Source organism: Microcaecilia unicolor, chromosome 5, assembly GCF_901765095.1.
Source record: "Microcaecilia unicolor chromosome 5, aMicUni1.1, whole genome shotgun sequence".
NCBI lineage: Eukaryota > Metazoa > Chordata > Amphibia > Gymnophiona > Siphonopidae > Microcaecilia > Microcaecilia unicolor.
Genome location: NC_044035.1, coordinates 349,554,386 through 349,626,474, shown reverse-complemented (window position 1 = coordinate 349,626,474; position 72,089 = coordinate 349,554,386). Strand labels below are relative to the sequence as shown.

Here is a 72,089-nt window from a genome sequence, read left to right as displayed (position 1 = left end):
ATTCTGCATGGAATCTTGTCATTCTTTAGGATTCCAGAATCCTGCTATGCTTTGGGGTTCTACATGGAATGTTGCTACCCTGGATTGGCCACTGTTGGAAATAAACAGGATACTGGGCTAGATGGACCATTGGTCTGACCTAGTATGCCTATTCTTATGGATCAATGTTCCCTCTAAACTGCAAGGGGGTTCTCCGCTCTGTTCAGGCCGGTGGGGTTTAGTGCTTTGATGTCACATTTTCAATTGGGAAGGGCCACACCCCCACTGGCTGGAATGTGGGTGGAGGTCCCTTGCATAGCTCATAAGGAACTGGTCTGGATTGCCAATCTTTTCACGGAATAGACCTTAGGACAGACAACTATCTTGCATTTAGAGGGACCATTTTCTATTTCTTTGGGTTAAAAGAAACACTGCACAGCTTTACTTTCCCGTCCTTTAAAAATATTGACAAATCGCAAGCAATTTTAGTGGGGTCCCAGCACATACATCCTCATTGCCAGGACAGACCCTGAAACATCCTTCAAGTTGGCAATTGGGATGCCCCCTCCCCCAGAATGTTCCCTCAATCAAGGGGCGGGATTTTCTTATGTTTTATTTTTTCATTAAAAGAGGAAAAGGAAGCTGTATCCATGGAATTAACAAATTAACTTTTTTTCAGTAAAAGTGGGGTAGTTAGAGATCACCTAGATAAACAAACCACAATATGAAAAGACTAGGGGGAAGTTTATGAGCCCAGCTATATATTGTATTTAGAAGTACAGGAAGTTGGTAGTTAAGCTTACAGTACAGGAACAGAGAAGAAAGTGTATTTGTATCAGTGGGAAGTAACAGCACATATCTGATGAGCAGAATTTGCATTTAGTATATATTGCTGTTAATGTTTGTAGACAAATTCTAGAGGTCTTGATAGCCATTTTGACTAACAAACAATAAAAAATCTCTACCATGAATAAGTAAGCCTGTACTTTTAAAGAATGGAGGAAAAGAATCTCAGAAGCCTTACAGACGGTTTAGTTCATATGGATGTCTGTGTCTCCAGGTTCCACTTCTCTTTCATCGATCCTAAACCCCTCCCCCTCCCCATTTGATTTAACAGTGAAAATTATAGCAAACCTCGTAATGCTCTATCCTCAAAATAATACATCGTAACTTTAAAGTTCATTCAAGTTGTATTAAACAAAAGCAGCTCACGATTAATTATGAAAAAGCCTGACCTTAACTTAAATACCTGAAGGGACCTGTTTCACTGACAATCCCGGCTTCATCAGGGGTCACTCGTACAGGCTCAATTTCAACTAAACATTCGGAAATGGGATTATCGGTGAAATGGGTACTGTTGGGTATTTGCGTTAAGTGTAGGTGTGTAGTTTCTTAATCTTGGTGTATATACAGATTGTCTATGCCATAGATATAGATTGAGGTCATTCTTGTCATCAGCGTTACAATCATTGACTCCTGACTCAGGCCTTAGTGCCGAAACACGGCCGTGTCAAGTCCATCAATGAATGCAGTGGACCTACTACTACTACTACTTAACATTTCTAGAGCGCTACTAGGGTCACACAGCGCTGTACAGTTTAACAAAGAAGGACAGTCCCTACTCAAAGGAGCTTACAATCTAAAGGATTGATAATCTAAAGGACAAAATGTCAAGTTGGTGTAGTCTAGATTTCTGAGTATAGGTGTGGTGGTTAGGTGCCGAAGGCGACATTGAAGAGGTGGGCTTTGAGCAGTGATTTGAAGATGGGCAGGGAGGGGGCTTGGCGTATGGGCTCAGGGAGTTTATTCCGGGCATGGGGTGAGGCGAGGCAGAAAGGGCGGAGCCTGGAGTTGGCGGTGGTGGAGAAGGCTACTGAGAGGCGGGATTTGTCTTGAGAGCGGAGGTTACGGGTAGAGACGTAAGGGGAGATGAGAGTAGAGAGGTAAGAAGGGGCTGCAGATCGAGTGCATTTGTAGGTTAGTAGGAGAAGCTTGAACTGTATGCGGTACCTAATCGGAAGCCAGTGCAGTGACTTGATGAGAGGGGTGATAAGAGTGTATCGGTCCAGGCGGAAGATAAGACGTGCAGCAGTTTATTACTGAAGAATATAGGACTGCATGTTTTACCAAGGAGGACGACTTCCATCATGGTTTTTCCTCCTCACTTTTCATCTGCTTGTCATCTTCATGAGGATTATATCTTTCTCCTGGTTACCTTTACCTGGAGACACAGACATACATATGAACTAAACTGTCTGTAAGGTCTCTGAGATCCTTTTCCTCCATTCTTTACAATTTCAAACTTACTTATTCATGGTAGAGATTTTTTTTATTGCTTGATAGTATTTACAGTTCAGTTCAGTTTTGAAGACCTGGAATAAGCATCACTCCCACCCCATTAGACAGATAGATAAAAGGTAAAGATAAAATAGTCTTGAATCCTGCTGATACCTCAAACAGTTCTAAACAGGTAACACTATGTAAAGAAGCCAGAGAGAAACTCCTGGGAATAAACAGAATAGAATAACAATCAAATCAAGATATAGAGGCTAGTACATATTTTTGAAACAAAAAGGTTTTAACTTTCTTTCTGAAATCTAAATAAGATACGGCAGAGTTGAAAATAGCTTTTATAGTGTCCAATTTCTGGCTGCTTGAAATGCCAGAGTTAATTCAAATAGATGTAATCTTCTTTTTCCTTTAGCTGATGGATATGTAAAATACATATCACCATTGCGTCTAGATCTCTGCACATTAGAAAATGGAAAATTATTACATACTGTAAATAATTGGGTGCTAAACCATGCAGTATCTTAAAGAGAAAACAGGCCAACTTGAAAATGATTCTGGGTTCGATTGGAAGCCAGTGAAGTTTAACATAGCTTGAAGAGACATGATCAAACTTTATAAGGCCAAACGTTAGGCGAACAGCTGTGTTCTGAATTGTCTAGATTCTTCTCAACAGGTTTTTACTGCAGCCCAAATATATGAGATTGCAGTAATCTAACTGTGGAATTAGAAGTGACTGGATCAAAAATCTAAACTGCTCTACTTCAAAGTAATTCCGAACGCATCTTAGCTTTCTCATAACCCGCCTCCCCCCATTTTTTCACCAAAGAAGAAACCTGACTTTCTAAAGATACTACTACTTAACATTTCTAGAGCGCTACTAGGGTTACGCAGCGCTGTACAGTTTAACAAAAAGGACAGTCCCTGCTCAAAAGAGCTTACAATCTAATGGGTGAAATGTCAAGTGTCAAGTGGGGGCAGTCTAGATTTCCTGAATAGAGGTATGGTGGATAGGTGCCGAAGGCGACATTGAAGAGGTGGGCTTTGACCAAGGATTTGAAGATGGGCAGGGAGGGGGCCTGGCGCATGGGCTCAGGGAGTTTATTCCAGGCATGGGGTGAGGCGAGGCAGAAAGGGCGGAGCCTGGAGTTGGCGGTGGTGAAGGGTACTGAGAGGAGGGATTTGTCTTGAGAGCGGAGGTTACGGGTAGGAACGTAAGGGGAGATGAGGGTAGAGAGGTAAGGAGGGGCTGCAGATCGAGTGAATTTGTAGGTTAGTAGGAGAAGCTATTAAAGATGGTGAACTAGCAGCCATGATCCCTAGAATTGTAATTGATGAAAAAAATTCATAATTGATCTGACCAATATTAATAGACTTTGGAATATTTTCTGACTTAACATCAAAACATAGAAGTTTTTTTTTTCAATATTCAATTTTAGGGCCCTTTTTACTAAGCCGCATTATAGGTTCGTTAGCATTTTTAATGCGTGTTAACCATGTATGTGCGTTAACCATACACATGCCTACATTATTCCTATAGGTGCCTACACGGTTATTGCGTCATCTTCGTAAGACAGGTCATGTTACATCTTCGTTGAAGACCTATCATTGGCTACCAACTGAATACCGTATTCGATTTAAAGTACTATTGCTCGCATTTTGGGCTTTCCATCAAGGTACACCTTTCTGTTGACTTCAACAATTCCTTATTCACCGGCTTGGGTGCTGTGATCCCCGGTTGAGCCGGTTGATATTGTATATCTGGATTTTCAGAAGGCATTTGACAAAGTACCTCATGAAAGACTCCAGAGGAAATTGGAAAGTCATGGGATAGGAGGTAGTGTTCTATTGTGGATTAAAAACTGGTTAAAAGATAGAAAACAGAGAGTAGGGTTAAATGGTCAGTATTCTCAATGGAGAAGGGTAGTTAGTGGGGTTCCCCAGGGGTCTGTGCTCAGACTGCTGCTTTTTAACATATTTATAAATGACCTAGAGATGGGAGTAACTAGTGAGGTAATTACATTTGCTGACGACACAAAGTTATTCAAAGTCGTTAAATCGCGGGAGGATTGTGAAAAATTACAAACGGACCTTACGAGAGTGGGAGACTGGGCGTCTAAATGGCAGATGACGTTTAATGTGAGCAAGTACAAAGTGATGCGTGTGGGAAAGAGGAACCTGAATTATAGCTACATCATGCAAGGTTCCACGCTAGGAGTCACTGACCAAGAAATGGATCTAAGTGTCGTCGTTGATGAAACGTTGAAACCTTCTGCTCAGTGTGCTGCTGCGGCTAAGAAAGCAAATAGAATGTTAGGTATTATTAGGAAAGGAATGGAAAACAAAAATGAGGAAGTTATAATGCCTTTGTATTGCTCCATGGTGCGACTTCACTTCGAATATTCCGTTCAATTCTGGTCGCCGCATCTAAAAAAAGATACAGTGGAATTAGAAAAGGTGAAGAGAAGGGCGACGAAAATGATAAAGGGGATGGGACGACTTCCCTATGAGGAAAGGCTAAAGCGGCTAGGGCTCTTCAGCTTGGAGAAAAGGCGGCTGAGGGGAGATATGATAGAGGGCTATAAAATAATGAGTGGAGTTGAACGGGTAGATGTGAAGCGTCTGTTCACGCTTTCCAAAAATACTGGGACTAGGGGGCATGCGATGAAGCTACAATGTAGTAAATTTAAACGACTCGGAGAAATGTTTTCTTCACCCAAGTTGTAATTAAACTCTGGAATTCGTTGCCAGAGAATGTGGTAAAGGCGGTTAGCTTAGTGGAGTTTAAAAAACGGTTTGGACGGCTTCCTAAAGGAAAAGTCCATAGACCGTTATTAAATGGACTTGGGGAAAATCCACTATTTCTGGGATAAGCAGTATAAAATGTTTTGTACTTTTTTGGGATCTTGCCGGGTATCTGCGACCTGGATTGGCCACTGTTGGAAACAGGATGCTGGGCTGGATGGATCTTTGGTCTTTCCCAGTATGGCAATACTTATGTACTTATGCAATAACCATTGAATGGTTTTGTCGGGACCTCATCAAGCACAAATGGAAAATTTTTTATTTATTTTATTTATTTATTGCATTTGTACCCCACATTCCCCCACCTATTTGCACCTGTCATAATACTTTTTTTTTTTCTTGCTCCATCACTTTGGAACTCTTATATTGTGCCCTTATATTTGCAAAGCAAACTTTCAGTAAAAAAAGTTTAAATCATTACTCGAAGCCTGGCTTGTTTGGACAGGCCTATAATAGCTGATTTATTATGCAGTTTTGCCTTGGCCTGGCACCACTGCTTTGAAGAGTTTATGTAATGTAATTTGTTCATAATTTCTTTAAGGTGTGTTTCTTTCCTGTACTATTGCAGTGTCTTTCTGTTTGTTTTACTAGTTTGCAAACTGCTTTGCCCTGCGCGACAGTTAAAGCAGTATACGTTGCCTGGAATAAATAAGTGAGCATACAACTTTCCATATGAAACTGGTTCCAACACCCTCTAATCTTACCTCCACCCTCTATACCTGCAGCAAACACGTTCAAATTTCATTAAAGTGTGGCCCAAACAAAAAAAAAAAACAGCACCACAGGCCTTTAAAAATGGAACACAGTTCTTTAATGAATGAGCCTTGACAAAAAGACCCGACACGGGCCGTGTTTCGGTGACCAGCACCTTCGTCAGGGGTCACAGTGATGACGTGGAAAACTTGGGGAATAACTCGAATATATTCCTCTACAATATATTATTCCTTACCCCACGTCTCATATAGTAAAAGCTACAAAGCACCAAGGCACTTTCACTTTCTGTATCCAAATGGTGCGGCCCACCATCTCTGCAGGAGATCTTTCAGGGCACTATTGTCTTCCATTATGGGGGTGGGTCGGAGGTATGCATGGGGACATCAAAGCATATCATTGATATTCTAACAGGATGGGTGTGGATAGGTGAGGGGAGGGGTGATCAACAGAGAATTACAGCTTTATGGTTTATAATGGGCTAGGAACCCCAGATCCTTGTTAAGTCCTTTCTGTTGGGTGTTCAAATATTCAATCATTCTGACTTCAAAGGTCTTACGTTCTTGTATGGTTTTAAAGTTACCTTTCAGGATTCTCACTGTGAAGTCACTGGTACAGTGTCCTGGTCCTGTAAAATGCTGACCAACAGGGGTGGGAGCCCTACTGGCACCAGCATACCTCCTACCCACCCCCACCCTCCCACCCTGTCAGACTGTCATAGTAATGCTTGAATGTTTTCACTTATATACACTGTCAGCTAGCACATTTGCTTATTTCCGATCTGAGGAAGAAGGGCAACCTTCGAAAGCTAATCAAGAAATGTATTAAGTTATGTCCAATAAAAAAGGTATCATCTTATTTTCTTTTCCATGTTTTATTTTGTTTGATTTCTATTGATAACCTTAAGAGTGGACTAACACGGCTACCACACTCCTCTACTTAATCTGTTATCTGTAAGCGATCGAAGTGTTCGTATAAGAGAATATGGTAAGGTAAGATTGGCTAAATATAATGGAGTGAGTAAACGTAAGGCTTTATGTGTCCTGTTTAAAGTGCTCCCTTGAACCACTCAACAAGTTTTGGGGCTGCCGGCATGAACGAGAAAGTGTTGTAATAGGAAATGTAGTGGAAATGCAGAAAAGCAACCATCCGGATCTGTCTGGCAGGTTTCAGTGCAATAACAGAATTAAGCCAGTAGCTCTGGGTCTGTCTCGCCACACTAGAGGTCTGGTGGCTACTGAGATTGGACCCGTCTTGCCGCTGCTAGAAAGGGGACTTATTTTTATTTAGCACTTTTTCTGGTGGAATGCACTTCCCTTGACAGTAGGAGCCCAGAAGATTTTGAACCGCTTGAAATGGTTACTTAAAGCTCATTATTTTGCTCTTGTTTTGATGCTAATCTTTCTGAAGGTTGACTGGAGTTGAGCTCTTGATAACTGTAGTAACTTTCCTCTCTTGTTGTTATATATATATATATATATATATATATATATATCAGGGGCATATCTGCGTGGGGCCACAGGGGCCTGGGCCCCTGCAGATTCCGCCCTGGACCCCCCTACCATCGACCCTCTCCACCTTCCCCTCCTGCCCGCCACCAACCCGTCGCCGATCTTTGCTGGCGGGGGACCCCTAGCCCCCGCCAGCCGAAGTCCTCTCTTCCGTGCAGGATGCAAGTTGCAACGCTTCCTGTTCTTCTGAGTCTAACGTCCTGCACATACAACGTGCAGGACGTCAGACTCAGAAGAACAGGAAGCATTGCAACTTGCAGCCTGCATGGAAGAGAGGACCTCGGCTGGTGGGGGGTTGGGGTCCCCCGCCAGCAAAGGTAAGTGACAGCAGCGGGGGAGGGTTGGCGGCGGCGGGAGGGGGTGGAGAGTGTCATTGGTGACGAGGGGGGGTCTGGCAGTGGCGGGGGGGTCCGGAAATGGCGGGGGGGGGGGATTGGTGGCGCCGGGGGGGGGGGGCTAAAATGTGCCCCCTCCCTCTGGCTCTGGCCCTCCCTACCGCCAGAGTCCAGATACGCCCCTGATATATATATATATATATATGGATCGTCTTGTATGATTGATTCTTTCCTATCTGATTACTGTAGTTATGTTCTGATATGTTTTTAATGTGTTATATTATTTTAAATTTTGTACACTGCTGTGATCTTTTTATGCAAAAAGCCTAGCGGTATAGTAAATTAAATAAACTATAGGAAAGCTCTGAGGCTAGATATGGAAGGGGGGGGGGTTGCTGGGGGTTGGTGCACTAAATTCTACTACTACTACTTATCATTTCTAAAGCACTACTAGACGTACTCAGCGCTGTACACTTGAACATGAAGAGACAGTCCCTGCTTGACAGAGCTTACAATCTAATTAGGACAGACAAACAGCACACATAAGGGATAAGGACAAAGAGTAGCAAGATTCCGGAATCCCAAAGAGTACCAAGATTCCATGCAGAATCCCAAAGAGTGGCAACATTCTGTGCAGAATCCCAAAGAGTAGCAAGATTCCGGAATCCCAAAGAGTAGCAAGATTCCATGCAGAATCCCAAAGAGTAGCAAGATTCCAGAATCCCAAACACTACTACTACTTATCATTTCTATAGCGCTACTAGACATACGCAGCGCTGTACACTTGAACATGAAGAGACAGTCCCTGCTCGACAGAGCTTACAATTTAATTAGGACAGACAAACAGGACAAATAAGAGCTAAGGGAATATTAAAGAGAGGATGATAAAATAAGGGGTCTGAACAAGTGAATAAGGGTTAGGAGTTAAAAGCAGCATCATAAAGGTGGGCTCTTAGCCTAGATTTGAAGACGGCCAGAGATGGAGCTTGACGTACCGGGAAGGAGGAGTGGGAGGAGTAGGCTCTTGGACAACACTAGTAGGCGACGTAGATTAGGAACAATCTCTTTATTTAAATATACACTCGACTCAACACAGCCGTGTTTCGGCGCTACAGACGCCTTCTTCAGGAGTCTTGTGATATATAAATATCGCCTACTAGTGTTGTCCAAGAGCCTACTCCTCCTACTCCCCCTTTCCTCAGATTCTACTTTTCGTAGGAATTTGTGTACCTCCACCCTTGTGGTGGTTTGGCTTGCTTGACGTACCGGCTCAGGAAGTCTATTCCAGGCATATGGTGCAGCAAGATAAAAGGAACAGAGTCTGGAGTTAGCAGTAGAGGAGAAGGGTGCAGATAAGAGAGATTTACCTCATGAACGGAGTTCCCTGGGAGGAGTGTAGGGAGAGATAAGAGTGGAGACGTACTGAGGAGTTGCAGAGTGAATGCACTTATAGGTCAATAAGAGGAGTTGAACTGTATGTGGAAACGGATAGGAAGCCAGTGAAGTGACTTGAGGAGAGGGCTAATATGAGCATAACAACACTGGCGGAATATTAGTCGTACAGTAGAATTTTGAACAGATTGAAGAGGAGAGAGATGGCTAAATGGGAGACCTGTGAGAAGCAAGTTGCAATAGTCTAAGAGAGAGGTGATAAGAGTGTGGAAGAGGGTTCTGCTAGTGTGCTTAGAAAGGAAAGGGCGAATTTTGGTGATATTATAGAGAAAGAAACGACAGGTTTTAGCAGTCTGCTGAATACGTGCAGAGAAGGAGAGGGAGGAGTCGAAGATGACCCCAAGGTTACGAGCTGATGAGACAGGAAGGATGAGAGTGTTATCCGCAGAAATAGAGAATGGGGGAGGAGGAGAGGTTGGTTTAGGGGGAAAGATGAGAAGCTCAGTCTTGGTCATGTTTAGTTTCAGATGACGCTGAGACATCCAGGCAGCAATGTCAGACAGGCAGGCTGATACTTTGGTCTGGATTCCTGCTGAGATTTCTGGTATGGAGAGGTAGGTCTGGGAGTCATCAGCATAAAGGTGATACTGAAAACCATGGGATGAGATCAGAGTACCAAGGGAAGAGGTATAGATGGAGAAAAGAAGAGGTCCCAGGACAGATCTCTGAGGTACACCAACTGACAGTGGGATAGGAGGATCCACCAGAGTATACACTAAAAGTACGCTGGGAGAGATAAGAAGAAAACCAGGAAAGAACAGAGCCCTGAAATCCAAGTGAGGACAGCGTATCAAGTAGTAGGTTGTGATAAACAGTGTCAAAAGCAGCAGATAGATCGAGAAGGATGAGTCTCGGACACCTTTGGATCCTGGCCAGGAACAGGTCATTTGAGACTTTATCAAGTGCTGTTTCAGTTGAATGAAGAGGACGAAAGCCAGACTGAAGTGGATCAAGAGTGAAAGAAAGTCAAGGCAACGGCGGTGAACAGCACGTTCAAGTATCTTGGATAGGAAAGGGAGGGAGATGGGGCGATAGTTGGAAGGACAGGTAGGGTCCAATGAAGGTTTTTTGAGGAGTGGTGAGTATGGCATGTTTGAAGGCATCCAGAACGGAACAGTCGCAGTGGAAAGTGAAAGGTTGAGGATATGACAGATAAAAGGGATGACAGTAGGAGAGATGGTGCTAAGTAGATGGGTGGGAATAGGATCAGAGGAACAGGTAATTAGTTTCAAAGAGAAAAGAAAATGTGCAGTTTCCTCTTCAGTGATTTCAGAAAAGGAGACAGGGATTGAAGGAGGGTTGAGAGAATGGACTAAGGGAAGGAGAGGTGGAGGTGACTTGGTTGAGAATTCAAGTTGAATCTTGTGAACCTTATCATGAAAATACTCAGCCAGAGTCTGGGGAGAAGGGGGAGTTGGAAGTGAAGGCACTTTGAGGAGAGAGTTCAGTTTGGCAAAGAGATGTCCAAGGTTTGAGCCAAGAGAATAAAGGCACCTTGAAACCTCATCTGTTCAAGAGGATGGAGTACAGAGGAAGTTTTGCGAGGCCACTGGTTGAAGTCTTAGCAGCCATTTTAAAGAAGTGGCTGCAGCGGGGAGGTCAGTGGCAGCGGCAGGAAAGAATGGGGATTCTTTCCTGCCTCGAAGAGGCCACTGAACCACCAGGGCTGTAAGGTAGGCCTAGGAGGGGAGAAGCTGCTTATGGGTGGGAGGGAAGGGAGAGGAGGGGGACATATTGTCCATGGAGGGAATTGAAGGGAAGGGAAAAGGGGGAAATGCAGCACATGGATGGAGAGGAGAGGCGGATATGCTGCAATGGATGTTTGCTTTTTTTATTTTTTTTTGGAAATGTACATCTTTTCTAATTTTGTATTTAGACTACAGAAGAAAATGCATTTCTGTTACTTTTACCAGCATTTTCACTGCTTGTAGAATCTGGTTTTCTTGGGGGATCAAGGTGACTGTGCGGCAGCTTTGGGGCCAGGGGCAGTATTTTATTTTTTGTGTCCTCTCTTGTGCCCAGTCACAAGAAGCTACTGTGAGAATCGAGCCCTGTTTCCCTGGGTCTCAGGCCAGCGTACTAACCCTTTGGGCTACTCTTCCACTTTGGCCCACCCCTCCCGGAGCTGAGCCCTCATGATCAAAAGCAAACTCCGGCGCTAGAGGCTGTTAACGCCATACTAGCGCCGGAGTTTGCTGCCGACTCACGATCAGAGCCCTTGAGTGCCTGAAACAACGCACTCGAGGGCTCTTAGCGCAAGTAGCATGCAAATGCATGCTAAACAGGGCTTCGAACGCAATTAGCTTGCAAATGCATGCTAATCAGCGCTTAACGCATGCATCCCCAATGATCAGCGGCCAGCGCGCCAAAGATTGGGTCGCTGGCCGCGGCAAAATCAACGCCAGCTCTGAGCTGGCGTTAGACTTTGCGGATCATTGGGGAGGAATGGTGAGCCCTGTCCAGCATGCAGTTGCATGCTGGCAGGCCCCCGTTCCCCCCCAAAGCAAACGCAAACAGCAGCCAAACCCTCTCCCACCCTCCCACCCACCCCCGACGATCCGACCCCCTCCATGCCCAGGGAGGGCTGGAGATCCGGTGGGTCTCTAGCCCCCCCCCCCGAACCCCCATAAATCGTGGTGGCCGCCTCCGGCCAAACGCTACCCCCCCCTCCCTCCCACTCAGCGACGGCGGGGGGGGGGGGGGGGCTGGAGGTTCGGTGGGTCTCCAGCCCCCCAAACCCCCAGAATTGTTGTGGCCGCCACCCTGTTATCCATCGATGGAGCCCCCACCCCCCCTCCGTCGATGGATAACAGGGTGGCGGCCACAACGATTTCTGGGGGTTTGGGGGGCTGGAGACCCACCGAACCTCCAGCCCCCCCCATCGCTGAGTGGGAGGGTGGGACAGCGTTTGGCCAGAGGCGGCCACCACGATTTATGGGGGTTGGGGGGGGGGCTGGAGACCCACCGGATCTCCAGCCCTCCCTGGGCATGGAGGGGGTCGAATCGTTGGGGCGACCTCCAGCCCCCCCCCCGTCGCTGGGTGGGAGGGTGGGAGATGGTTTGGCTGCTGGCGGCGGCCTCAACGTTTTCTGGGGGTTTGGGGGGGAGGCTGGAGACAACGTTCGGTCCTCCAGCCCTCGTTGTTCGGGCCTCGGCAGGCTGTTTGACAGGTTTGGGCTTTTGACAGCCCAGACCTGTCAAACAAGTGCGGGAGGATTGTGCTGAGCGCATGCTCAGGCGCAATTCTCCCGCACTTAAACATGATAATCAAAGATAATAGCGCTGCTTAGATTTGCATGCATTATCTTTGATCATTGATGCAGAAAAGTCCTGCGCTGTCCCGGCGCTATTTTTAGGGCGCTGTTTGGAACAGCGCGGGGCTTTTGATCATGAGGGCACTAGAGCTGACTTATTTATGTGTTGTATCCTTGCCTCCATGACTTAAACTTTCTGTTTCCTGCCCTCCTGCTTTTGCCTCCCTGCCCCCAGGAGCTGATCCTTCTGAGTTTTGCAAATGCCGAATCTACGTCCCAGAGATCTGGTATTCCCCCGTCCTCACGGGACCGCCAGACCCTCATCCTTCCCCCTGCGAACTGACCCTCTTATTTCCTCCTCCTCCCCATTATTTATTCCTTTCCTACTCCCTGCCCCCGGGAGCTGACACCCCCTGCATGTTCCTTTCCCACTCTGTGTCCCCCCTCCCGAGAGTTCACACACTCCCTGTACGTTCCCTTCCGCCTCATCGCCCCCGGGAACTGACCCCCCCACGGCACCCGATCTGTGAGATCGCCTTTACGGGAAACGCAAAAGCTTTCGAGGAAGAGCGGGTTGGCGGGAAGCGCTCGGCTCCGCCCCCAGCTCCCGCCCACGCCGGATGGGATTGGTCATCGATCCGCCCTCTCGGCTTCCTCCCCATTGGAGGAGCGAGGCGGAGACTCTGGCTATTATCTGCTGGCGGGCGCTTGAGGCGCCGAGCGTGGGCTCTCTTGTGTACGCGTGCGCCGCGGGGGATTTTTGTCTTTTTTTTCTGGGAGCACACGCGCTGCTGCCTCCATACCTTGGCGGCTCAGGTTCCCGGCGCGCGGGACTGGAATGCAGAGCGCGAGGCGCGCAGTCTGGTTGTCTCGCGGACAGAGGCGAAGCAGGTGCAGCATGCGCTCGTGACACCTGCGCTGTCAGGAGCCGTCTTCGCTCTAGTGCTGCCACTATGCAGGTATGCGTCATCCTCCAGGAGACATTGGTTAACATTGAGCCAGGGGTGAAATACCTCAGGGGCATCTGGGTATTGTGATCTTGGGCAAGTCACTTAACCCTCCGTTGCCTGAGGTACAAACTTAGATCGTGAGCCCTCCTGGGACAGAGAAATATCCAGAGTACCTGAATGTAACTCACCTTGAGCTACTACTGAAAAAGGTGTGAGCAAAATCTAAATAAATATTGGAGATTCTACATGGAATGTTGCTACTATTTGAGATTCTACATGGAATGTTAATGTTGCTATTCCACTAGCAACATTCCATGTAGAAGCCTGCCCTTGCAGATCAGTAATGCGGCCGCACAGGCTTCTGTTTCTTTAAGTCTGACGTCCTGCACAGAAACAGAAGCCTGCGCGGCCGCGTTGCTGATCTGCAAGGGCAGGCTTCTACGTGGAATGTTGCTAGTGGAGGAGTAGCCAAGTGGTTAGTGCAGTGGACTTTGATCCTGGGGAACTGAGTTCGATTCCCTTCCCACTATAGCTCCTTGTGATTCTGGGCAAGTCACTTAACCCTCCATTGCCCCAGGTACAAAATGAGTACCTGAATATATGTATACCGCTTTGAATGTAGTTGCAAAAACCTCAGAAAGGCAGTATATCAAGTCCCATTTCCCTTTCCCCATTTGAGATTCTAGATGGAATGTTGCTACTATTGGAGATTCTAGATGGAATGTTAATGTTGCTATTCCACTAGCAACATTCCATGTAGAAGCCTGCCCTTGCAGATCAGTAATGCGGCCGCGCAGGCTTCTTTTTCTTTGAGTCTGACGTGCAGGACGTCAGACTCACAGAAACAGAAGCCTGCGCGGCCGCGTTGCTGATCTGCAAGGGCAGGCTTCTACGTGGAATGTTGCTAGTGGAGGAGTAGCCAAGTGGTTAGTGCAGTGGACTTTGATCCTGGGGAACTGAGTTCGATTCCCTTCCCACTATAGCTCCTTGTGATTCTGGGCAAGTCACTTAACCCTCCATTGCCCCAGGTACAAAATGAGTACCTGAATATATGTATACCGCTTTGAATGTAGTTGCAAAAACCTCAGAAAGGCAGTATATCAAGTCCCATTTCCCTTTCCCCATTTGAGATTCTAGATGGAATGTTGCTACTATTTTTTTTATTTATTTATTTTTTATTTATGTTAATTTATATACCGTATCTTATTGCATCTGCAAAACAGAACGGTTTACATATATATAAAAATTGGTATATACAAATAAACAGACATAGGAATTCCATTCATGACAGGAAAGCACAGCAATCAAGATAAACTACATAATAAATCAATACAAGTTAAAAATCTAATATCCAGTTAAGCTATCCCATTTTTCTTTGTCTTTTTGACCTTATCTCATTATGCTAAGTTCTGTTCTACGTAGCTTATAAAGAGAAAGGTTTTCAGAAGTTTTCGGTAATGGAAATAAGATTTCTCTAATCTAATCTGAGGTTCTGTTGCTACTATTTGAGATTCTACATGAAATGTTAATGTTGCTATTCCACATAGAAGCCTGCCTTGCAGATCAGCAACGCAGCCGCGCAGGCTTCTGTTTCTGTGAGTCTGACGTCCTGCAGGACTTCAGATTCACAGAAACAGAAGCCTGCGCGGCCGCGTTGCTGATCTGCAAGGGCAGGCTTCCACAGGGAGTGTTGCCAGTGTGGTCTTAAAGTTAGAGCACTGGTCTTGCAATCCAGAGGTGGCCAGTTCAGATCCCGCTGCTGCTCCTTGTAATCTTGGGCAAGTCACTTAACCCTTCATTGCCTCAGGTACAAACTTAGATTGTGAGCCCTCCAGGGACAGGGGAAATACCCAGAGTACCTGAATGTAACTACTACTGAAAAAGATGTGAGCAAAATCCAAAATAAAAACAAAAAGACTAAATTTGTAGAGCACTTCGTACCTCTGGAAGCCCCATAGTCATAAGCAATAGTAAGTAGGTAGCAAGAGTGAGGTTATAATTAAACCTGTCTCTGCAAAGCCTGCTGTCAAAAACTTACAGGTCTTTACATCCTATCTGAGGTCTACAAAATCCTGAGTGGAGTAGAACGGATTGTTTGTTTATTCTTTGAAAAAGTACAAAGACGAGAGGACACTCTGTGACCTTATACAGTAATACTTTTAAAATGAATAAGGAAATATTTTTTTTCCCTTAACAAATAGTTACGCGTTGGAGTTTACCAGAGGATGTTGTAACAGTGGTTTAATATTGAACGTTTTACATGGATTATTCTATTTTCATGCACCTGCTACAAAATTATCTATCTCTGCTAATTCACTTGATTTTTTTTTATCTTTCATATCTAATTTAAGTGATGTTTTCATGTACCTCGATTGGACCACTCCTTTGTATATCATTCCGTTAATGGTTATCGCCATTGCGGCGTAATGTAAGCCACATTGAGCCTGCAAATAGGTGGGAAAATGTGGGATACAAATGCAGCAAATAAGAAAATAAACATATCGGAGTTTAAAAAAAGGTTTGTACAAGTTTGTGGAGGAAAAGTCCGTAGTCCTTTATTGAGAGAGACAAGGGGGAAGCCTCTGCTGTCCCTGGATCAGTTAGTGCTACTCTTTGGGAATCCGGACTCTTGATACTCTTTGGGATTCTGCCAGGTACTTGTGACCCGGGTAGGCGAATATTGGAAGCAGGACGTTGGGCCAGATGGACCATCGGTTTGATTTGATCCAGTATATATCTTATCTTTGTTGTAATTCCCGAGGGATTGTCTCGGTTACTTAATATTCAAGTTTGAACATTTGTAAACTGCTTAGTTTGGCTGTTCTTATGTTGTGCGTATTAAAGTATACACAAGTAAGGGTAGTTTTGCTGTGTCAGAACTAGTAGGGCTTTAAATTCACATCCATTTCCTGTGCCTGTTCTTCTAACTTTCCTGCATCCGTGCTAGTATTTACTGAGGATTATAGGGCGATGACATAGTATAATGCTTTAAAGGATTGAACAAATTAATCTGCACTTCCTGCAGGAGAACATAGGTGCAAGCTAGGTGATCAGCATGCCCTGTATTGAGCACGCGCTTTCACTGTGTCCTGGGAGGGGTCGTTTGTATTGTTTATAAGAGGCGTATTTTCAAAGCATTGAGCCTTACAAAGTTCGATAGGTTACTATGGAACTTTGTAAGGCTAAGTGCTTTGAAAATGAGACCCCCTGGTATCCCCCGATCACTTGGACATACTGACACACATGCAGTCGAACACATTGAACACTTTTCCTTTAGAACATCGGCAGAGCTGGCGGAAAAGAAGCCGCTGTGGCAGACTGCTGCTCCTTACAGCAACCGATGTGAGTTGCTGAGTGTAAAGAGTACGTTACTGGGTCTATAAAGAAGGGGCAGGAAGGCACGGTGCTTGCAGTGCAGCCTACAGGACTTTGAGGCTTGTAAGGTCCTCTCATGGAGCATAGTTGTACCCTTGTCAAAAGAAGTTGCAGGTTGTGATGCTGTAGCTAACGCAAGACTGCCTGTAGTTCAGGAAGCAGGTAAAAAAAGCCTGGCTCTTGTCCCAAGAATTCAATATCGACTATCCACTCGCTTCACACCTGGTCTAGCTTGCCAACATGTCCTGATCTTGTTCAGGTGCTCATATAATTTGCCTTCAGTTTTGATTAATTGCCGTCAGTTTGAAGCCGACTGACTCCTGACGGTAATATAGATTGCTTTTCTCCAGAACATCCTGTTTTCTGTTTGTGTGCAGAGGATTTTTAATTGTGTCAGTCCAGCTTATTGCCTGCTTTTTCCTTCATTCTTTTGTAGCATAATTGCTTTTACTAGGGTCTGACCGTCACATATATATATTTTTTAATTTGTACCCCGCGCTTTCCCACTCATGGCAGGCTCAATGCGGCTTAGGTACTTATTTGTACCTGGGGCAATGGAGGGTTAAGTGACTTGCCCAGAGTCACAAGGAGCTGCCTGTGCCTGAAGTGGGAATCGAACTCAGTTCCTCAGTTCCCCAGGACCAAAGTCCACCACCCTAACCCTAACCACTAGGCCACTCCTCCACTGTTGCTACTATTTGAGATTCTACATGGAATGTTGCTATTCCACTAGCAACGTTCCATGTAGAAGTCAGCCCTTGCGGATCATCAATGTGGCCGCACAGGCTTCTGTGAGTCTGACGTGCAGGACGTCAGACTCACAGAAACAAAAGCCTGCGCAGCCTTCTACATGGAATGTTGCTAGTGGAATAGCAACATTCCATGTAGAATCTCCAATAGTAGCAACATTCCATGTAGAATCTCCAATAGTATCTATTTTATTTTTGTTACATTTGTACCCCGCGCTTTCCTACTCATGGCAGGCTCAATGCGGCTTACATGGGGCAATGGAGGGTTAAGTGACTTGCCCAGAGTCACAAAGAGCTGCCTGTGCCTGCAGTGTGAATCGAACCCAGTTCCCCAGGACCAAAGTCCACCACTCTAACCACTAGGCCACTCCTCCACTCGGCCAAAATATGATAGTTTCAAAGTAGTCATGTGAGCCTTCAGCTTAGCCATCTATTCCTGTGACTTTCTACTACCTGTCGTGTTCTCTCTATAGATAGTAAGATGCTTATTACATTGTTTGACCAACGCTGGCATCATATTTATTTGTTACATTTGTATCCCACATTTTCCCACCTATTTGCAGGCTCAATGTGGCTTACATAGTACCGTAAAGGTGTTCGCCAATTCTGGTATGAACAAATACAGTAATATTTTGGTAGAACAAGGTTCAAGTGTAACAGACACTTTAGGAAATTTTATAGAGGAAGAGGATCGTAGAAAGGAAGAGTTCTTATATATCCATTACGAGCTTTGGTTTTGTTGTGTTGCAAGGTACCGACATTTAAGTTGGGTCGGTTCTAATGCATGTGTGATACGGTGTATAACCTTTCTCATGTATTGTGCTGACATTGAGTATCGTATCTATACTAAATGATATTTTCCATGCTATCTCATTTTTTATTTATTATTATTTATGCATTATTCTTTATGTATCCTATACAGTTTATTGTAAGCCACATTGAAGTCAAACTTGTTTGGGATAATGTGGGATATAAATGTCACAAATAAATTAATCTCATAGTCTGCTGACATCATATTTATGTTTATGGAGGAGTGGCCTAGTGGTTAGGGTGGTGGGGACCTGAGGAACTGAGTTCGATTCCCACTTCAGGCACAGGCAGCTCCTTGTGACTGTGGGCAAGTCACTTAACCCTCCATTGCCCCATGTAAGCCGCATTGAGCCTGCCATGAGTGGGAAAGCGCAGGGTACAAATGTAACAAAAATAAAATAGATACTATTGGAGATTCTACATGGAATGTTGCTACTATTGGAGATTCTACATGGAATGTCAGACTCACAGAAGCAGAAGCCTGCGCGGCCACATTGGTGATCTGCAAGGGCCGACTTCTACATGGAATGTTGCTAGTGGACTTTGGTCCTGGGGAACTGAGGAACTGAGTTCGATTCCCACTTCAGGCACAGGCAGCTCCTTGTGACTCTGGGCAAGTCACTTAACCCTCCATTGCCCCATGTAAGCCGCATTGAGCCTGCCATGAGTGGGAAAGCGCGGGGTACAAATGTAACAAAAATAAAATAGATACTATTGGAGATTCTACATGGAATGTTGCTACTATTGGAGATTCTACATGGAATGTCAGACTCACAGAAGCAGAAGCCTGCGCGGCCACATTGGTGATCTGCAAGGGCCGACTTCTACATGGAATGTTGCTAGTGGACTTTGGTCCTGGGGAACTGAGGAACTGAGTTCGATTCCCACTTCAGGCACAGGCAGCTCCTTGTGACTCTGGGCAAGTCACTTAACCCTCCATTGCCCCATGTAAGCCGCATTGAGCCTGCCATGAGTGGGAAAGCGCGGGGTACAAATGTAACAAAAATAAAATAGATACTATTGGAGATTCTACATGGAATGTTGCTACTATTGGAGATTCTACATGGAATGTCAGACTCACAGAAGCAGAAGCCTGTGCGGCCACATTGGTGATCTGCAAGGGCCGACTTCTACATGGAATGTTGCTAGTGGAATAGCAACATTCCATGTAGAATCTCAAATAGTAGCAACAGTGGCCTAGTGGTTAGGGTGGTGGACTCTGGTCCTGGGGAACTGAGTTTGATTCCCACTTCAGGCACAGGCAGCTTCTTGTGACTGGGCAAGTCACTTAACCCTCCATTGCCCCATGTAAGCCGCATTGAGCCTGCCATGAGTGGGAAGGCGCGGGGTACAAATGTAACAAAAAAAAAAAATAAATAAAATGTTATATGATGATTACTTTATAGGTGCTGTTAAATGTTTATATTTCTGGTACTGTCCTATTATAAAGATTCAATTTTCCTGTCTTCACATTTAGCTCATTGATTTATTGTATTCTTACATTTGGTCGTATTGCTAGTTTTATGCTGTTAAAATTGTTTTTATGACGGGCTGTACCCGACATAAAAACAATTTTAACAGGATAAAACTAGCAAACACAGAAAACACAGCAGGATGGTAGAGTAATTGCATTGCAGATCAGAATAACTATGGAAGCCCAAAACGGCTCAGAAGGGGGTCTTGTTAGCCCTTATGCTGTTTGTGAGGAGACATCTTGCTTAGTAAATAGGCCATTGACCATGCAACACGTTTTTTTTTTTGTTTGTTTTCTTTTGCATCATCTTCATTAGTTCTGCACCGTTCTGGAACTTTAAGGTACAATTTCGATTTTGCTGCTTGTTACAAAAGGTGAAGACGGCCTGCTTTTTCTCTCTTACTTTTCGCATTCATGGTTTGAATATGGTTCTTAGTTCTGGGCTATCCTATGAGTTTCTAGAGATATGTAAAGCATGTGTGATAAGATAAGGTTTTCCAGTAAGTTTAGTGTTTTATGTTTTATCTAGCAGCGTTAGAGTTCGTAAAGGTGTTGCAATGTTAGCTTTCGGTTGCTATTCAACACGTCCTCAGTTGCTTCCAGGAGTGCATACATTTCACTTTGCACCTTTTTGCTTTGAAGATGTGTGATAGAAACGGAGGGCGACGTCTCAAACAGTGGCTGATTGAACAGATAGACAGCGGTTTGTATCCGGGCCTGGTCTGGGAAAATGACGACAAAGGCATGTTCCGAATCCCCTGGAAGCACGCGGGCAAACAGGATTACAACCAGGAAGTGGATGCATCTATATTCAAGGTACGCCCACATACCTGTAGTTTCATGATTTGTATTCACACGTTTTGTGGTTGTCTTTAACAAGTGCATTATATAGCCTAGTCAAGCCTGACCTGCAACTATCCGGTCTCTCGTCGCCTCTGGATCTAGCTTTCTGCACATCTCGCCGCTAAGACCGGTTCAACATACCTTATTCCAATGTACATAAAACATACCTTCAATTTAACCATCCACGAATCTATCCCGACGCCTTTATCTTAACCATCTTCTCACAAATTCTATGAATGGCACTCAAGATTGCGCATGCACCCATAACATAGCAGAGCCGGTGGTGGGAGGCGGGGCTAGTGCTGGGCAGACTTCTACAGTCTGTGCCCTAAAAATGGCAGATACAAATCAAGGTCAGGTATACACAAAAAGTAGCACATATGAGTTTATCTTGTTGGGCAGACTTGGTGGTCTTTCTCTGCCGTCATCTACTATGAGGCAGATGCAGCAACCAAACGTAAAAAAATCTAAATCGTTAAAGTCCCTAACGATTTTAAAATAACGAAAAATGCACCAAAAAAAAAAGTCACACATGCTGAGATCGGTATTGAAACGTACAATGTATCAAAGAATCACAATACACATCGTTAATCGGCCCCCAAATCATGCGCAGAGCAGCCAAGCGTTATGTTAGCTGCTCTGCGCATGCCACAAACAGTCAAAACACAGTCAAATCACAAGCACATGGCTCCCAAATCAAAAAAAAAAAAAAAAAGGGTTGGGAGGGGGCAAGGGCGCTCATCAGGAGCGTCCTGTACGGACGGCCTTGCCCCCCCCCCCCCGCTGCTCCCCACTTTCCGCCGCTCCCCCCACCCCGAAAAAAGCAAAATTCGAGCAGCTCCTGCCCCCCTCCCTTCCTCACTACTCTCTCACCTCAGCTCCGCCTCCCGACATCCTCCGTCCTGTGCCCCGCCCCCTTTTGGGGTCGTCGCCGCCATTCCCCTCCTCCATCGGGCCCCCCTCCCTCTTACCGGGCCCGTGCAGCGCCTCTCTCCTCTGTCCGAAGGCGCTGCACGGGCAAGAAGAAAGCCTGATGCCTGCCTTCGCCCAGCTTCGATGGCGCGTCTTTCTCCTGCTGGGCCCGCCCCTGTCTGACGTCAGTAACCTACGTAGGTAACCGACGTCAGACAGGGGCGGGCCCAGCAGGAGAAAGACGCGCCATCGAAGCTGGGCGAAGGCAGGCATCAGCTGTCTTCTTGCCCGTGCAGCGCCTTCGGACAGAGGAGAGAGGCGCTGCACGGGCCCGGTAAGAGGGAGGGGGGCCCGATGGAAGAGGGGAATGGCGGCGACGACCCCAAAGGGGGCGGGGCACAGGACGGAGGATGTCGGGAGGCGGAGCTGAGGTGAGAGAGTAGTGAGGAAGGGAGGGGGGCAGGGGCTGCTCGAATTTTGCTTTTTCGGGTGGGGGGAGTGGCGGAAAGTGGGGAGCAGCGGGGGGGGGGGGCAAGGCCGTCCGTACAGGACGCTCCTGATGAGCGCCCTTGCCCCCTCCCGACCCTTTTTTTTTATTTTTATTTATTTATGTTTTTCTGACGTCCTTTGGACCAATCACAGCGCTTTTAGCTCTGCTAATGCACTGGGATTGGCTCAAAGTTTGTTTATTTTTTCTCTTAATGATTTTTCCTGGCACAGAGCTGTCCTAACGAGTGGTCCAGACCTGTCGTTAGTTTTCCTGCCTTTTTCCTGCGTAAAGGCAATCGGAAAAGGTTAGTGCATGTCGTTTCAATGGGGTTTTCACACTAATTGCTCATCTCCATTCCGTTTTCGTTAGCTGCTGGCTTCCTCGGTAAAAGCCCTTTGATGCATGCAACGGATCAAATTTTCCTCGTTGGAGAGTCATTAAAGGCTCATTTAGCTTTAGTGCATCTGCCTCTATGTTACTATGTCCATCCTAAGGCTCAAAACGGTATACAATAATAAAAAAACCAATATACATTAAAGTAAAAAAACCTATGAAAGAGTGTAATGAATGTATAAAATACAAATATAAAACAAAACAAAAATAAGAAGTAAATCAAGAATAGTAACAGGAGAAAAACCAGGTTTTCATTAATTTCCAAAACTTAAATAGTTTCAGTCTGGATCTCAAAAGGTAAAGTATTCCAGATTGGGACTACAGCATGTACAAAAAGTCTCTTGGAGGTGACGGCCAGCCTAGGTCTAGAAAAAAGCAGCTGTTTAAGCTTATTAATATGCAGAGACCTGGTGGTAGTTTTAGGAGATCGCATTGTAATTAACGCAGAAAGATATGCTGGACAAAGGTCATTCATTATTTTAAATACCAGACATAAGACCTTAAAATGTATCCTAGGGGTATGTTTACTAAGGTGTGTTAGCGGTTTTAACGTGCCTGAAAATTTAAGGCACGTTAAACGCTAGCGTGCTCATACATTTATATGGGCGCGTTAGCGTTTAATGCGCATTAACCATTTACGCGTGTTAAAAACGCTAACGCGCCCATAGCACCCCTTAGTAAACATAGGTGCTAGTTTGTTACGTTACTTGATTAAAATTGATGTTCTTCCTATGTACCTAATAGGAGACTAGATTATGGGTATTCATGAGCTGTTATTTACTGTTTAGTGTTGTTTTCACTTGGAAGGGCATTTTTGAAAGAAACATCTTTAGGAATTTGGACGTTTTACAAAGTCGTCCAAATTCGGAGGCGGGGAGAAGGTCATTTTCAAAAAAAGATGGATATCCGTCTTTCGTTTCAAAAATACCAAGGATGTCCTTGGATTTGGACGTCTTTGTTGTTCAGCGATTTTCAAAACCAAAGACGTCCAAGTCTAAAACGTCCAAATGCAAGCCATTTGGATGTGGGAGGAGCCAGCATTTCTATTACACTGGTCCCGCTGACATGCCAGGCCAGCAATGGGGCACCCTAGGGGGCACTGCAGTGGACTTCATAAAATGCTCCCAGGTACATTGCTCCCTTACCTTGTGTGCTGAGCCCCCCAAAACCCACTACCCCCAACTGTACACCACTACCATAGCCCTTATGGGTGAAGGGGGGCACCTATATGTGGGTACAGTGCGTTTCTGGTGGGTTTTGGAAGGCTCGCTGTTTCTTCCACAAATGTAACAGGTGGGGGGGGGGGGGGTATGGGCCTGGGTCCACCTATCTGAAGTGCACTGCACCCACTAAAACTGCTCCAGGGACCTGCGTGCGCTGTCATGGACCTGAGTATGACATCTGAGGCTGGCAATCAATATTTTTAAAGATGTTTTTTGAGGATGGGAGGGGGGTTTAGTGACCATTGGGGGAGTAAGGGGAAGTCATCCTTGATTCCCTCCAGTGGTCATCTGGTCATTTTGTGCCTTATTCGTAATAAAAACAGGTCCGGGTGAAAACGTCCAAGTTTTAGTCATGGACGTCTCTGCTTTTTTTCCACTATGGCTCAAAGATGTCCAAGTCTTAGGAACGCCCAACTCCGATACGCCCCCTGCAGATTTGGACGTCCTTGCGACGGACCTTTGCTAGAGACGTCCAAAATTGGGTTTTGATTATACTGATTTGGACATCTGTGAGAGATGGATGTCCCGAGTTCCGATTTATGTCGGAAGATGGATGTCCATCTCTTTCGAAAATGAGCCTGTTGGTCACCTTTTGACCTCAGTGTCAATGTTCATATATTTTATGTAACCTTTTCACTTATTAAAACCAATAAAACTTGTATACTAAAAATAAATGTATCCTAGTATGAATGGGTAGCCAACGAAGTATCAAAAACAAAGGAGTGACATGATCATATCTTGTTTTATGGAACAATATGCGAGCAGCAGTGTTCTGGATCAAATAAAGTTTAGATCGAGATTGAGGACAGCCCTAAAAAAAGGGAGTTACAGTAATCAATGCTGAAGAAAATCAGTGCTTGGAACTATTTTCTGCATATCATCTAATGAAAAATAGGAACGGACCTGTCGCAGATATGTAAGGAGTATGTTTACTAAGGCACGTTGGCGTTTTTAACGCGCCTTTAAAGTCAAGGTGCGTTAAACGCTAACACGCCGATACATTATTATGGGCGCATTCGCGTTTAACATGTGTCAACCATTAACTTGCATTAAAAATGTTAACACGCCTAGAGCGCGCCTTAGTTAATGTATCCCTTAGTTAAAAAAAAAAAAAAAGTAGCTGATACTAATTTCTTTACACGAAGATCCCCATTTAAATCAGAATCAAGCCAGATGCTTGATTGATAGAGGGAAATGACAAAGATTTGCCATTAGCCCAAATAAATTTGTGCATGAAATTTAATTGATCAATGAGCCAATTAGCTGCAATTGGCCGATAACAATCAATTATTTGACGCTAATTGACAGCAATTTGAATTTATGTGCACATCTTACTAGGCATTATTCTATGAAATTGCGCATGCAAATTTTTTAGTGCACAAGTGAAAAGGGCGTGGCCATGGGAGGGGCATGGGCAGGTCAGGAGTGTTTACTACAGATAGGTGCAGCATTACTGAATACCAGGGATCCGTGCCTAATTTAGGCATGAAGATTGACACCAGGTTTCAGTTGGTGTAAATCTCAGTGCGCAAAATTGGGCGCGGATCCCGGCACTAAGTGTTATTCTGTAAATGGCGCCCAGCTCGGAGCACTGTTAAACACTTAGCGCTCATTTTTTACATTTAGGGATCCTTTTACCAAGGTGCGGGCAAAAGGGGCCTGTGCTGGTGGCGGGGTCCATTTTTCCTGTGCGCCAGGGCCCTTTTTTCCTGCAAGGGGAAAAAGACCCCAGGCACGCATGTGACCATGCGACGGGGAGCCCTTACTGCCACTCGTTGAGGTGGCGATAAGGGCTCCTGCGCTAACCTGGGGCAGCGCACAGCAATGCTCGATTTACCGCTACGCAAGCCATTTCCGGGAGATTTCTTTTTCCCCCAGAAAATGGCGTGCGCTTGGGGCGGGACTACTGCTGGCAGCTGTGTTGGGCCGGTGGTAGTCCTGGAAGAGCGAACGGTACTGCTGCTCTGTGAAAGGGTCCCTTAGTCCCTGTCTGTCTCGAACTGCACTTTCCTCGGCTACGAAATAATGTTTAATTTGTATTCTGCTGATGTCATCAGTTCCTATGTTTGAATTGTATGTTTCTAACACTGCATCACTGCTTTTACTAAGTTTAATTTACTTAATGTACCTCACTGATTGTACTTACACTTATATTTGGTCGTTTTACTATTAAAATTGTAAGGACCCTGTTTACTAAGGTGCACTAGTGTTTTTAGCGCACACCAAAAATTAGTGCGTGCTAGAGACACCCATAGGAATTATTTATTTATGTATTTAACACATTTATATCCCACATTATCCCATTTAGTTGCAGGCTCAATGTGGCTTACACAATACCGTAGAGGTAGGCTCCGGTTCAATAATACAAATACATAGTACAATAGTAAGCATGTAAGAAACATCAGTATAAAACAACAAGGAAATAAAAAGAGGGAAGTTATAGACATCTAGTACGGTTCATATTTTGTTGTGTCACATGAAGTGAGAGGTTAATTTGGGTCAGGGGGATAGGCCTTCTTAAACAAGTTGGTTTTCAGTAGTTTCCTGAAGTTAAGATGGTTACGATTAGATCTCACGGTTTTGGGCAAAGCGTTCCACAGTTGTGTACTTATGTAAGAAAAGCTGGCTGCATAAGTAGATTTGTATCTAAGTCCATTGCAGTCTGGATAATACAGGTTTAAATAAGTTCGAGATAGGCTGGTATATGGGTATCTCTAGCATTAGCGCACGCTAAAAACGCTAGCATGGCTTAGTAAACATAACATAGTAACATAGTAGATGACAGCAGAAAAAGCCCTGCACGGTCCATCTAGTCTGCCCAACAAGATAAACTCATATGTGCTACTTCTTGTGTATACCTTACCTTGATTTGTATCTGCCATTTTCAGGACACAGACCGTAGAAGTCTTGCCCAGAACTAGCCCCATTTTCAGGACACAGACCGTAGAAGTCTTGCCCAGAACTAGCCCCACCACCCAAACACCAGCCCCGCCTCCCAATCTCAGCTAAGCTTCTGAGGATCCATTCCTTCTGAACAGGATTCCTTTATGTTTATCCCACGCATGTTTCAATTCCGTTACCGTTTTCATCTCCACCACCTCCCGCAGGAGGGCATTCCAAGCATCCACCCCTCTCTCTGTGAAAAAATACTTCCTGACATTTTTCTTGAGTCTGCCCCCCTTCAATCTCATTTCATGTCTCCGGAAAAGGTTCGCCTTCCCGTCTATGGAAAAGGTTTGTTTGTGGATTAATACCTTTCAAATATTTGAACGTCTGTATCATATCACCCCTGTTTCTCCTTTCCTCCCTTAGTAAACAGGGTCCAAAGTTTGTACAACAGGTATAGTTTAACACTGCCTTGGATGAATCTTTTCTTAAAGGCGGTGAATAAATCCCAATAAATAAAATAAACAAGAGTGAAAGTGGTCATGAAAAAAAACCCAGTAAGATTAGCGAGGAATATTAGTGTGGTCAAAGTTTGGGGGGAGTGTACTATCAGTGGTTTGGAATATAGAGCATGCAACTGGTAGCAGAAGATATTGTCACTTTAACATTTTTTAAAATTAGATTGGGTGACTTTTTGCTGAATACGCAGGTTAGCTGCGATTTGGGCTGATGGGTATTAATGGGTATTTGTTTAGAATTTTTGGAATGTAGCTGACTGAGGCAGTGCCTCTCTTCTCCATGGACGAGCAGAATGGGTCGGCCACAGGTGGGTGATGACATTTCACAGCTCCGTTGTGGTTGACTTATCCTGCTGTCCACAGAGAACCTCTGTTACAGGTAAGTAACTTCACTTTTTTTTTTCCTTCACTGGGACAGCAAAAACAAAGCTTTGAGTAATTTGGAATAATTTTTATTTTTTTGTTACATTTGTACCCCGTGCTTTCCCACTCATGGCAGGCTCAATGCGGCTTACATGGGGCAATGGAGGATTAAGTGACTTGCCCAGAGTCACAAGGAGCTGCCTGTGCCTGAAGTGGGAATTGAACTCAGTTCCTCAGTTCCCCAGGACCAAAGTCCACCACCCTAACCACTAGGCCACTCCTCCACTCCATTATGTTTGAACTTAATGCAAGTGATATTCTGGCTGGAGGTTCTTGTGGCTCTTTGGCGTTCTTGGCTCGGCCCTTATGAATTTGCTGTTTACAAAATGTATGGAACGTTACAAGATTCTGATCTCGTCTCCCTTCAGTCTGGGATCTAACTCGCTGATAGTGTGGTTTTCGGACTAAGGGGAACAGCTCATGGGTTGTGTGTTCACAGGTGCAGAATAGTATTGATGCGTTTCTGGCCCTCTGTTGTTAAAAGCCTGGGGATTGGCGGTGATTTGTGAATGGTCAGAGGGATTCTTTTCCACCCTAGCTATGCAGTGCTGCAAGGCATGTTGAGCACAGTTAAACCAAACCACACGAGCAGGAGGAAGCCAAGTTTAGGTGGCAGAGCCGGTGGTGGGAGGCGGGGATAGTGCTTGGGAGGCGGGGATAGTGCTGGGCAGACTTATACGGTCTGTGCCAGAGCCGGTGGTGGGAAGCGGGACTGGTGGTTGGGAGGCAGAGATATTGCTGGGCAGACTTATACGGTCTGTGCCAGAGCCCGTGGTTGGGAGGCGGGGATAGTGCTGGGCAGACTTATACGGTCTGTGCCAGAGCCGGTGGTGGGAGGCAGGGATAGTGCTGGGCAGACTTATACGGTTTGTGCCCTGAAGAGGACAGGTACAAATAAAAAGTAGCACATATGAATTTATCTTGTTGGGCAGACTGGATGGACCGTGCAGGTCTTTTTCTGCCGTCATCTACTATGTAAATGTGACTGGGCCAAAAGGGGGAAAACACACCAGGTCAATGTATAATATTGTAAAAAAAAAAAGAAAAAGAAAGTATTATAATAAACTTTTTTTTTAACAAAAATAACGACTTGTGTCCCTGATGTATGTAAAATTATCAAATAGTCCTTTCAAAAAAAACAAATCCCAATGTTATATAAATATACCATAAATAATCACATCCCGACATGGCCATGTTTAGTCATTGTGACCAAATGACAGGTATATACAGGGTGAGACAAAAAAAAAAAAAAGTAACCCCCTATGTTTCTTTTGCCGTTTACTCAGCAACTGCTTTGAATTTCAATGAGAAATTCTAGACTTATTTAGGCCTCGTTTTTCAAAGCTGCGCTAGCAATTTCAGTACAGCAAATGAGATTAAGCCCATTCAGTTCCTTTTGGCCTTTGTTGTGTTTGCCTCCCCAGAATCTCTAGTGTGGCTTTGTAAAAGGAGTCTTTAGTCATCTTACTTGCGTATTATTAGACAACGTTTAATTATCTTAAAGCTATGTTGATGTTGCAGACATTTTATTATTTTTGTTATTATTATTTATTGCATTTGTACCCCACATTATCCCACTTTTTTGCAGGCTCAATGTGGCTTACAGAGTGTTGTTATGATGCAGGTCGTTACATGATCTTAAATACAGTCGATAATAGGCTGAAGGTAGGTGTTGTGAGAGGTATTTTGATGCACCTGAGTAGTTTGAGGAAAGATTTATTAAGGATGTCTTTCGTAGGCTTTGTTGAAGAGGTGTGTCTTCAAAGATTTGCGAAAGCTGGTTAGATTGTCCATATTTTTCAGGGCCGTGGGTAATGCGTTCCAGATCTGTGTGCTTTTATACGCAAAAGTAGTAGCGTATGACTGTTTGTATTTAATTCCTTTAGCGTTACTACCTAGTGATTTTTGCACGTTAAAAACTTTCGCGCTAAAACACAGTAAAATAACATCATTCAAACGATACAATTAACAATGCGTCAGATTTTTTCAGTCATGCTGACATTTTCTTCACAGTCCTGAGCTTCCAGTTCTTAATCATAGGCAGCCACTATTGCCTTTGCTCTAAAACCTTGTTCACACAGTTATCTGGTTTCTCATTTTGTCTGCTGCCGACACCTTGCTCGTGATTGCGGTTTATTTTATTCATTCAATCTTACATCCCATAATTATCCAAAAAACAAGTTTCGGTTCAGTGTGGCTTACAGTTTTCAGTTAGGAGAAATTACAGGTATTGAAGGATTGCAGTATTTTTGCATTTATAACATAAGAACTGGGTCAGACCAGTGGTCCATCAAGCCTCCTGCTTCCAACAGTGGCCAAGCCAGGTCACAAGTACCTGGCAGAAACACAAATAGTAATAACATCCATCTGGAATCCTAAAAAGTAACAAGATTCCATACAGAATCTCAAAGAGTAGCAGCATTCCATGTAGAGCCCCATCTGGAATCTTAAAGAGGAACAAGATTCCATGCAGAATCCCAAATAGTAGCAACATTCCATGTAGAACCGCAAAGAATATTAAGATTCTGGAATCCTAAAGTGTAACAAGATTCTATACAGAATCTCAAAGAGCAGCAACATTCCATGCTACCGAACTCAGGGCAAGCAGTGACTCCCCCATGTCTGTCTCAATAGCAGACTATGGACTTTTCCTCCAGGAATTTGTCCAAATCTTTTTATAAACCCAGATACACTAACCGCTGTTACCACATCCCCCGGCAAAGAGTTCCAGAGCTTAACTATTTGTTGAGTGAAAAAGTATTTCCATTTAACTTCCTCCAGTGTTCCTTAGTCTTTGTACTTTAAGTGCCATCATTTAGAACCTAGGTAACTGAATCCAGCCATGTAGATGGATTTGTAGGTTATGTTTTTTACAGTTGGGTAGCTGGAGTAATAAGTAACCTCTGGTTTCTGGGCTTGCGTTTCTCAGTGATAGTTCGATGAAGTGTAACTTGTAATCAAGTGACGTTCCAGATAATATCTTGAAAGTAAGAGTGGTAGCTTTTGGAAAACAGTCTGGCTTTTATTGGGAGCCAGTGTAACGTTGCAAGCAATGGGGTTACTCCTTCATATTTTGACTTTTTGGAAATCAGTCTTCTGTGTTTTGTGTGGTCTGCAGTGATTTTAGTATGCTTTCCGTGCATCCCACTGTTCTGATTTGAAATGCTTTTAAATGAAATTATTTTATCAAATACTAATATGTCACTGTGATGTTGTTGCTGCAACACAACTTAACCAAAGATCATAACGGACATATCCTAACTCTTTCTTTCCCTCTCTAAGTTCTCCCCAACTGTCTTTACCCTACATGTATCTCACTCTACCATAATATCACCTTGATATTAATCGCAACTTGTATTTGTTCATACCAAAATCAGTTAATGCCGATTACGCTACCATGTAAGTCACATTGAGCCTGTAAAAAGGTGGGAAAATGTGGGATACAAATGCAACAAATAAAATAAAATAAATAAATTAACAGTAAGCTGGTATTCCCCCCCCCCCCCCAAATAATAGTACTTTTACAGTGTAAACATTTTTGTGCATGTGAAAATTGCTGGTTGGTCACTCTAAAGTGTCTTTATCTTAGCCATTTTTCAAGATAATCTCATTCCACTTGGGACAACGTAGGTAGTAACAACAAATAAAGCCGTAAAATTTACACTGAAATTCCAAATGGTTGATGAGAAAACAGCAAAAAAAAGAAAAAAAAACTCTATGGGGTTGCTTGCTTTTTTTTTTTAATGTTTTTTTTTTTTTGCCTCACCCTGTAGAATCCGTTACTTTACTCTTTATTAGTCTTTCAAAGGTAATCAACAGAAATAAAACAAAATAAATCATGAAAAAGAAAATAAGATGATACCTTTTTTATTGGACATAACTTAATACATTTCTTGATTAGCTTTCGAAGGTTGCCCTTCTTCCTCAGATCGGAAATAAGCAAATGTTGGTAGATGACAGTATATATAAGTGAGACAACAAAGCATAACAGTGACAGTCTACCAGGATGGGGTTGGATAGGAGGTATGCATGGGGACATCAAAGCATATCATTGATATTCTAACAGGATAGGTGAGGGGATTCAATTTACATAGACATCATATGAACAATACTGGTGCCAGTAGGGTTCCCACCCCTGTTGGTCAGCATTTTACAGGACCAGGACACTACCAGTGACTTCACAGTGAGAATCCTGAAAGGTAACTTTAAAACCATACAAGAACGTAAGACCTTTGAAGTCAGAATGATTGAATATTTTAACACCCAACAGAAAGGACTTAACAAGGATCTGGGGTTCCTAGCCCATTATAAACCATAAAGCTGTATGTCTCTGTTGATCACCCCACCCCTCACCTATCCACACCCATCCTGTTAGAATATCAATGATATGCTTTGATGTCCCCATGCATACTTCCTACCCACCCCCCTCCTCCCACCCTGTCAGACTGTCATAGTAATGCTTGAATGTTTTCACTTATATACACTGTCAGCTAGCACATTTGCTTATTTCCGATCTGACGAAGAAGGGCAACCTTCGAAAGCTAATCAAGAAATGTATTAAGTTATGTCCAATAAAAAAGGTATCATCTTATTTTCTTTTCCATGTTTCCTTTCTGTTGAGAATCTTTGGCAGTCCAACTCTTTCCTTTTTGGAAATCCTCCTGTTCACTGTGGATTCCTGAGGTCCATCCCCACCCCCCTCTGTCTCTCAGAGCATCCCAGAGGTCTGGCAGAATATAGAAGTTAACCCTATCTATGCTGGCAAGGGCAGAGTGAGTCCAGCAACTTCCTGTGAGCTCCACTAGAAGGGTCTAAATAAATCAAATTCAGGTTCAGCCATTATGTGCCTGCATGATTTGCTGGAGTGCCTTTGCTTCTGGTTTTACTCCAGCTAGGTAATCAATAGAAATAAAACATGGAAAAGAAAATAAGATGATACCTTTTTTATTGGACATAATACATTTCTTGATTAGCTTTGAAGGTTGCCCTTCTTCCTCAGATCGGAAATAAGCAAATGTTGGTAGATGACAGTATATATAAGTGAGACATCAAAGCATTTCAGTGACAATCTGATCGAAATCTAATCGAAAGCTAATCAAGAAATGTACTAAGTTATGTCCAATAAAAAAGGTATCATCTTGTTTTCTCTTTCATGTTTTATTTTGTTTTATTTCTATTGATTACCTTTAAAAGTGGACTAACACGGCTATCACACCTCTTTAGTCTTTCAAGAATTCAATTCTCCAATTACAGAAAAACTAAATTTAACTATCAGTCTCAGAAGTTATGCATAGTTTGGAGAGAAGGAAGAGATCATAATAAATTAAAGGCTTCTTTTAGTGATTCCCGCGCAGCAAATGAGAGGAAGTCCATTCAATTCCTACGGGCTTCCTCTCATTTGCAGCGGGAGAATCGCTAGTGCGGCTTTGTAAAAGAAGCCCTTAAGAAGAAAAAAAATTAGAAAAATGTCATCAATCCACCTGCAGTACAAAGTAGCTGCTAATATCAGGCTATTACCCTCTTTATATTTATTTAATACATGAAATTGTGTCTTCCTGTGCTTGAATCAACGCTTTCAACTGAGTGGGGTCATAAGATGTATTCTTCCCAGAGGGCTTTACAGTACACTTCTGGGGAAACCATAGGAAAACTGACAGAATCTGTTACAAAAATAGCTTGCATACGAGTATCAGCTGTTAAGAGTGAACAGTGAGAAATCTTCCCAATCGTGAATAATTATCAATTCTAGCACTACTACTACTACTTATCATTTCTATAGCGCTACAAGGCATACGCAACGCTGTACACCATACACAAAAGACAGTCCCTGCTCAAAGAGCTTACAATCTAGAAAAGACAGGTAAACAGACAGAACAAGTAAGGGTAAAGGGAATAAAGAGAGATGAGGGTAAAGGGAATAAAGAGAGATGAGGATAAAGGACAGGGTAAGTGAGTTAGGAGTCAAAAGCAGTGGTAAAGAGGTGGGTTTTGAGTTTGGACTTGAAAACGGCTAAAGACGGGGCTAGACGTACAGGCTCGGGAAGTCTATTCCAGGCGTTAGGTGCACATAACTAACACATAACTAAGTACAATCATTACAAAGTATGAAACACACAGGAAAGTGATTTTTATTCCAGGATGGGCACACAATGGTCTTTGCACTCAGTTATTGCACAAAGAAATAAATAGGCAAAACTCAGGGATCTCGCTCACTAGCCACATTGAGCCTGCAAATAGGTGAGAAAATGTGGGATACAAATGTAACAAATAAATAAATAAATAAATACTACTACTACGAAACATTTCTGTATCGCTATAATAGACATACGCAGTGCTGCACATTTTACTTGCAAGTACTTTCTCTATCCCTAGAGGGCTCACAATCTAGTTTTTGTACTTGAGACAATGGAGGGTTAAGTGACTTGCCCAAGGTCACAAGGAGCTGCAGTGGGGATCAAAGCCCACTGCACTAACCATTAGGCCACTCATAAGTACATAAGTAATGCCACACTGGAAAAAGACCAAGGGTCCATCGAGCCCAGCATCCACGACAGCGGCCAATCCAGGCCAAGGGCACCTGGCGAGCTTCCCAAACGTACAAACATTCTATACATATTCCTGGAATTGTGGATTTTTCCCAAGTCCATTTAGTAGCGGTTTATGGACTTGGCCTTTAGGAAACCGTCTAACCTCTTTTTAAACTCTGCTAAGCTAATCGCCTTCACCACATTCTCCGGAAATGAATTCCAGAGTTTAATTACCCGCCACGTAGACCTATGCGTGCAAGCCCATTCTATATAATAATTTGCACCTCCAACGTTCCATGTCTGTCTGCCTGTGTTCATAACATCTCCTGACGTCAGCCAGCCTCCAGCGTTCCATTCCCCCTCACTGTCCCACCCTTGCGTCAAGACGTAATGACGTCAGAGGGCGGAACAGTGAGAGGGAAGGGAACGCTGGAGGCGAGCTGACGTCACTTCTGTTTCAGCTCTGCCTCTGGTCCCGCCCTTCTGCAAACAGGAAATGAGGGAGGGACAAGAGGCAGAGCTGAAACAGAAGTGAAGGCAGTCTGAAGCGCTGTGCCGTGCCTGCTCGACTTCACTGTTGCCGGTGGACCACGAGGTAAAAAATTTTAAAGAACAGCCGGCACTTTCGAATGGGAGGGGCAGCCGCACACGTCCTGCTTCCACTTGGAGGCCACAGAGAGAGAGGGAGGGAGGCGCGGGGGTGCATGGAACTCGGAGGGCAGGGAGAAGAGGGAGGGAGGGGGTCCTGGAAGGGGAGGGGGAAGGGGAATTGGAATGGGAAGGGGATCCTGGAACTCGACCCGGAGGGGGGGCCTGAAACTGGAAGGGGAGGGCCGGTCCTGGAACTCAAGGGGGAAAGGGGGAGGGGTGCCTGGAACTCAAAGGGGAGGGGTGCCTGGAACTCGGAGGACAGGGAGGAGGTGGGGGGCATGGAACTCAGAGGGGAGGGGGGCTGGAACTCGGAGGAGAGAGAGAGGGAGGGAGGGATGGAGGTAGGGCGGGGGCCCTGTGACCTTGCTGTTGGAAATGGGCCTCTTTTACTAGTATTTAACTATTATCCAAAAACAAGTTTCAGTTCAGTGTAGCTTACATCCATTCATCTGGAGGATTACATTGTTACTAGACATTTACAATCTGAGTGAAAACATTTGGTTACAAGTGGTGATTATCCAGTAAGATTTCTTGATGGGATGTTTTTGTAGTTTTCTTCTGGGATGCAGCGTGAGGCTATAGCTTGACCCTGGCAAGCTTCTAACATGCCTTTGCCCACAGATGCCAGAGTGTCCGGTTATTGCCATTTCTTCCAGGCTCTCGTGAATCTGTGTCTGGCTAATCTAGGCTTGGATATTGCTGCTCCAGCGTTGACCTCGAGCGCTTTACCTAATTGGGGATTCTTGAACCTTGAACCTAGTTGATTATCCTGCATGTTTTAGTCTTCACCCTGTCTTATGTAATTATGCATTTTGTAGTAAAAGTGATCCTTAGCTTTCCCTTCTCTGACCTCGGTAATCTGATCTTTAAAACAAGCAAGCCAAAGGTCCAGCTCACCAATATTACTTGGTTCTTTTTACCAAAAGTTTATTTTTTTTTTTGCTTTCCTCCAAATCTAATCATTTTGCACTGCTTTCAGTGTAAGGTAAAACATGCTGCCTTAAGGGTCGGCTGCTTAGAGGGGGTGTAGCTTTTGAAAGCTGCTCCAAAATGTATTTGCTTTCCTTTACTTATGAAACAGTGTTTATAGAAATACCCAAGGCAGTGAATAATCAGTAAAAAAAGGCACACATCAACAAAACAAAGACAACCATTACAATAAACTTGTTTTTGAATAATAGTTAAATTATAAGAATGAATAAATAAAAATATATAAAGAAAGGCAAAGCACAACAGCAAGAGGTGGGGAGTGGGGGGAGAAGCATAAACGGGCCAAGAGAAGAAAGGAATCCAATCTAGGGCTTAACCCTTTCATTTACGCAGATGATGTCACACTATACATCCCTAAGGAGCTTAGCCGAGATTGGGTGGCACAGCCGGAGGCGGGGATAGTGCTGGGCAGACTTATACGGTCTGTGCCAGAGCTGGTGGTGGGAGGCGGGGCTGGTGGTTGGGAGGCGGGGATAGTGCTGGGCAGACTTATACGGTCTGTGCCCTGAAGAGGACAGGTACAAATCAAGGTAGGGTATACACAAAAAGTAGCACATATGAGTTTATCTTGTTGGGCAGACTGGATGGACCATGCAGGTCTTTTTCTGCCGTCATTTACTATGTTACTATGTTACGAACACAATCAAACTCAGCTTGAACATCATGAACTCATGGGCAAATGCATTTCAACTTAAACTTAATACAGAAAAAAAACACACTGTCTCATCCTCTCATCCCAATGCAACACGAACAAGCCCACCATTATAAACACCCCTGATTACACCCTCCCTATCTCAGAAAGCCTGAAAATTCTTGGAGTCACAATCGACCAAAACCTCACACTAGAGAACCAAGCAAAATCTACAGCAAAGAAAATGTTCCACTCAATGTGGAAACTCAAACGTGTGAAACCTTTTTTCTCGAGGGAAATATTCCGCAACTTGGTACGATCCATGGTACTAAGTCACCTAGACTACTGCAATGGAATGTATGCGGGATGCAAAGAACAAATCTTAAAGAAACTCCAAACTGCGCAAAACACAGCAGCCAGGCTTATATTTGGCAAAATGAGATTCGACAACGCCAAACCCCTAAGAGAAAAATTGCACTGGCTCCCGATCAAAGAACATATTGCGTTCAAAATCTGCACCCTGGTTCACAAAAATCATCTACGGCGAAGCCCCGGGATACATGACAGACCTCATAGACCTACCAACCAGAAACACAACAAAATCAACACGAACTTACCTAAATCTCCACTACTCAAGTTGCAACGGTCTCAAATGCTAAACAACCTATGCATCCAGCTTCTCCTATATAAGCACACAACTATGGAACGCACTACCAAGTGCCGTGAAAGCAATCTATGACCACTTAAACTTCGTAAATCACTAAAAGCTAACCTGTTCAAAAAGGGCATATCCTATTGACATAACCTAAATGCCTGAACCCTGCAACACAACGAAGCCAAAACCATACTGGATATAACTAAACTCTTCCTCCTCATTACGATTCCCCCAATGTGTTTGTCACACATGGACGTTATCCTACTACAACATAACTCTGTATTTTGTTCATACCGGAATTGGCAATTTTTTCAATATCTTTTCATAATTTATTTTATTTGTTGCATTTGTATCCCACATTTTCCCAACTCTTTTTAGGCTCAATGTGGCTTGCAATACATCGTGAATATATAGAAAATTAAATTACCGCCCGGGCCATGCGGTAGCAGGGTGGTAGTTCCAAACCGACGTGCGTTGTGGGCGCGTAGGCACCAACGTGGCTTAGTAAAAGGGGCCCCTCTGACTTCTGCGCCAAAATCCAAGCGAACTCTATAACAACGCACGTAACTTAATTGGCTTGAGAAGCTAATCAGCGCTGTTAACAGCACTTAGCAAGCAATAATGAGCACTAATTAGCAATAATTAGAATTTACACGCACAAATCCCCCAAGCGTATTCTGTAATGAACTGCACCTAAATTCTAATGCGAACAGGCAAAAGTGGGTATGGTCAACGGAAGGGGGGAAACGGGCGTTTCGTGAGCGTTCCAAAATTTACGTGCACTGTTATAGAATACTAGTGGAACCATGCCCGTTTCCTCAACAATATATAGAAAATTGATAATTAGTATTACAGGCAGGATTTTTGGTAACATGATAGTGATAGGAATATAACAAGCAGATATTGTAAAACATTTCTGAATATGTGTGGTGGAGTAGTGTATATTCACATTGGTTGATTTTTGTGGTATAATTATTATAATATTTATTTTTATTTTTACATAACACCATTTATCAATTATATCTTCATTCTTAACAACGTTTTTTTATGGAGTACCATTTCATTTAGTTTCTTTGTACAGATGTGACCATAATTAGCATAATTATTTATGTACATTTTAAAATCATTTTATATATATTAGTATTTGATTTGATCTGTATTTGTACTTTCGATATTATTCATTTTCTACATCATAAGTAGCAAAGAATCTATGGTTTTCATTTTTCAGTTAATTATATGTTTTTCCCTTGTTTATACATAACATAGTTCATGATGTTTTTATCCATTCATTTATTTGTAAATGTTTTTCATTTATGATGATTCAAAAATATTGTGTCACTATTTTATTTACATACTTATATATGTTGACACATGTTTCAAAAATATTGTATTGACATAGGTTTCAAACATATCGTGTCGGTATCATATTTTATGTTTTTTTATTTTCTTTAAAAATGATTGTGTTATCTAAATTTTTGTTTTTTTTGTCAACAATTTAGACTCCTGAGGCAGGCCTGTGGCCGAAAACACAGTACTGTGTCGAGTCTGTGAATAAAGCTGTTTCTTTATCATCATAGTCCCGTTTTCCCCTGGAGTCATTGGTCCATTTCCCACTTCTTATTAGACTAGCCGTTAAACCCGTAAAAACGGGTGAGATTTCCAGCTACCCTCCCTCGCCGCCGCTCCCTCCCCCTCCGTGCTGGGCCCCCTGCACCGACCTGACAGCGCCTCTCACCTCCGTGTGAAAGCGCTGCAGGCAGCAGCAGATCGCTCTGTTGCTGCCTGCGGCGCTTCCACACGGAGGTGAGAGGCGCTGTCAGGTCAGTGCAGGGGGCCCGATGCGGAGGAGGGCAGGAGCGGTGATGGGGGGGGAGGGTGGAGGTTGGTGCGCGCGATGTTCGTTTTCAGGCAGCAGCGTCCGACAGTGACTCCGTTTCCCTCTCTGTTCCGCCCTCTGATGTCATCACGTCTTGACGCGAGGGCGGAACAGAGAGGGAAGTCTCTACTGCGCATTTGCAGGTGAGTCGGTCACTTGCCTTTGATATGTTTGATAGCCTTGTTTACGTGGGAGTTCGTGTTCATCCGCCTAGATGGATTGCCTTTCCATTGAGTAGCTTGGACAACTGCAGTATTTTGCCAACTTCTTGTTTACAAGCATTGCAAGAAGTGCAGAACTCTGCTGTGCAGCTCTCGTAACGAGCTGTCTAATTTTGAACATGTGACCCCTTTATGCAGAAGTTGAGTATGGTGCAATGAATTAAATTTACTTTTGCTTATTCATTTGGGACTGCATCACAACTCGTCTTTTGACTTGCACGAGCGTCTGCAACAGAACGTACCAACAAGATCCAAGATCTTTTACGTTCTCTGTATGCTTAATTATCAACATCTGTCATGCAGACAAACAACGGCGGCACGTTTTTCAATCACTGGCCCTTGTGAATGGAACAAGTTGCCCTTGGAACTGAGACTGCAAAAGGATATATCTTCTCTTAGTGCTCCTTGCCTGGCTGAAGCCTATGGGCAGTGGCGTACCAAGGGGGGTGGCAGTGGGGGCGGGTCCGCCCCGGGTACACGCCGCTGGGGGGGGGGGGTGCCATGCGCCTATTGGCCGAGTCCGCACGTTCCCTCCCTGCTGCTCCTTCTGCGCGGAACAGGTTACTTCCTGTTCCGGGCAAGAGGGAGCAGCAGGGACGAGCGGACTCGGAGCCGACAGGTAAAAATGCACCCGGTGGGGGGGGGGGGGGGGTGGGGGGGTCGCGCTGCACCTGGGGGGGGGGTGTAATTCACCGGGGGCGGGGGGGGGGGGGGGGCATTGGCGATCCACCCCGGGCGTCAGCCAGCCTAGGAATGCCACTGCCTATGGGCTCTGTCCTGATTTTGTCAGGACTGATGTCGTAGGGTTGGTTTTGATGTGAATGTTTGTTTTTTTTTTTGTGTTGCATAAAGGTGGGCTATAAATAATAAAACGGTAAACTCATGTGGGATAGTGCATGGCTTGTTTTGGGTTGCTATACAAGGGCATACCCCACAGAGCCAACATAAACATTGAACAATGAAAACACAAAACAAACCTAAACTAGAAACAAACAATACTCAATCCCTCGCCATATGATCCCACCCCTTGCAACCTGCTTGGGACCACACCAGATGTATTTAATTATACTGTACACTCTGGAGTCTTGTAACCACCTCTCTGGAATTACGTAAGCCACATTGAGCCTACAAATAGGTGGGAAGATGTGGGATACAAATGTAATAAATAACATTGTTCCTTTTCTCTGTACCTGGCGGGATCTATCAAATCTGCAAAAGTTAACTGTTGGAGCTTTTACTTATTGTTATTGTATAAAATTAAGCTTTGTTAGTAGCTGGACGTGTCAAATGTTTTTGGCTTGTGGGCATGACTAATGGAACTGAACTCCTGTGTGCCTCTTCCTTAAAAGTGGAGCTGAAATGAATCATTGTAACTGGACTTCCTTTTCTTGCAAACACTTTTCAAAACAAACAAAGCACAGGAGAACCCTAAAATAGTCTTTTAACATCAAAAGTAGTGCCCTACAGTCAATTTAGGATTTAGCAGACTGGAATGTTTTACTTGTGAAATGTGTGCCGTGAGCGTGTGTGTTAACCGAGGGGCATACTATCAAGCGGCATTGGAAGGCCGACTCTGTGGGTGCTGTGGGTGCTTGAGCACCCCCAATATTGAGAAAATCCTTGTATGTGTCCAGGGAGGGGTAATTCCATTTGGGCTCTAGCACCCCCAATACTTTTGAAAAGTTGACTCCTATGTGCAATGCGGGTAGTTTCTTGTGTTGGTTGTACCCTCAGCCTTTACCTGCGCACCTAATCCTGAAATGCTCTTATGATGAGACAATAGCGCCAGGTAAATTGGGTGCTAACAATCAACTAGTGTGCCGTGACACATCGGTATGCTACGGAAAGTTGGACCAGCTTAATTGTGCCAGAATGGGCTGAGTTTTCTTTAGCAGTCTTTGGCAGAATGCAGGTGTATATAGCCGCCTGCTAACCCAAACCCAGGAGCCTTGTCTCTGATGCACCTTCTTGCTTCCACACAGGTGGAAACGCGTCGGATAGAAGGCTCCAGAGTCGGTGGGAGCGGGCTGTATGAATTGCTGCTCTCTGCAAACGACTACTAGAAACAAGAAAACTTTAAAGGTACACGGTAGGTAAGAGAGACAAGGGGAGATGCCTGGTTGCCGTCTTGAGAGAGGACAGCAGGGAGAGATGTCTGGACTATTTTGTGGAAGTGGGGTTGGTGAGAGAGGAGGTAATTGCTGGACTATTTATGAGCGGGGGAAGAGAAGGTAAAATTCTGGACTATGTGTCGGGGTGCGGTGGGGTATAAGATAAAATGCTGAACCATGTGTCGGGGTGGGGGGAGAAGAAGGTAAAATGCTGGACCGTGTGTGGGGGTGTGTCTTGACAATGTTATTGCTGTATAGGTGTGCTGTGAGATGAAAAAAGTTGAAAATCTCTGTGCTGTTCTATAAAGATCCATGCACAAATGTTATAGGGTGCAACTCAAAAGGGGGGTGTGCCATGGGAGGGGCATGAGCGGGTCAGGGGTGTTTACTAAAGATGTTCGCAGTATTACTGAATACTGGGGATCTGCACCTAACTTACGTTCCAGGATTTACACCAGGTTTCAGTGGTGTAAATCCTCGTGACCACAGTTTGGTATGGAAATCAGCCTCTAAGCGCTATTCTGTAAATGGCGTACAACTCGGAATGTCATTTATAGAACAGCACATTTTTTTGTTAGGAACTATTGTTTGAGCCACTGACCGAATTTAATTCTTTGTGCTTGGGGGCTTATCAAAACATCCTTCATTACTTCCTTTTAGTTGGCTGGTTGGTTCATTCAGATGACCCCCCCCTCCCCCCGCAAAGCAGAGCACATTTGGCATGGGAAGTGTTTTTATTTCCTGCCGCAGGGTTGTGACCTAATGTTAAAGAGGCATTAGGAAATAATCCAAACAGGACTGCAGAGGTTAATGAAGTAAAAGTTGTTTATTGACAGAGAAAGGTTCCATGGATTCGACACTGGTCCCGTGTTTTGTCAGTGATAAGCCTGCTTCAGGAGTCAAAGTTTCTGTATAATCCAAAAAACGTTGTTCCCGCAATGTTTGAGCAGACTTTTGGTGTTTCACATTCTGGTTGCAGAATCCTAAGCCATAGGTAGCTTTCTGCCACCTTTATATAAGTAATTCCTCACTGGGAAAGACCAAGGGTTCATCGAGCCCAGCATCCTGTCCACGACAGCGGCCAATCCAGGCCAAGGGCACCTGGCGAGCTTCCCGAACGTACAAACGTTCTATACATATTATTCCCGGAATTGTGGATTTTTCCCAAGTCCATTTAGTAGCGGCTTTATCTCGGGAGAACGTTTTTGGTTTATACAGGGACCTGACTGCTGAAACTCGGGACTGTGTTGAATCTATTGAACGTTCTTCTGGCAATAAACAACCTTTAACTTCATTGACCTCTGGACTCCTGTTTGATTGGTTGCCCAACTTCCCTTCCCTACTTCTTGGATAGTATGTTCGTAGGGAATCCTTCCTTGATTCGTCAGGTGTTTGGCAATCACCTAATGGTAAAGTTCACTCTTTCAGCTCTACTCAATGGGTATTAACTACTTTTCAGGCGTGGGCAGTGTTCAAAGGGGAAAATTTAAGGAGGGTGACAAAGCTGAGCCCGCTACATGGAAGACCAGGCTGCGGTGTGCGTTAATAAGAGCCCAGACTTTGAGGAGGTGACTGGACCCGATCACAGCTGGACATCTCTGAGCCGTACAAGGTTTACAGAATTGTACCAGATGAAGAGCAGAAATGTAAGTGCAATGCATGTGTGGTGACGCTGAATTTCTTGTCATAGGGGTGCAGGTTCAAGTGAGAAAAACAGTATGTTACCTGAAAGCACAACGCATACAGTGGGAAATATTACTGTGCTGTAGGGTGAGCTGTCCAGTGGCGTACCAAGGGGGGGGGGGGGGGGGGGCGGTGGGGGCGGTCCGCCCCAGGGGCCCGCCGCTGGGGGGTGCCCGCGGCACGCGCCTGTGGCTGCGAGTTCGAAGCGCTACGCTAAATTCTCTCGTTCGCTGCAGCTCCCTCCCTCTGCCCCGGAACAGGTTACTTCGAACTCGCAGCCGACAGGCGGCGCGCCACGGCACCCCCCAGTGGCGTGCATCCGGGGGGGGTGTCATTTCGCCGGGGGGGGGGGGGCACATCGGCGATCCGCCCGGGTGTCGTCGACGCTAGGAACGCCACTGGAGCTTGTCAGAGCTTTTACTGTGAGCTTAGACCTGTTTCACATCACTACTAAAGAGTCCTGGTTATAACAGGGCTTCTGATTCTAGGAATTTAGCAGTTGCAAATTCGGGTGTTTATTTTCAAGCCCAATTAGAGCTTTTGGGAGGGTACTACAATTCTGTGTGCTGATGTATTTCTGCATCATGAAATTTAAAAAAATGTAAGCATATTTTAATTGCATTCCTTTCTTTTTTTTTTTTTTTTTAAACATGGCCTGTTAAACCCTTAAAAATCGGTATATGCTATTTATCTGAGACTCCAGAACATATGAAAAATCTTTTCTTTATTGACAATAAATGTCAATCATCCATACAAACCTACCTATATTATACTTTTAACTCACTCAAACATTCACACGCTCCAGCCATCCATATATATCTTTCACAACAGTGATACAACACTTATCAATCAGTGCAATACAACTCTACCAGTTTAAAGCTAATCAATTTGATCAAACAGGATCAACATCAACGCTGGTTCCATAAACCGGAACTGCGTATAGTCTGTATCAATTGTCCTTTATATGACTGGAACAAACTTAATGCAGTGTTGCACCATATGTATAAATTGTAAGGGTATTCTTCAGGCCACAATAGTGTTCCCAACTGATGACAAGTCTCATCGAGAATGTCCAAAGCCCCCAAATTGGGTTGGCTGGAAAACGTGCATCCACGCTTGAAACCTTCAACTCGCCGGTTCCCCGATGCTGATCGGCATTTCGTCTCCTTCCTCAGGAGGAACCAAAGTCATAATTCTATATCATGCTGCTCGCCTACGTGGTACTTGGCCGAACTTCCGCCCAAGAATCACACCACATTCCAACAGTTTCCGGTGTGTGATTCTTGGGCGGAAGTTCGGCCAAGTACCACGTAGGCGAGCAGCCTGATATAGAATTATTACTTTGGTTCCTCCTGAGGAAGGAGACGAATGCCGATCAGCATCGGGGAACCGGCGAGTTGAAGGTTTCAAGCGTGGATGCACGTTTCCAGCCACCCAATTTGGGGGCTTTGGACATTCTCGATGAGACTTGTCCTCAGTTGGGAACACTATTGTGGCCTGAAGATACCCTTACAATTTATACATATGGTGCAACACTGCATTAAGTTTGTTCCAGTCATATAAAGGACAATTGATACAGACTATACGCAGGTTCCGGTTTATGGAACCAGCGTTGATGTTGATCCTGTTTGATCAAATTGATTAGCTTTAAACTGGTAGAGTTGTATTGCACTGATTGATAATGTGTTGTATCACTGTTGTGAAAGATATATATGGATGGCTGGAGCGTGTGAATGTTTGAGTGAGTTAAAAGTATAATATAGGTAGGTTTGTATGGATGATTGACATTTATTGTCAATAAAGAAAAGATTTTTCATATGTTCTGGAGTCTCAAGTAGTTATATGTTAAAACTGACTCTGGTTGTGTAAAAAAATCCCTATAGTTAATTAACAGGTTGTCAAATATGCTATTTATCACCATCATCCCTCAATGATATCCCTCTCTTTCAACCCCATGGGCCCCACCAGACTCTGGATAGATCAGGGTACGGGACATAAAAAAAGGAATTGATTGGGAGAGGGAATGACAGAGGCTTTTTGGATCTAAGAATAACCAGGTTTAGAGTCCTGATCCAAAGTGACTGGCAAGCCTGTTTTCTGCACCCATGTTCTTGTTTAAAAAAGGGAAAGGGATTGGGATTTGATACTTCCTTTCCTGTGGTTTTTGCAACCACATTCAAAGCGGTTTACATAGTATATACAGGTACTTCTTGTTCCTGGGGCAATGGAAGCACAAGGAGCTGCAGTGTGGAATTGAGCCCAGTTCCCCAGGATCAAAGACCACTGTACTAACACTAGGCTACCCTCCACTAGCAACATTCCATGTAGAATCTCAAATAGTAGCAACCACTAGGCTACTCTTCCACTCCTTGGGATTCCGGAATCTTGCTATTCTTTGGGGTTCTACATGGAATGTTGCTACTCCTTTGAGATTATGCATGGATCATTGCTAATGGGACTTGATATACTGCTTTCTGTGGGTTTGCAACTACATTCAAAGCAGTTTACATAGTAGTATACATGTCCTTATTGTACCTGGGGCAATGGAGGGTTAAGTGACTTGCCCCAGAGTCACAAGGAGCTGCATTGCAATTGCAACTCAGTTCCCCAGGATCAGAGTCACTGCAGTAACCACCAGGCTACTCCTCCACTAGCAACATCCATGTGAAATCTCAAATAGTAGCAACCACTAGGCTACTCTTCCACTCCTTGGGATTCCGGAATGTTGCTATTCTTTGGGGTTCTACATGGAATGTTGCTACTCTTTGAGATTATGCATGGAATCTTGTTAATGGGACTTGATATACTGCTTTTCTGTGGGTTTTGCAACTACATTCAAAGCAGTTTACATAGTATATACAGGTCCTTATTTGTACCTGGGGCAATGGAAGGTTAAGTGACTTGCCCAGAGTCACAAGGAGCTGCAGCGACCCACTTTATCTGACTTTTTGATTATCCAACAACCTATGTGTCCTGTTTACATGGCTATAATCGAGACTGTTCTGTATATACAAGAGACGCTAATGTCTGTGCACTTAACCAGGAATTAAGTTGGGTGAATGAGGTGGGCCTAGCAGCCGACACATTGGTTTTTATCATGGGTTATATAGTTAGAGGGAGTCAGAAATGTGTATCTTGCCATCTGCAGTTTCTCTACAATGGCAGAGTGATTTGGTTCCTAGGGGAGGGGGAGATTAGAGTCTAGCCCAGACTTTATAACTTCCTCAGTGCATTGTGGGAACTGTTTTCTACCACAAGGCTTCTAGTGGTTTTGAGCCTTGCAGTGCATGAACTCCTGTGCTACTTTCATGGTCTCAAGGCTTGAGACTTCCAGACCAGTGCAAGAGTTCTTTCAACATTAAGAGCTATGTGGTGAAGAAATGTCCTTGCTCTTTTATCTGCAACAGAGCGCAGGGTGAAAAGAGGCAGGTGCTTCTCCAGTGATGACATCTGGCTGTTTTGGCGGCATCTAGATGACATCGGTGGAGCACCTGAGGAAAGAGAATTTTCAGGGTCTTTTGGTTTACAACCAAGAATCAGATGCCCTAGTTACAAGTTAGCTAGACAGGTTTAAATTAATTGCAAACGTTAAGAGCAGAAGTGGCAGTGGGTGAAGCTACTATGCAGTTGAACCTTCACATTTTCTCTGGTGAAGAAGCTTTTGTGCTCTGTGACCTTCGAAAGGGGAAGGGATTTGATATACTGCCTTTCTGTGGTTACAGTCAAAGCAGTTTACATATTATATACAGGTACTTAATTTGTACCTGGGGCAATGGAGGTTTAAGTGGCCTGCCCAGAGTGTCAAGGAGCTGCAGTAGGAATTGAACCCAATTCCCCAGGTTCTCAGTCTGCTGCACTAACCATTAGGCCGCTCCTGCACTCCTTACTCTTTGGGGTTCCGGAATCTTGCTATTCTTTGGGGTTCTACATGGAATGTTGCTACTCTGAGATTCTGCATGAAATCTTGTTACTCTTTGGGGTTCCGGAATCTTGCTATTCTTTGGGGTTCTACATGGAATGTTGCTACTCTGAGATCTGCATGGAATCTTGTTACTCTTTAGGATTCCAGAATCTTGCTATTCTTTGGGGTTCTACAAGGAATGTGGCTACTTTTTGAGATTCTGTATGGAATCGTGTTACTCTTTGGGGTTCCGGAATCTTGCTATTCTTTGGGGTTCTACATGGAATGTTGCTACTCTTTTGACAGTAGCAACATTTGTGCATGGAATCTTGTTAATGGGACTTTGATACACCACCTTTCTACATTCAAAGCAGGTTTACCATAGTATATACAGGTACTTAATTTGTACCTGGGGAAATGGAGAGTTAAGTGACTTGCCCAGAGTCACAAGGAGCCTGCAGTGGGATTTGAACCCAGTTCCCCAGGATCAAAGTCTACTGTACTAACCACTAGGCCACTCCTGCAACTCTTTACTCTCTGGGATTCCAGAATCTTGCTATTCTTTGGGGTTCTACATGGAATGTTGCTACTCTTTGAGGTTGTGCGTGGAATCTTGTTATATGGGACTTTGATACACCACCTTTCTACATTCAAAGCAGTTTACATAGTATATACAGGTACTTAATTTGTACCTGGGGAAATGGAGAGTTAAGTGACTTGCCCAGAGTCACAAGGAGCTGCAGTGGGATTTGAAACCAGTTCCCCAGGATCAAAGTCTCTGTACTAACCACTAGGCCACTCCTGCACTCTTTACTCTTGGGATTCCAGAATCTTGCTATTCTTTGGGGTTCTACATGGAATGTTGCTACTCTTTGAGGTTGTGCGTGGAATCTTGTTAATGGGACTTTGATACACCACCTTTCTACATTCAAAGCAGTTTACATAGTATATACAGGTACTTAATTTGTACCTGGGGCAATGGAGGGTTAAGTGACTTGACCAGAGTCTCAAGGAGCTGCAGTGGGAATTTAACCCAATTCCCCAGGTTCTCAGTCTGCTGCTCTAACCATTAGGCCACTCCTGCACTCCTTACTCTTGGGGTTCCGGAATCTTGCTATTCTTTGGGTTCTACATGGAATGTTGCTACTCTGAGATTCTGCATGAAATCTTGTTACTCTTTGGGGTTCCGGAATCTTGCTATTCTTTGGGGTTCTACATGGAATGTTGCTACTCTGAGATTCTGCTTGGAATCTTGTTACTCTTTAGGATTCCAGAATCTTGCTATTCTTTGGGGTTCTACAAGGAATGTGGCTACTTTTTGAGATTCTGTATGGCAATCGTGTTACTCTTTGGGGTTCCGGAATCTTGCTATTCTTTGGGGTTCTACATGGAATGTTGCTACTCTTTTGACAGTAGCAACATTTGTGCATGGAATTCTTGTTATGGGACTTTGATACACCACCTTTCTACATTCAAAGCAGTTTACATAGTATATACAGGTACTTAATTTGTACCTGGGGAAATGGAGAGTTAAGTGACTTGCCCAGAGTCACAAGGAGCTGCAGTGGGATTTGAAACCAGTTCCCCAGGATCAAAGTCTACTGTACTAACCACTAGGCCACTCCTGCACTCTTTACTCTTTGGGATTCCAGAATCTTGCTATTCTTTGGGTTCTACATGGAATGTTGCTACTCTTTGAGGTTGTGCGTGGAATCTTGTTAATGGGACTTTGATACACCACCTTTCTACATTCAAAGCAGTTTACATAGTACATACAGGTACTTAATTTGTACCTGGGGCAATGGAGGGTTAAGTGACTTGACCAGAGTCTCAAGGAGCTGCAGTGGGAATTTAACCCAATTCCCCAGGTTCTCAGTCTGCTGCTCTAACCATTAGGCCACTCCTGCACTCCTTACTCTTTGGGGTTCCGGAATCTTGCTATTCTTTGGGGTTCTACATGGAATGTTGCTACTCTTTGAGGTTGCGCATGGAACCTTGTTAATGGGACTTGATAACCACCTTTCTACATTCAAAGCAGTTTACATAGTATATACAGGTACTTAATTTGTACCTGGGGCAATGGAGGGTTAAGTGACTTGACCAGAGTCTCAAGGAGCTGCAGTGGGAATTGAACTCAGTTCCCCAGGTTCTCAGTTTGCTGCACTAACCATTAGGCTACTCCTCCGTTCTGCACATGTGCAGCCTGAGTTTATCCATGTCTGTCTTTTGTGGTGCACTTCCCCCCCCCCCCCCCCCCCCCCACACACACACATTGCTTCAGACTCCTTTCTCAGGCAGTAGGCAACTCAGTGCAGCAGTGGCAGTGCAGGTGAGTGTCTGGTACCTTCTATTATGAAGGCTCCTGAATTGGAGACATGAGACCCAGGCTTGCAGGTTTCTGTTGTCTTGTCTCCTAACAGCCTTGAATTTTGCTTTCCTTCAGGTAAAATTGGCATTGCAAACAGCAACAGCCTGAATGAAGTCGCAGACATGGACTGCAGCCAGTCGGAAATCGATGACTTGATGAAAGAGGTAACTGAACATTCTTGCCCCTTTGTTTTTTTTTTTTTCCTTCCCATCTCGGTTGGTTATGGCAGACATTGAGATGTATTTTCAATGCACTTAGGCTTACAAAGTTACATAGAGGCATATTTTCAAAGCACTTACAAACTTTCATAGTAATCTGTGGAACTTTGTTAGTCTAAATGCTTTGAAAATACACCTCATTGCATATATGGTGCCTCAGTAAGCTGTAGGATTTAGGTTATTTGAGGTGGGGGTGTTCTGATGTGGGGGTGGGGGGGGGGGTGGTTATTACATTCCTTCTTGCATCTTTCCCATTCCATATGCTGGAATAATTTCTTTTTTTATAATCCATAAACCTTTTGCACAGGCTTTTCATATGTTGTGCCTTCGCTTCTGTTAATCTAAAATATGGAAATTAATCCCGGGGCTTTCTGGATGCTGCTGTTGTGGCTTTTTGCACATGTTTTTCATCGCTCACTCTTTTAGGCTGTAATAATACGCATGACGTTAGTTTACCACACTGGGGTTAATGTGGTTTTATCCTGAGTTAAACTGTTCTGATTTTCAGTATAGAAAAATACTACTACTACTACCTATCATTTCTATAGCGCTACCGGATGTACGCAGCGCTTCACACTTGAACATGGAGAGACAGTCCCTGCTCAATAGAGCTTATAATCTAATTATGACAGACAGGACATATCAGGGATAGGGGACAGTTGAAGGTTTAGGAGTTAAAAGCACATCTTCTCACATCAGCCTGTGTGTAAGCAGGGTAGTAGGAGCCTTTCTAAACCTAACTGCCTAATTTGGATTCCTCTAGCTGATTTGCCTCTCATTAACCCTCTGCCTGATAATTCAAAGCAATTTAAACGGCCAGGGGCCAGATTCACTAAACCTAACGAGCCAGCAACGTGGGTTTTAAACTGGTTCTAGCCAGTTTAGCGCACAAGTAGTAAACCGGGGACATGCACAAAAGGGCATTTTTCTGTCACGGTAGCAGCTAACGAAAATGGAATGCAAATGATCTAAAGGCTGTTATAATGAGCTGCACTACCATTGCAAGGCTATTATAATGAGATGCATTACCGTTTTCCGATCCCCTTACCGTGGAAAACCTAACGGGAGGTCGACACCTCTCGTTGGGGCAAAGGAAAGAATCGGAAGAAAAAAAAATGTCGTTGGGGATGTCCTTTTTGGACGTCCTTCACTCAAAAAAAAAAAACCAAACCTCTAAAAAGACGTCCTTTTTGGACGTCCTTCACCTGTAACAAAAACCCCCCACTACAAAATGACGTTCTTTTTGGACATCCTTCACTGCGTGATCCTGTTTAGCTCAGCTGAGAGAGACCTGGAGGTCTTTCAGCCAATCACAGCACGTTTAGCTGAGCTAAACGCGCTGTGATTGGCTGAGACAGACCTAGGGGCGGAAGATGACGGGTGTCGAAGACGTGGACAGTGGACATCTTCAACTGCGCTCTCCTGCTAGGATCATGGAAGGGAGGAACCCGAGCCGCATTGGAGCCTTCCTGCAGCAGGCCATGGAGGGGGTGAGCAGTGCGGCGTCTTCCTTTCCCGGGCAGCACAGGGAGGCGCAGGGACGGCCACAGGCAAAGTGGAAAAGGTGGACGTCATCAGGGACGTCCTTTTTGGATGTATTTGGCATGTGCAGAGCAGCCAGCAAAACGCTTGGCTGCTCTGCGCATGCTTGACCGGCTGACTGGCTTCCGAGGGAATAGAGAATGCAAGTGAGCTACAATGAGCAGCTCATTTGCATTCTGTTTCCTTGATGCATGGCCGTTCCCTACCGATTCGCTATGGAATCGATATGGGAAGGGCTCTTCCGAGAACCTTAGTGCATCTGGCCCCAAGAGGGGCTCCTGGCTGTCTTAAATCGCTTGCCTAAGGCACAAACTTAGATCGTGAGCCCTCCTGGGACAGAGAAATATCCAGTGTACCTGAATGTAACTCACCTTCAGCTACTACTGAAAAAAGGCGTGAGCAAAATCTAAATATATAAATAAACTGAATATTCAACGGATCCTAATTGTTTAGTGCAGGGGTTCCCGAACTTTTTCGGTTCGCAGCACCCCCCCCCTCCAGCCACATGGGTCTCTGCACCCCCCTACATGGGTCTACTTTTCCCTGCAGCCCCCTCCTCTCACACCAGCACACCTCTGCCTTTCCTAAATCCAGCATCACTCGCTACCTTCCTTCCTGCAGGTCCAGGATCGCTGCCGCTTCCTTCTCATTACCCTGCCGCTGCCGCCGCTGTGCTTGCAGCTTACGTTTTTGGGCTGTCCACGATTCACACCGAGGCCTTCCCAGTCTGCCGCTTGTCCGGCCCTCTCTGATGCAGCTTCCTATTGCAAGGGCCGGACGTGTTAGAATTTCGGTCGGCCTGAAAGTGTAAGCTGCAAGCACTGCAGCGGCGGTGGGGGGAAGAAGCAGGAAGCGGCAGATGCCGGAGGGAAAAGTAGGGAGCGATGCGCCGCGGCACCCCTGAGAGTTCGCTGCGGCGCACCAGGCTGTTTGGGAACTGCTGGTTTAGTGCCTGAGCCAAAACTGACTGACTTGTGGGCATTCCAGGGTAGAGTCGGCACTTATGTGGTTCGGTGCTGATATAAAATTGGGCAGGATAATCCGCCAAAGGCGAGTTCTCCGCCTTTGGCGGATTATCCTGAACACATACCCCTGAACCTGACCATGGCATTCCAAACCTGGAACAACATCCTCAGCTGAGTCTTTTGATTTAATAAACGTTTGTTTCTTGAAGAATCCACCTTTCCAGTGTTTGGTTTCAGTGGTCAAACATCCCACTCTCTCTTCTATTCTGATATAAAATTGGACCGTATAAAAAGCAATTTCTGGTTCAGCTTATGGAGTTAAGGGCTGAATGTTTCACTTAACTGTATAAGTTTTTTTAGTGGCCAACATACAACCAGATAATTCAATGGCAGTACCTGGATATAATAGAGGGAACCAAGTACAGAAAAAGACCAAGCAAAAAAAACAGCTCAAAGGGCCTTTAAAAACGAAAGGGAACACAGTTCTTTCATTAAAAAATCCTTTAATAGTGAACTTTGATTGAAGAAAGTTCACTATTAAAGGATTTTTTAATGAAAGAACTGTGTTCCCTTTTGTTTTTAAAGTACCTGGATGTAACCCAGTATTGAATATCTGGGACTACAGCGGGGAAAACGCCGATCGCTGCCAGCTGAATTTCGGCCAGCCTAATTTGAGAGGGTTCTAGCTGGGTAACTTGCAGAGAGCTACCGTGAGCCTAACCGCCAGGTTACTGTTGGCTATGCACACGCACATTAATTGCTGAGCAATGTGAAGAGGTAAATCCAAGAAGACAGGAGGAGCCTCCACGGAAAGTCAAAGCAAAACAGCAAAAGTAGAGGCTGACAAATGCGCAAACCAATAGGGAGATAATTTCAAAAACCAGAACAGCCAACCGATCAGCAAACACTATGTAACAGGTGTGTCACATGGTGTTTGCTGATCAGTTGGCTGTTCTTTTGTTCTCTCTGTGGATTAATTTGCATACATAAAGGAATTCAAGCCTATCAGCTTCTTCTCAGAGAAAGTTGATTGTGACCCCTGAGGCAGGCGCTTTGGCGCCAAAACACGGACCGTGTCGGGTCCTTGATATTGATATGAATACAAAGTGAAGAGGTGCCGGGTACACATCTCACCGTTACCCCCTTACATTGTATGGTTAGCCTTCCAAAACCTACTGTACCCAATTTTACTGCAAAACGTAGCCGGCCAGCATTTGAATATTAATGGCTAGCCGGCTATATCACGCTATAACCGGTTAGGCCGCTCTACACCAACTGCGAATATTCAGCAGGAGATAGCCTGACAAGTGCTATTTAATCGGCCAGGAGCCGTTCCTGGCCAGGTAATAGAGCTAAATATCTGGTGGTACGGATTTAATTTAAGCATATATTCAGGGTTTTTTTTCCCCCCAAATATGATTTTATGTATTAAAACTCCTAATTTGAAGAGAATTTGAGCTTTTTTTTTTTTTTTTAATTCTATTTGCATTTATTTGCCAGAACCCAGTGGACGAATACCTTACAATAATAAAGAGAAGTCCTTCTCCGGTACAGGAAACCTGCAGAAATCATCCAATGCAAGAGTGGTGGATACAGCAACCCAATTTTAGTAAGCAGCTTCAGCTGGTTTTGGTAGTGTTTTCAGGAGTAATTAAGCAAACACTCACACACACTTCCTGAGACACAACTGTTCGTTTACGATTTAATTGTCGGAAGAATAAAGCCTTGACAGAGTCCTAAGCCTCAAATCGTGATGGAGGCATTGGGGTTTTTTTTTTTTTTTGTTACATTTGTACCCCACGCTTTCCCACTCATGGCACGCTCAATGCGGCTTACATGGGGCAATGGAGGGTTAAGTGACTTGCCCAGAGTCACAAGGAGCTGCCTGTGCCTGAAGTGGGAATCCAACTCAGTTCCTCAGTTCCCCAGGACCAAAGTCCACCACCCTAACCACTAGGCCACTCCTCCACTGTTGCTACTATTTGAGATTCTACATGGAATGTTGCTATTCCACTAGCAACATTCCATGTAGAAGTCGGCCCTTGCAGATCACCAATGTGGCCGTGCAGGCTTCTGCTTCTGTGAGTCGTCCTGCATGTCAGACTCACAGAAACAGAAGCCTGCGCAGCCTTCTACATGGAATGTTGCTAGTGGAATAGCAACATTCCATGTAAAATCTCCAATAGTATCTATTTTATTTTTGTTACATTTGTACCCCGTGCTTTCCCACTCATGGCAGGCTCAATGCGGCTAACATGGGGCAATGGAGGGTTAAGTGACTTGCCCAGAGTCACAAGGAGCTGCCTGTGCCTGAAGTGGGAATCAAACTCAGTTCCCCAGGACCAAAGTCCACCACCCTAACCACTAGGCCACTCCTCCACTTATAGTGTAGATGTTGTAGCACTCTAGTGTTTTGTGCATATGTACAGGACATTAGTGGCCTAAGAAGAGGAAGGGAGGACCCTATTAATACATTTCTGGCTGTGTTTTTATTTTTTTCTGTATTCTCTTTAGAGCTTGTCCGTTTCTTGTGGCTGTGCTTAGCAATTTTTCTACGCTTGGGTCCTCGGTTGATTGTATGAACATCCTTTTTGGCGTTGTTTCACTGCTGTCAACTGATCTGGTAACCAGACTCGGGGAATGTACAGTCACCTTCTGACTGAACAGTGTATTCCTTCAGAGGCAGGGCATGGATTTATTTCTTGCTTGTTACCAGCTGATGAGGTCCAAAAAGGATATTTAAAAACACATCTATTCTGCCAATCAAGGCAGTATTTAGCAGATTATAAAAAATACTAGTAAAAAAAAGCCCGTTTCTCATTGAAATGAAACGGGCACTAGCAAGGTAATCACTTTCTGCCATTAATGTTTTTAAGGGAAGTTCCAGCGTCCCCCCTCTCTCCCTCCCAGTTCCAGGGCCTCCCTCCCTTCTTCCCAGTTCCAGGGTCGCCGTCCCTCCCTCCCTCCCTTTTAGTTCCAGGCCCCCTCCCTCCAAATTTTAAAAGTCATCCTGACTTACCTTGTCAGGGTTATGGCGGCCAGCAGCAGTGGTAAAAAGCGTGCAGGCTCGGCACTTCAGTTTTCCCTTCTCTGTCTCTCAGCTCTGGCCCCGCCCTCATTTCCTGTTTCCGCAAGGGCGGGACCAGACAGACAGAGATGGGAAAACTGAAGTAAGTGCCGAGCCTGCACGCTTTTTACCGCGCGAGGTAAGTCAGGGTGACTTTTAAAATTGGGAGGAGGGGGGCCTTGAACTGGAAGGGAGGGAGGGACAACTACCCTGTAACTGGGAGGGAGGGGGGACGGACGACGACCCTGAAACTCGTAGGGAGAGAATGAACTTCCGGTGGGTGAATATTATATGCAGCCTTCCCTTCCCTCCGAGGGCGGGGCACTGAGAGTGAGTGCGAGGCCTGTGGTTGGTCCCATCTCCTTCTGACATCGCGTTTCTTTCCCTGGCAACTATACAGAGTTCCCTCGAGGGCGGGGCGATTATGAACCCTACGAACACTACACGGCTTCACTGCCACGCTGCCACAGAGTCAGCTTCAGAACATTGGAGGTGCGAATTATTATATTAGATAAGAGCACTGTTTAGTAAGGCACAGTGGCGTTTTTAGCACACGTTAAACGCTAGAGACGCCTATTTATTCCTGTGGGCATCTCTAGCGTTTAGCGCACACTAAAAACGCAAGCACGGCTTAGTAAACAGGGCCCTAAGCCTCTTAACAAACCTAACGTACACAACAATAACAAAAGCCCAGGATCAATGTTAATTAAATCAGAGATGGGAATGGAAGATAGATTTATCTGTATTTTTTGTTTTTGTTTTCCTTAGGTGGTGTGTCAGTTGTGGATGGCTTTTCTGTGTATGAACCAAACTATCCAGGTATGATCACGTGATGTTGCTTCACACGACTTTTATGTACTGTTCTAGGAGCCATGAGAATAGATGCAGTTACTTTACAGAATATTAACAGAGAACAGATGAGTAACAAAATACGTGCTGAGCAGTCCGTGCTCTGTGGCAGCCTTGCACATCTCGGTCACTGAATATTATATACCTTTTAGTGCAAATTTCACACATCCTGTGCCTATTATTAGTATTAACATTTGTATAGCGCTACCAGATGCATGCAGTGCTGAACACCTGACATAGAGAGACAGTCCCTGCTCAATAGAGCTTACAATCTAAAAATATAATACAGACAGACAAGACAAATTAAGGGCGAGGGAAGTACTGGGTGAGAAGGAACAAGTGAGTAGTGGCTAGGAGCCAAAAGCAGTGGTGAAAAGGTGGGTTTTCAGCATAGATTTGAAAACAGGTAGAGATGGAGCTAGACGTATAGGTCCAGGAAGTCTATTCCAGGCATAAGGTGCCACGAGAGAAAAGGAGCGAAGCCTGGAGTTAGCGGTGGAGGAGAAGGAGGACGACAAGAGAGATTTGTCCAGCGAGCGGAGTTCACGGGGAGGAATGTAGGGAGAGATGAGAGTGGAGAGGTAATGGGGGGCCTATCTAGAAAGGCAGTCTGTTTCCGGTATGAACTTGCGTTTGAAAAAAAATGTAGCCGATAGGTTTTCAAACTCTTCAGTTGTAAAATAGTCCAAGGTGTTTAACATTTCTCACATTGGAAGGACATGCATAAGACTTCTCATGAGAAATAAGATGGTTCCGTGCATCAATTTATCGGGTCTTACAGTACTGCGCTTGTGAATGGCTTACGAAAACAGATGGCAAATGTGTGTTCTGTATAGAGATGTATCCATCTTATAGAAATGAGCAGGGTACAGCCTATGATTAGGGTCTGACAACAGGTTCCCCAGCGGTGGGAATGTGTTAGCTTTTGTGAACCAGTAGGGTAGATCAGATTATGAAATGTCTTTTCCCATTAAGAGCCTTCTTGGGTTAAGTTTCTCCCATGTGACATAGAGGCATATTTTCAAAGCACTTAGCCTTCCAAAGTTCCATAGAAACCTCTTAATGGGAAGAGAGGTTTCATAACTCTCAAAATTAGGAGCATTTTCTATACCCTTGGTGACTTCAAGCTAAATATATTACAATGAAATCTCGCTGTATAATTTTTTAAACTTTATTATTATTGAAGATCGTTTTCAATACTGTGCATAATCTTATCTGTATGGGCTCTGTAGACAAAGAGTGATGTGTCTGTAGGTCCACAATGATTTTATTAATTCGTGATATGAAGCTGCTGGGAAACATTTGGAGTGGCGGCTGCCTGGAATGACCTTCCAGAGAAGGTGGTAAACACTAACCAGAGGTGGACTGAGAGTGCTGCCCCCCCCCCCCCCCCCGATCCTGTTGCCACCCTCCCTAGTCCTGCTGCCTCCCTGTCCCCCTGTCACTGAACTTTTCCTTTGGTCCTGCAGCTAAATCGGCCATCTGCCGCTGATAACTGGAACTTCCCTCTGCCGCAGCCCGCGCTTCTGGAAGAAGGAAGTGATGTCTGAAGGGTGCGGGCAGTGCAGAGGGAAGTTCCAGCGTCAGCAGCAGATGGCCAGTTTAGCTGCTGGTGCCCCCACCTACGAAGGGAGGGGTTCAGGCACAGGAACGCAGGAGGGGGAGGAGATGGGGTGTCCCGGTCCTGGAGGACAGAGAAGGACGTTGCACGTTGGGCGTGTGGAAGGAAAGCACTGTCCCCCCCCCCCCCCAACAGCCCTGGGACCTCGGACTCTGCCCGGTTGCCCATATGGTCAGTCCGCCTCTGACACCAACAGTGCTGAAATACAAAAGAATGGAGCATACACAGAGGATCTTAGCTCAGGGGATGAGGGGGGAAACCTGCACAGAGTAGCAGTCTCAATCTTACCTCCTTACCGGGCCAATTCAGTCTATCTACCGTTATCTAATATGTAATTATAAGCCACACTCGTCCTTCCCTACACCCCTTCCCGTGCACTCCGCTCCATGGATAAATCCATCTTATCTGTTCCCTTCTCCACTACTGCCAACTCTAGACTTCGCGCCTTCTGTCTCGCTGCACCCTACGCCTGGAATAAACTTCCTGAGCCCCTACGTCTTGCCCCATCCTTGGCCACCTTTAAATCTAGACTGAAAGCCCACCTCTTTAACATTGCTTTTGACTCGTAACCACTTGTAACCACTCGCCTCCACCTACCCTCCTCTCTTCCTTCCTGTTCACATTAATTGATTTGATTTGCTTACTTTATTTATTTTTTGTCTATTAGATTGTAAGCTCTTTGAGCAGGGACTGTCTTTCTTCTATGTTTGTGCAGCGCTGCGTACGCCTTGTAGCGCTATAGAAATGCTAAACAGTAGTAGTAGTAGTAATATAGATGAGTTTTGGCGTATTGAATACCATTTTTATCTATACTATATTCTTATCTGCCTGATCTACCTTTTTTTTTAAGGTTTTTCCCAGATGTTGATCCGTTTCTATTACGGGGGGAAGCTGGTAGGTCACATCACCACGTCTCACCCTGATGGCTGCAGGATCTCTGTGAACCACCCTTCCTTTACCGAGAAGTCGTATCAGCCAGAGAGCATGGAGAACATCTGTTTCCCCTCTGCAGACTGTATCCAGAACGAACGCCAGCGGCAGGTCACCAGGAAGCTCTTTGGTCACCTGGAGCGTGGGGTGCTGGTGCACAGTAACAGGCAGGGTGTCTTCATCAAGAGGTTGTGTCAGGGCAGGGTCTTCTGGAGTGGGAACTGCACCTCACACAGAGCCAGGCCTGCCAAGCTGGAAAGGGACGAAGTCATCAAGATATTCGACACAAATCAATTCCTGCGAGGTCAGTCGGAGATGGCAGATCCTGCCTTTTTTTTTCTTTTCTTATGCCTCATGTTGTTGATCTCGTAGTTAAGAAAGCGACTGCTTCTGTTCATCTTCAGAATGAGGGAAAAAAATCAACGTAGGGAGGAAAAAGTAGATGCTCAAATTTGGGTTCCCTTAGGAGTTTTTGAAGGTGTTCAGTGCTTGGTCAAAATCAAAATGTTTATTCCAGGTTTTATAAATATTTAGTATCCTGCCTTAAGGAATGCCATCTAGGCAGCTTACAATCTAGTTACATAGTAACATAGTAGATGACGGCAGAAAAAGACCTGCACGGTCTATCCAGTCTGCCCAAGAAGATAAATTCATATGTGCTACTTTTTTATTTGTACTGTCCTCTTCAGGGCACAGACCATATAAGTCTGGCCAGCCCTATCCCCTCCTCCCAACCACCAACCCTGCCTCCCACCACCAGCCCCAGCACAGACCGTATAAGTCTGCCCAGCACTAGTTCCGCCTCCCAACCACCAGCCCCGGCACAGACCGTATAAGTCTGCCCAGCACTAGCCCCGCCTCCTAACCACCAACCCTGCCTCCCACCACCGGCTCTGGCACAGACCATATAAGTCTGCCCAGCACTATCCCTGCCGCCCAACCACCAGCCCCGGCACAGACCGTATAAGTCTGCCCAGCACTAGTCCCGCCTCCCACCACCGGCTCTGGCACAGACCGTATAAGTCTGCCCAGCACTATCCCTGCCGCCCAACCACCAGCCCCGGCACAGACCGTATAAGTCTGCCCAGCACTAGCCCCGCCTCCCAACCACCAGCTGCCACCCATTCTAGGCTAGTTGATGTGTGATCAAACGTCAAGACGTGGACAAAGGAGACAGTGATGGAAGGGCGGTAGAACTCCATTATAGGTAGGACAGAGGGAGATACGTAAATGGAAGCAAATCGACTACTATTTTGTAAGGGGTGTGAATGGCCTAGTGTGTTCTCTCCCATGCAATGGCAGAACAAAGCAAGTACTTCAATAAAAGTACATTTGCTTCTTTTTGCCATTGCAAGGCAGAACTGCGAGGGGTGGGGCCTTCACGTGAGCGGTGTGAGTGGTACTGCCAGAATGCAGTATGTCACGTGTGTCCTTACACCTGCATGTACATTAGGTTATATGGCTGGTGAAACTGCACATGCGTGTAAATGTGAGGTGCGCCAGTGCTGGGTTATGCTAGTATTCGGTAATGGAATCCAGGCACCCAGATTCTTTTATAACAATAGGCTTTCACCACATGGCATTGGGGCATCTAAACGGAGGCACCGGGTCACTAGAATTGCTCCCTTAGTGCTGGCCCTGGGGACTGTGGCTGCAATGGAGCATCATGGACAGGGTACTATAGGGGTGAAAGGCTGAATAATGGTCACAGGTGTCGAGCTTATGTTGAAGTATTACAATTTTGGTTGACTCAAAAGAGAATGTAAGGAAGGAGTGTGTTTGTGTGTGTGTGTGTGGGGGGGGGGGGGGGTGCTTGTCATGCTGGTCTGGAGGATGAAGGAACGAGTGCTTCGTGGGACAGGCATCAAATATCCCTAATATTGCCATTTAATGCCTGTACGTCCACCAGGAATATGATCTGTTGCTCAGCCGTCCAGCTGCCCCTTCAAGACTACTTCCCAGTTTAATCCATGTGGTGAAAGGGGATTATTTCAGAAGAAAACTCTGAACTGCTACTCATTGGTCAATAACTTATAGCAGGTCTATAAAATAATGAGTGCAGTGGAATGGGTAGACTTGAATCGCTTGTTTACTCTTTCCCCCCCAAAAACATAGAACTAGGGGGCATGCAATGAAGCTACAAAATAGTAAGTTTAAAATGAATTGGAGAAAATATTTCTTCACTCAACATGTAATTAAACTCTGGAATTCGTTGCCAGAGAATGTGGTAAAAGCATTTAGCAGGGTTTAAAAAAGGGTTTGGATAGCTTCCTAAAAGAAAAGTCCATAAGCAATTATTAAAATGGATTTGGGGATTGTCTGGGCGGACATCTAGGATTGGTGGAAAGGAGTAGAAGGGGGGAATAGGGAAGATGGTTGGAAAGAGGATAGTGGGAGGGAGGGGGGTCATGGGGGAGGAGAAAAATTATAAAATGTTGATGATACTAGTTAATAACGGTCATGTACTAAACTGTTTGTTAAGTTTTTGTTAGATATTGGTGAAAGTACACGATGAATATGTTGTACCATCAATAAAAATTATTGAAACATAAAATGGACTTGGGGAAAATCCGCTGCTTATTTCTAGGATAAGCAGCGTAAAATGTATTGTACTGTTTTGGGATCTTGCCAGGTACTTGTGACCTGGATTGGCCACTATTGGAAACAGGATTCTGGGCTTCATGGACCTTTGGTCTGTCCCAGTATGGCAATACTTACGTTCATTTTCTTTTCATATGGCAACTTGTACCATTATAATTAGGGTCATCTCAAGAGTATTGGATGCTGTATCAAACCTTCAGCTGTGCCTCCCCCCTCTTCCCATTGAGCAGCTTCTCATCTTTCCATCCTTATCTTCGTCCCGCATCCACCACAATCTCCCCCCCCCCTCCACCTTTCCTTTTTTGCTGCCAGGCTTGCCACAGCTTTCCCCTATCTCCTTTTGGGCTCCAATCCACCCCCTCTGAGAAGTCGTCTGCTTGAGTGGGGGAAGGGAGAGGGCAGGACAAAGCAGTGCTTTAGCGCAGGCCTGTACTTACAGGGTCCGCACAACACTGATGCGTCCTTAATCTTTCGACCATGCCAGGAGGAGGTAGGGAGTGGCAGTGAGAAGGGAAGTGAGGGAAGGCTCTGCTAGAGCTAGGCTGCTGCCTAGTCCTAGTGGCTGGGCTGGCCCTGCTTATAATAACTGTAGTTTAGTTGCATTCATGGATTCAAAGGAAAGAAAGTAACTTATCTAATTCTGCCAGATTCAAGGAAGTGCTGGGATGTGAACTTTTTGGAGTTTCATCAGTAACATAGTAACATAGTAGATGACGGCAGAAAAAGACCTGTACGGTCCATCCAGTCTGCCCAAGAAGATAAATTCATATGTGCTACTTTTTTTTATTTGTACTGTCCTCTTCAGTGCACAGACCGTATAAGTCTGGCCAGCCCTCTCCCCGCCTCCCACCCACCAACCCCGCCTCCCACCACCAGCTCTGGCACAGACTGTATAAGTCTGCCCAGCACTATCCCCACCTCCCAACTACCAGTCCCACCTCCCACCACCAGCTCTGGCACAGACCGTATAAGTCTGCCCAGCACTATCCCCGCCGCCCAACCACCAGCCCCGGCACAGACCGTATAAGTCTGCCCAGCACTAGCCCTGCCTCCCACCACCAGCTCTGGCACAGACCATATAAATCTGCCCAGCACTATCCTCGCCTCCCAACTACCAGTCCCGCCTCCCACCACCAGCTCTGGCACAGACCATATAAGTCTGCCCAGCACTATCCCCGCCTCCCAACTACCAGTCCCACCTCCCACCACCAGCTCTGGCACAGACCGTATAAGTCTGCCCAGCACTATCCCCGCCGCCCAACCACCAGCCCCGCACAGACCGCATAAGTCTGCCCAGCACTAGCCCTGCCTCCCACCACCAGCTCTGGCACAGACCATATAAATCTGCCCAGCACTATCCTCGCCTCCCAACTACCAGTCCCGCCTCCCACCACCAGCTCTGGCACAGACCATATAAGTCTGCCCAGCACTATCCCCGCCTCCCAACCACCAGCCCCGCCTCCCAACCACCGGCTCTGGCACAGACCGTATAAGTCTGCCCAGCACTATCCCTGCCACCCAACCACCAGCCCCGGCACAGACCGTATAAGTCTGCCCAGCACTATCCCCGCCGCCCAACCACCAGCCCCAGCACAGACCGTATATGTCTGCCCAGCACTAGCCCCGCCTCCCAACCACCAGCTCTGCCACCCATTCTAGGCTAAGCTCCTGGCAGCATTTTGCCTGAAGCATCTCCTTTGCTGCTAATGAACTCTACACATAATCAAAAAGCTTCTATATCGCAGGCTGTCTCTCCCCTAGGTGCCAAATGAACCTTCGTGTGATGTGTACAGTGAATCAACGAATGTTCAGAGTATACTGTTACATGAACTTGGCTTTTTGCTACCCTGAAGGAAGACTTCTTTTGTTTTAAGTCTGGCCGACAGTTTTAGCGGTGTCTGTGCCAGTGGCGTAGCTACGTGGGGCCAGGGGAGGCCTGGGCCCCCGTAGATTTGGCCCTGGACCCCCCTGCCGACGACCTTCTCCACCCTCCCCTCCCGCCGCCAACCCGCCGTCGCCTGCCTTTGCTGGCGGGGGACCCCAACCTCCGCCAACCGAGGTCCTCCTCTTCCCGCAAAAGGCTTCCTTCTGTTTCTGACGTCCTGCATATACAACATGCAGGATGCCAGAAACAGAAGGAAGCCTTTTGCGGGAAGAAGAGGACCTCGGTTGGCGGAGGTTGGGGTCCCATGCCAGCAAAGGTAGGCGACAGAGGATTAGCAGCGGGGGGGGGGGGGGGGGGGGGTCGAGAGGGTTGGTGGCGGGGGGCAAAGTTGGTGGTGGCGTTGGCAATGGCGCTGGGGGGGGGGGGGCTAAAATGTGCTACGCCCCTGGTCTGTGCCACAGTCCTAGGTGAGCTGAGCACTGAATACCTCATTTTCTTATTCTGTTGCAGAGTTCCAGCACTGTTACTGCAATCAGGGCCGCTTCCCGGAAAGCAGCATTACGTTGTGCTTTGGTGAAGAGTTCCCAGATCAGACGCCTCTACGCTTTAAATTGATCATTGTGCAGGTAAATCTCTTAATTGGTACTGTGACCCTCATTGCTGGTGCACCATCTCTGCATAGACTGTTCTTATTATTATTATTATTTTTTTTTTTCAATTTGTAAATTTTATTGAGTAACCAACTTGACAACAATCAGGAGCCTCAGACTCCTCAAACTTTTTTTTAACATTCAATAGTACACTTAGTCCAAAAGTTTCTATACACCAACTTTTTTCCCCCTCATACCCTTTAACTGCCGTTATCCCTCCCCACCCTCCACCCTACTCCCCACTCTCAACCCCCTCCCCCCCCTTCCTAATCCTGCTCTCCCTCCCTTCGTCATTGGTTCATTCTGCCCCTATATTCTTATTTTTTCACTCGAGAGGTTTCTTTCATTGCTGTCACTATCTCGGCAATATATCGTAGATGAAAATTCATCTTGTCTGGGAAAATTTGTTGCTAGTTGATGCTTGAAAATTAGTCAGGTCTGGTTTTAGATGTGATATATTTAATTTTCATTTCATTTATTAAACTTTATAGTCCCCTCTTATCCAGAGTGGAGTACAAAGCAACACACATAATAAAAAATATAATACATCATTGAAAACAAACTATTACTACGTACAACAAGCAAAAGGCAATTTGCAAATCATGTCCATTGGAGCCTGAAATCAAATTCGGTTTGGATGCTGCTTCAGCAAGTGCTTTTTCAATAATCTCTTAAACATGACCACATTTTTCTGTTTCCGAAGGACAACAGGCAGGTTATTCCACTCGGCAGGACCGACAAGAGAATAAACTCTCCTCCTGGTGGATTCCAAATGAACCAGTCCGAAGCAGGGGCGTAGCCAGACTTCGGCGGGAGGGGGGTCCAGAGCCCGAGGTGAGGGGGCTCATTTTAGCCCCCCCCCCCTGCCATTGCAGACCCCGCTGCCACCGCCAACTTTGCCCCCCCCCCGCCACCAAACCTCTTGACCCCCCCCCTCCCGCTGCCAACCCGCCGTCGCCTACCTTTGCTGGCGGGGGACCCCAACCCCTGCCAGCCGAGGGGGGGGGGGGTCGAGAGGGTCATCGGCAGGGGGGGTCCAGGGCCAAATCTACGGGGGCCCAGGCCCCCCTGGCCCCACGTAGCTTCGCCACTGGTTTGAAGTCAGGGACCTCTAGTAAACACAGGAGCGTAGGGTTCGCTTCGTGTGATACCAGTGTAGACAAGGTTGATAAACACTGAGAAGATTCTTGATAAACACTTTGGTGCACCATGACCAGTTTTTGTTCTCATCTCAAATTTCCATTGTTTAGTCTTTGCTTTGATCCTGGTTTTCCTCTGTTCTGTTTAATATTCATAGAAGGTAGTGGGGAGGGTAGGATGAGGGGAGGAAGTTGGTTTGAAATGGTGGGACAGTCGTGTAGGTCATTTGAGAGCAGGGGCTTAGTCAGACCTCAACGTTTGGGGGGGGGGGGGTGTGGGGGCACAGTTTGGCCCACCTCCCTGTCACAACCCCTGCCCCGCCGCAACCCCACTTACCTTGGCTGGTGGGGGTCCCGAACTCCCGCCTGCTGAAGCCTTTCTCCAGCACTGTTCTCTGTGCATTGCCTGCCCTGCTTCCTCTCACATCACGTCACGTCACTAAAACCGATCATGCGACACGAGAGGAAGCAGGGCAGGCAATGGACAGAGAACAGCGCTGGAGAAAGACTTCAGCTGGCGGGGGTGGGGTCCAGGCCCCCAAGACCCTCCCCCCCTGTAGCTACGCCACTGATTGTGAGGGTAGGGGAATATGATTGTCCAACTCCCTATGTATAAGAGCACATTCTTGGTGTAATGAAAGCATTATAAGAATGTGTTCACTGCCAGGTTGCTGTGGCTGGTACAGGGTAGCTTGGTGGGAAGAGGGGGGTGGGGGTTGTGGGGGAATCCTGTAGACTACTGTTATTTCTGTTGTTCATATACAAAATGCTGTGGAGTAGTTTTCATGTCATTAGTTTGTTGGTTTGCTTGCATATGTGATATTTTCAATAAAAAAAGATTTACGGGGATACATGTCCACGGCACAACGGGCTCATATGTTAGGGCAGGTTACTTCTACCTGTTCTAAATGGGGGGGGGGGGGGGGGGTCCAGGCACCTTCTATCATGCATTGTGGCAGTGCCCACAGGTGCGAGCGTTTTGGCAGCGAGTTCGATGGTTTCTGATCAGGTTGGGGCATAAAGTTCAGGGAACAGAGGGACAGTTTTGCTAGACCAACCAAGGGCTTTTGCTTCGTTGAGCGCTCCTGCAACTCTGTTATGTAGAAAGCTGAGTCTGGTGGCTCGAAAGTGTATACTGCAATATTGGACCTCTCCGGAGGCGCCCGCCTACTGGCATTGGCGTAATCAGGTGCACCTTTTAGCTTCTTGGGAGGCTAGAGATTCGAAATCATCGCCTAAGCGTAGGAAGACATTCCTCGGGATATGGATGCCATATATTCAAATTCTTAGCCCAAGGGGACGAAGTTTGCTTATCAATGCATGTTAAGGATGGTATGGATGGGAAAAAGTACATGTTTATGGATGAGGAGTAGGGAGAGGGAGGGGTCGGGCTTGTACTCTTAGCCTAGTCCCTGGATACATTTCCAAGTTTTGTAGAATGTGAGCAACCCAGGCATACTGAGTTATTGGGTTTAGAAGTAGGGGGGGGGGGGTGGATTGGGTTGGATGGTAGGGGGAGGGAAGGGACATATACACGTTATATGGTTTCAGCATGTTATCTTATTGCTTGTATGTTGGGTAAATAGAGCATGTTGAGTTGTTTACGTTGATGTTGTCAATAAATATATTTAAATAAAAAAAAAAAAAAAGATTTACGTACAATCTTTGTTTTGACAGATTGAGCAATTGGGTGTGAGGCAGGTCATAGAAGACCCAGCAAAGTTCTTCAGCGCAAACGTTCAACTACTGGAGGAAGCCTCGCAAGAGCAGATGTCCCGAATCCTGCAAGACATTTGTGGAACATCCCAAAGATCATTTTTTAGAGACAATCAGCAGATCACAGTTTGAGAGACCGCCTTACTGTTGTGATTGAAATATACATATATATATATTTTTTACTTTTATATTGTGGCCTCATTATTATTTCAGAGGGTATGTTGTTTTTTTTGTTGTTGTTTGTGTAAAGTTGCTAAGGACAGTTGCCAGTCCCACCTCACCTGTCCTGTTTCTCTTTGAGGCACTTTTTTTTTTTTTTTAAGTGTCTCTTAAGTCTCTTGAAATACTTTGGCATTTTGATTTCTGCTAGCAGGTAAAGTGCAGTCTGAATATTTTTTTATTTTTGTTACATTTGTACCCCACGCTTTCCCACTCATGGCAGGCTCAATGCGGCTTACATGGGGCAATGGAGGGTTAAGTGACTTGCCCAGAGTCACAAGGAGCTGCCTGTGCCTGAAGTGGGAATCAAACTGAGTTCCTCAGTTCCCCAGGACCAGAGTCCACCACCCTAACCACTAGGCCACTCCTCCACTGTTGCTACTATACATAGATTGTGGCTATTCCACTTGCAACATTCCATATAGAAGTCGGCCCTTGCAGATCACCAATGTGGCCGCGCAGGCTTCTACATGGAATATTGCTAGTGGAATGTTGCTGTGGCCGCACAGGCTTCTGCTTCTGTGAGTCTGACGTCCTGCACATTGGTGATCTGCAAGGCCCGACTTCTACATGGAATGTTGCTAGTGGAATAGCAACATTCCATGTAGAATCTCCAATAGTAGCAACAGAATCTCAGTAGTAGCAACATTCCATGTAGAATCTCCAATAGTAGCAACATTCCATGTAGAATCTCCAATAGTATCTATTTTATTTTTGTTACATTTGTACCCTGCGCTTTCCCACTCATGGCAGGCTCAATGCGGCTTACATGGGGCAATGGAGGATTAAGTGACTTGACGTGCTGGAGAGGAATTAGTCTAGGTATACATTCTCTAGTCTTTCCTGTTTAAAATAACCTCTGTATAAAATTCCAGACTGTGTTGCCGTCGGTGATGGTTGAACAGAAGCTATTGCTAATCATAGGATGAATGATCAAATGGATAAATGTGTTCATTGCTAAAGCCCTACTGGCTCTTCCCTAAGGGAAGTCATGCCTTTTCTAAGCTGAAATTGTTTTTCAAATTACAAATAACTGTGTGGCTCTTTGTGTATCTCTAGATTTGTAGAAGGCCATTAACATCCTCACGAGAGACTTCTACAGAAATATTTTTAAAATGTCGTGGGATAGGAGGCAATGTTTACTGTTTTGAAATTTAGAACACAAAGTGGGGATTTAAGTGATCAGCTTTACCAAAGAGGGAGAGGGGGGGGGGGTTTTAGGGATCACTTAAAGCAATGGTCGGTTCATTGCTTTAAGTGTAACACATTAATGGTCTGGCGGTTAGCTTAGCGAGATTTAAAAAGGGTCTGGACGGCTTCCTAAAGGAAAAGTCCATAGACCATAATTAAATTGACTTGGGGAAAATCCACTGCTTATTTCTGGGATAAGCATCATAAAATGTATTGAGCTTTTCTGGGATCTTGCCAGGTACTTGTGACCTGGATTGGCCACTGTTGGAAACAGGATACTGGGCTTGATGGACCTTTGGTCTGTCCCAGTGTGGCAGTACTTAAATGAGAGGTTTAAGTTTTGCAAGTGGGTTATTTGCATTTAACTTTTCAATTTGTGTTGTGGGGAACTGAAGGGTCCTGATGAAACTGGTGGACTGGGTATCTTGATGGCAGACGAGTACAGTGTGATGCAAATATGGAAAAATCCCTAACTGTAAATGCACGGTGGTGGGTTCCCTATTAAGAGTTATTGTGGGCAACACATTGAAATCCTCGGCCCCCCCCCCCCCCCCCCCCCCCCCCGCCGTTCAGCAGAAGTCAAAAAAAGCAAACAGAATGATAGGGATTGCTTGAAAAGAAATCGAAAACAAAACGGAGCATCTCCAGGCACCTCTGTTCATAGTTTGACCCACATGTTGACTGTTGCATGCAAATCTACATAGTTTCATCCCGTTGATACGGCAGAGGCATCGGGAAGAACAACAAAAAAATGGCGAACGAGATGCAGAGGCTCCCTATGAAGAGAGACTAACCAGTTTAAGGCTTTCTAGCTTGGAAAAGACAGCAGGGGATGTGATAAGTTTATCCAGTCATGAGTGTGCAGTGGTTTAGGTTCATGTGGAGCCATAGGAGCCAACTTTCCAAAATTATTGGGGGTGCTAAGCCCTGTGGAAATAACCCTTCCTTGGACACATACAAGGAATTTTCTCAATATTGGGGGTGCTCAAGCAGAGTCGGCTCCTATGTGTGGAGCAGTTATCCCTTTTCCCCTTGTACCAAGATCAGGCGACACTCGGCACACAAAATGGCAGCCTCTTGCTCTGAGATTATTTAGAACAATAATGATCAGGCAGCGTTAAATGCATGTAAATAAATATGTAAATTTATGCTTTTCTACTTTTGGACAAAAGCTGCAGGTATACAATTTTTTTAAAAGTGCCAAAAGATGTTTTATTCCATGAAATACTAAGGGCTAAATTTACTAAAGCGTGCTCCTCAGTTTGTTGTGTGTTAGCGGCATTAACATGTCACACTGCGTAAAACAGGACCCGAGGTAAATAATGCAGGTTAACACACAGTAACGAAGCAACGCCTTGATAGTAAATCTAGTCCTCAGGGCTTTATCCAGGGTGCATTTTTTCCCAAAGAGACATGGGCATTGGTACATTTTAATGTTTTGATGGGCGGTAAGAATATATTTATTTATCTTTTGTAAGACTTTCTTCAAATAAAAGTGTCTGTGGTCTTTGTATTTTTGTGCTTTCCTTATTTGCATTATTGGATGTGCCTCACTGGTTGCCGTGCATGGCTGAACTTATGCACTGAAAACGCAGAGGGTGGTGTCGTGATGCTTTGTGTTCCGTGCAAACAAGAACACAGGGGCCTGACACAGGAATGGTTGTGTGGCTACTTGCCCGAGGCAGGTGGGTAGGATGCACGGGCCATGACTGACTGGTGTAACAGGAACAGACCAATAAGTTGGTATAGCAGCTGCTTTTAACCCTGCATTGCCATCTAGTTTTGATAGTATAAGACATGCGTCAGCCACACAGCCGTAGACTAACAGGTTTCAGTGCTCTCGAGGCAGGTCACCAGAGAGAAATTGAAAGAAGCCCAAGGGACTGCTTTTATTAAGCTTTTTACAAAAATAAGTACTTGTATATATGTAAACTGCTTTAAATGTAGTTGCAAAATACCACAGAAAGGCGGTATATCAAGTCCCATTTCCCTTCCCTTTTTGTGAACCCATGAGCAGAAAGACGTTTAGCAAAAGGGATTGAAAGCATGACAGACATTTCTCCTGCACTCATCCCTCTCTGCTGATTGCTGCCATAGAAGCAGCTTTCTGATAACGGCCATCTCGCTGCTTAACAGCTGCTCTTGCACCATAAGTACATATAAGTACATAAGTAATGCCATACTGGGAAAAGACCAAAGGTCCATCGAGCCCAGCATCTTGTCCCCGACAGCGGCCAATCCAGGTCAAGGGCACCTGGCAAGCTACCCAAACGTACAAACATTTTATACAAGTTATTCCCGCAATTGTGGATTTTTCCCAAGTCCATTAGAGTAGTCCTTTAGGAAACCATCCAACCCCTTTTTAAACTCTGCCAAGCTAACTGCCTGACAGCTGCAGAAATGGAAAGGGCTAAAGGTCAATTGGTCTTTGGGTTGTTTATCATATTACTGGAAATGAAGGAGTTATGATAGTGAGTAGGGTTTAATTAGCGGGTGAAGTAAATAGCCTCTTTGATAACCAAGCACGCTGTTAGTACCTGAGGTGGAACGCGGTGACTGCAAGACTGTTCCAGAAGTTTGAGGACCAGCTGTTATGATTTAATGTTTTTTTTTTTTTGGGGGGGGGGGGGGGTAGGCAGAGAATTCTGGTTGTGTAGCTGTACAAATTGCCTGGTTACTGAACTGAGGGATTGGTTTGATCTTGGATTTTGTCCTTGGGGCAAGAGTGGCCATCTTTCAGGACCTCGTTCAACAGTAATACGTATCTATCTAAAAAGGAAGTGTTCATTGTGTAACTACATTAAACCCCTAGAGAAGGATAATAAAAGTTGTCACTGGGTCTTGTGATTGCACCTGGGACACGGGTGAGCATGCACAGTGTGGCTTAACTGTATAAGTTGTATAACAGAAATAACCAATGAAATCAATGACAGCCTGAACATCATGGACTCATGGGCAAACTCATTGCAACTGAAACTGAACACAAAAACACACTGCCTCATCCTCTCATCTCAACATAACAAATACAAACCCACAACCATAAACACCCCAGGACACACCCTCCCTACCTCAGACAGCCTAAAAATACTCGGAGTCACAATCGACCGTAACCTTACCCTTGAGAGCCAAGTAAACTCCGTAATAAAGAAAATGTTCTATTCAATGTGGAAACTTAAACGATTAAAACCTTTCACCCCGAGAGAAATTTTTTGAAACCTAGTACAATAAATGGCCCTAAGCCATGCAGACTACTGGAATGGAATCTACGCGGAATGCAAAGAAAAACTCACAAAAAAAAACTCCAGACCGCCCAAAACACAGCAGCCAGGCTGATATTTGGTAAAACACAATTCGAAAGTGCTAAACCCCTCCGAGAAAAGTTGCACTGGCTCCCAATCAAAGAAAGGGTCATTTTCAAAATCTGCACTTCGGTCCACAAAATTATCTACGGCGTAGTCCCAGGATACATGACAGACCTAATAGATCTACCAATCAGAAACAGAATCAGATCATCACGATCATACCTAAACTTACATTACCCAAATTGTAAAGGACTTAAAATACAAAACAACTTACGCATCCAGCTTCTCCTACATAAGTGCACAACTATGGAATGGACTCCCAAAAGTTGCGAAAACAATCGATGACCAACTAAACTTCAGGCAATCACTAAAAACCAACCTCTTCAAAAAGGCTTACCCCCCTCGATCCACCATAGAACCCCACACCCAGCAACAGAGCATAACCTATGATCGTACTGGACAATATATAATCCTCATTCCCTTCGACCTTCAAGGTGTCTGATACACACCTACCTCATTAGACCACAATATAATCTTGTATTTGTTATCAACCGACTTGGCAAATGCCGTTACGGTACCGTGTAAGCCACATTGAGCCTGCAAATAGGTGGGAAAATGTGGGGTACAAATGTAACAAATAAATAATCACGGCAGCCAGCTGCTATATAAGGTACCACCTATAAGGTTGAAGAAGATATGGCCTGGGGTACCCAAGTTTGCACCCCTGACATGGTTGTTCTGAAGTAGGTAGGGTAAACGGGCATTACCATTAATTTTTTTTGCCATCTGACAGTCAAGAGTTCCTATAGTGGTAACAATGCTGGAGAAAGCTAAATTCTCTGTAGGATGCAGCATTAATTGTAACTAACACAAGAATTTTCTTTAAAACGTAGTGTGCTTTCCATGTCAATCTGTTTAAAAAAATTACATGGAAATACTTTTAAAACAAACAGGAGGAAATATTTTCTCACTCAAAGAATAGTTAAGCTCTGGAACTCGCTGCTGGAGGATTCGGTAATGGCAGTTAGCGTATCTGGGTTTTAAAAAAAAGGTTTGGACTAGTTCCTGGAGGAAAAGTCCATAATCTCTTATTGAGATGGACATGGGGAAGCCACTGCTTGCCCCAGGATTAATAGCATGGAATGTTGCTACTAACGTTCCTGCCAGGTGCTTGTGGCCTGGATTGGCCACTGTTGGA

At 45.1% G+C, this 72,089-nt stretch overlaps 1 protein-coding gene across 1 annotated transcript; it reads left to right on the top strand.

The window, feature by feature from the left end:
• Positions 1 to 13,044: 13,044 nt before the first annotated feature.
• On the top strand, positions 13,045 to 66,561 carry IRF8 (interferon regulatory factor 8). The gene is given in 12 exon segments (XM_030202705.1): positions 13,045 to 13,295; positions 20,337 to 20,510; positions 42,504 to 42,521; positions 42,524 to 42,584; positions 42,587 to 42,618; positions 42,621 to 42,690; positions 49,072 to 49,160; positions 53,222 to 53,330; positions 55,557 to 55,607; positions 58,109 to 58,492; positions 63,185 to 63,300; positions 66,141 to 66,561. Coding segments are annotated over 12 exon segments (1,281 nt in total). The 5' UTR covers positions 13,045 to 13,289; the 3' UTR covers positions 66,312 to 66,561.
• Positions 66,562 to 72,089: the final 5,528 nt, after the last annotated feature.